Below are 69,470 nucleotides of genomic sequence, written 5' to 3' on the forward strand. Positions count from 1 at the left end.
GCGCAGGAGAGCAGAGATGAGTGGACAAAGCACTTTACTTAGGCAATCATAATGAACAGAACACAACCACGTCACAAAGTACAAAACCCAAGTACAAAGTACCGGCTGCCACAAAGCACGGGTAAATAAAACACAACCCGGCTCAAACCAGCCGGAAGCGTGCCAACATTGACAATAAGCAATTTCACACACAGACATGGGGGGAACAGAGGGTTAAATACACGACAAGTAATGAGGGAAAAGTAAACCAGGTGTGTGGGAAAAACAAGACAAAACAAATGGAAAATTAAAGGTGGATCGGCGATGGCTAGAAGACCGGTGACATCGACCGCCGAACGCAGTCCGAACAAGGAGAGGAACCAACTTCGGCGGAAGTCATGACAATAACAGAGTTGTATTTGTTTAAAATCTATCACTTGATGGATTCATTTCAGAGAGACAAATAATCATGTTTTTTCACAAAACGCTACATACCGGCCTCACTCTCAGAGAAATAAGTAGTACTGCTAGGTTTTACACAGTGAAATGTTACAAATATCTATGTAATAAAGAACAGTATAAATTATACATTTATTTGAAAAAAAGTTAAAAATAATTCACTACAGTAATATGAGATCTGTTTGTAAGGCATTTACATTTGACATTTTAGTCATTTAGCAGATGGTTTTATACAGAGTGCATTTATCTTAAAATAGCTAGGTGAGACAACCACATACCACAGTCAGTTATACAGGATACAAACATTCCATTCCAGCTAAACAATGGATATATACTGTTTTGTCCCCCCAGTTTTTTTAATTCACATCAAAAATGTATAAATAAAAATCAGAGAACAGTAATATTTTACACACAACATGAAGATATCCATAAGCAATTATTGCTGATGAAAAAACACAAATGTAAAATATTGATGAATATAACGTTTTGGAAATACCTAACATGTTTCTTGAAATTGAAGGTTTGTTTTTATAATTGTGATGTTGACATCTGGTTTCTTTCAAAATTACAGACGTGGACAGCTGTAAAAAAGAAAGTCATGAAAAACTATGCCTGAAGGTGTGCTTCAAAAACTCCTCTATTTGGCCACATCAATCACACATGTCTACATTGTCATGAACAATAACGCCAACTCTTACTATTTGTTTAGACTAACGTTAATATCCAGGTAGTAGGATAGGAATTGGTTTGACAACAGAAGGTCAGGTGATTAGCTGTAAACTAATAGTAATATGTGTTTCATCGTGACCTACAGATGTAAGATCTTAATTTAATCACCCTGTTGCAGGTGAACTTTCCTGCAACGCAGGAAATGGAAAGGAAATAGAAATGGTGAGGAACTTATAAATGTATTCAAAGTTTACAAAGGCTTCTGAAGTTTGTAATTTCCAATGATTTTCCCTTGTGAAAAATGTATCCACCTCTACAAAAATGTCTAAGACATTTCATAATTTCTTTAATCCGGAAAATTTCTAGAACTTTGAAAGTTTTTTCAAGTGCAGTCGCAAAAACCATCAAGCGCTATGATGAAACTGGCTCTCATGAGGACCACCACAGGAATAGAAGACCCAGAGTTACTAGCCTCAGAAATGACAACTCAAATAAATGCTTCACAGAGTTCAAGTAACAGACACATCTCAACATCAACTGTTCAGAGGAGACTGTGTGAATCAGGCCTTCATGGACAAATTGCTGCAAAGAAACCACTTTCTCAAGGACACCAATAATAAGAAGAGACTTGCTTGGGCCAAGAAACACGAGCAATGGACATTAGACAGGTGGAAATTTTTCCTTTGGTCTGGAGTCCAAATTGGAGATTTTTGGTTCCAACCGCCGTGTCTTTGTGAGACGCGTTGTGGGTAAACAGATTATCTCTGCATGTGTTTTTCCCATCGTAAAGCATGGAGGAGGTATTATGGTGTGGGGGTACTTTGTTGGTGACACTGTTTGTGATTTATTTAGAATTCAAGTCACGCTTAACCAGCATGGCTACCACAGCATTCTGCAGCGATACTCCATCCCATCTGGGACTATCATTTGTTTTTCAACTGGACAATGACCCAACACACCTCTAGGCTGTGTAAGGGCTATTTTACCAAGAAAGAGAGTGATGGAGTGATGTATCAGATGACCAGGCCGCCACAATCCCCCGACCTCAATCAAATTGAGATGGTTTGGGATGAGTCGGACCACAGAGTGAAGGAAAAGCAGCCACCAAGTGCTCAGCACATGTGGGAACTCCTTCAAGACTGTTGGAAAAGCATTCCAGGTGAAGCTAGTAGAGAGAATGCCAAGATTGTGAAAAGCTGCCATCAAAAGGGTGGCTACTTTGGAGAATCTCAAATATAAAATATATTTTGATTTGTTTTACACTTTTTTGGTTACTACATGATTCCATATGTGTTATTTCATAGCTTTGATGTCTTCACTATTATTCTACAATGTAGAAAATAGTAAAACAAATAAAGAAAAACCCTTGAATTAGTAGGTGTTCTAAAACTTTTGACCGGTAGTCCAGAGGAGGAGAGAGGCCGTATTTCACATGACAAACATTACAGTAGACATGTGACACTGGTGGTTCAGTGGAGATGGAAACAGCAGTGGGGCTGCTCGGAATAGGCAAATACAGGAGATGGATAGAAAGTGATAAGGCTGCCGTACTTACGACTCAACAGGAGTCCCTCTGCAGAGAGGGGAAGTTGTTAAAAGCACACAGACACTGAGATCACAAATGCTTACACAAACACACACACACACACACACACACACACACACACACACACACACACACACACACACACACACACACACACACACACACACACACACACACACACACACACACACACACACACACACACACACACACACACACACACACACACAGAGGAACTCATTCACATGCACAAACAAAGACTCTCCCATACCCAAGGACCACCAGCCCACGTACAGACTAGATAGATTCCCTGGGCGCTGACTGTTCCCACTATGGTGAGTACCAGCCTTACAATCATATCATCATGTGTTGAGACCCTGAGAAGTAAATGGTACTGTATCTTTATTAGCTGCTGTATAACTAGCTTCAACTTTCAAAGTGTATTTGCCACGTGCACAGGATACAACAGGAGTAAAACAGTACAGTGAACATGAGACTGCTGAGGGGAGAACGGCTCATAATAATGGCCGGAACGGAGCAAATGGAATGGCATCAAACACCTGGAAACCATGTGTTTGATGTATTTGATACCATGCCACTCATTCCACTCTAGTCATTACCATGAGCCCATTCTCCACAATTAAGGTGCCAACATCCTCCTGTGGTACAGTGAAATTCTAACCTTGAGAGATCTTTCCAACAGTGCAATGATAATAATAACATAGATCAGAACTTAGATAACATAGATAAAATAAAAAAAAGTCTGATTAAAAACCACACAAGAACTGCAATGAGAGTTAAAGAAACATGAGAATGCAAGTATGTACAGGTCAGTGCCAAATGGGTTTATACATAAAAAGTGAATGGTAGTAGGATATACATGTAAACAGGGCAGAATATTTAACTTGGGAAAGCTTTACTGTTTGTTTACAGTCCTTGTTGTACAATGTAGTGTAGTGGCAGGTAGGAGCAGGTGGTAGCCCATTGATTCATTACTATAGTTTTGTAAATATATGCTATTCTATTTTCATTTTCTTTGTTATACGGTGCCCTGTTTTCTATGCACATTTTTCTTGGAAGTTTTATGAAAGCGCTATGAGATGGAGATTAGAAAAGTTCGTAGATGTCTTTTTGTTTTTTCTTATTAGAGTAGTAACCTCTGCATTAGAGAAGTCCTTGTTCAAAGCAGTTTTGCTAAACAGGGTTGTGGCAGTCTGGATTGTGTAATACAGCCTTTTCAACTTGAAACCTTTGGTTCCTCTTTGCTTTTACTCAAGACATGCTATCCTTTATTGAGCTGTAAGGACAACATTTAAGACACTGACCTCTCCTTAGCGTGTCAGGAGGTTAGTTATTTTGTTGGAAAAATCATTAATACTAAGTAATCTTAATTACAACAGCCTACTTTTTTTTCACCCATGGATTTTATGTAACTGCTCCAGGCCATATCATACCAAAATAATCCCCAGCTCACAGCCAACTAATCTCATGTATCAAAAAGTCAATGTGTTACCGTAGAACCTCTGTTATTGGCTGTAATTTACTCCTGCTAGACAGGAGGATGCTGAAAGGACCTTCTTCACTGTCTTTGTGACACATACAGTAGCCGTTAGACAAGTGAAACCCACTGTGTCTGTAAAGTCATAAACATGAGATAGCATTGTCACACTGTCTTTAGCACATCCATAACAGACAGAAACACATTCCCCTTTAGATCTTTGTTGAATAATGATTAGCTTCCAAATAGCTACATTTGTAAGGGACATGAACTAGTAAGTGGCAAGAAAAAGTATGTGAACCTTTGAAAATACCTGGATTTCTGCATAAATTGGTCATAAAATTTGATCTTCATCTAGGTCACAACAATAGACAAACAGTCTGCTTAAACTAATAACACAAACAATTATAGGTTTTCATGTCTTTATTGAACACACCGTGTAAACATTCACAGTGCAGGGTGGAAAAAGTATGTGAACCTTTGGATTTAATAACTGGTTAACCCTCCTTCGGCAACAATAACCTCAACCAAATGTTTGCTGTTGTTGCGGATCAGACCTGTACAACGTTCAGGAGGAATTTTGGACCATTCCCCTTTACAAAACTGTTTCAGTTCAGCAATATTCTTGGGATGTCTGGTGTGAACTGCTCTCTTGAGGTCATGCCTCACAACATCTCAAATTGGGTTGAGGTCAGGACTCTGGGCCACTCCAGAAGGCGTATTTTCTTCTGTTGAAGCCATTTTGTTGTTGATTTACTTCTGCGTTTTGGGTCGTTGTCCTGTTGCGTCACCCAACTTCTGTTGAGCATTAGTTGGCGGACAGATAGCCTAACATTCTCCTGTCCTTAATAAACTTGGGAATTCATTTTTCCGTCGATGTTAGCAAGCTGTCCTGGCCCTGAGGCAGCAAAGCAGCCCCAAACCATGATGCTCCCTCCTCCATACTTTACAGTTGGGATGAGGTTTTGATGTTGGTGTGCTGTGCCTTTTTTCCTCCACACAGTGTTGTGTGTTCCTTCCAAACAACTCAACTGTAGTTTCATCTGTCCACAGAACATCCAGGTGCACTTTTGGAAACTTCAGACATGCAGAAATGTTTTTTTTGGACAGCAGTGGCTTCTTCCATGGTGTCCTCCCATGTTTTACGTATCGTAGACTCGTCAACAGAGACGTTAGCATGTTCCAAATATTCTGTAAGTCTTTAGCTGACACTCTAGGTTTCTTCTTAACCTTATTGAGCATTCTGCGCTCTACTCTTGCAGTCATCTTTGCAGGATGGCCACTCCAAAGGGAGAGTAGCAACAGTGCTGAACTTTCTCCATTTATAGACAATTTGTCTTACCGTGGACTGATGAATATCAAGGCATTTAGAGATACTTTTGTAACCTTTTCCAGCTTTATGCAAGTCAACAATTCTTAGGTCTTCTGAGATCTCTTTTGTTCAAGGCATGGTTTGCATCAGGCAATGCTTCTTGTGAATAGCAAACTCAAATTTTGTGAGTCTTTTTTATAGGGAAAGGCAGCTCTAACCAACATCTCCAATCTTGTCTCCTTGACTGGACTCCAGGTTAGCTGACTCCTGACTCCAATTAGCTTTTGGAGAAGTCATTAGCCTAGGGTTTGACATACTTTTTCCAACCTACACTGTGAATGCTTAAATTATGTATTCAATATAGACAAGAAAAATACAATAATTTGTGTGTTATTAGTTTAAGCACAACATCTTTGTCTATTGTTGTGACTTAGATGAAGAGCAGATCAAATTTGATAACCAATTTATGCAGAAACCCGGATAATTCCAAGGGGTTAACATACTTTTTCTTGCCACTGTAAGTGGATTCCAGCTGAAGTGGATTCCGTGTCGTTTCTGTGGGGAAACTACGGAGTTGAGCAATAGTCATGCATGCTCACCAATGAGGCTAAAGGTAGTGTTTAGCTAATGATTGAACATGTCACGTGCATTGACTGCTTTAAGCAGAACCAGTGGGAATGATATTCAGATACCTAATAAGTAATCTCCCTCTGTGGCTGTGTGACAAGTTGTTGCTCTTTATATGACATGACACAATATATTAGGCTATTTGTGTATTCATTAAAAACAATACACTGTGGAACATGTGTTAACATATGTTCCATTAATTGATTAGTTGATGCCACTTCTTATGGACACTTCTGCCCCCCTAGCTGTCTCCATTGTCTGTCCAAGTTCAACAACAGCGCAGTTTGTTCCTCCCTGGCCAGGCGGCCGTCAGCCTTGTGCAATAGGAATGTCTGTCCTCCGGACTTATCAGCACTTCCTCATGATAGGTTACTCTGTCTCGATTCAAACAAACCTCATTAATGTGAGGTGTGGTGCTACAAGAGGAAAGCCATCCACCACCTGTCCCTTATTGTCAACAACATGGAGCATACAGTAGTCTTTTACTGCAGCTATCACTAGTGCAGCTTATAACAGATGCATGTTCAAAACCTCACACCAGAGTAGAGTTCCCAGAACCTATGGTACCAGTTCACACAGACAGAACACAAATAAACATATTTTTTGTAATTTGCATCTTGAGCGTGGAAATACAGTATTGACAAGAGACTACAGCTACAGCAACAATGTAGGCGGACACAGAAGTTAAAGAACTCTTTCATCATAGAGTGGTAATCTGATTATTTTGGCCATTTTAGGTCATTGTAATTATATTTTAACAGCCAGCCATTCAATATATTGTTTTTGTCAAATAGTAAGTAGTAGAACCATTATCGTTAGACCAACTATATTGACTATGAAAAACAAAGCAGAGCATGGGTTAATCAAGTAATGTGAGCACAAAACACCTATGTGTCCACTTCCTGTTTAGCACCATGACTTTGTTACATTTCCTGTGTGATCTGTCACACACTGGGTCCTGAGGGTCTAAGTGCTCTTAGCACCTCAAGACACGAAGAGGTAAGTGAATCATTGTTGGCTTACTTCAGTGAGATTGAAGTGGCTAAAAGTACCAACATGGTGCAAACACAATATAGCTTACTCAGGGTTCGGTCAGAAGGCTTAGGATCATTTTTAGAGTCCGTCCTTTGATGAAACTCAATCTGAGCTGTAAAATCATAGAGCAACCTTTCTCTTAGATGTTGTGATTAGTTTGGAATGAGCAGCTGTATGTGTGGAAGTTGAAGTAATTTCTGAATGTCAGTTATTGAACAATTGTTACAACCTCCTGCTTCCTCCCTCCTGTCTCTCTCCTTCTCTCCCTCTCTCCTTTCTCTAGCTCCCTCGTTAAATGTGCCTGTGTTTGTATAGTAGAGACATTTTCAATGGTGGTTAATGAATCAATAATGCAATATTGATGTGAATGACATTAAATGTTTCCATCTTCCTCAAATTCATATTCATTAGCGGAAACTCCTGAGAGTGTATACATAAAGCAAACTTCCTCCTCAGTAGTCTTTCTCTGTTTCCTGCCAGCAGGACAACAAGTCTGATGTGAAGGCCATCATGGCTCGCTTCAACACGGGGGGAAATGCCACAGAGGGTATCTCCTCAGAACGTCCAAAAGCTGCAGTGCACGCCACCCTGTCCTCAGGACCCCCTATCCAGCCTAAGAAACCTGCCCTGGAGACCAGCCTCTCAGGCAGCGCAGCGTCCACCGCGCCCAAACCCAACTTCCTCAAGAGCACCATCTCCACCAAGAGCGCTCCAGAAGTCAGGGACTTGCCCAAAATCAAAGTGATCCCTAGTAAGTTTGGAAACACCCAAGAGGACAGCAAACCATCCTTTGTCAAACAGTACCCCTTTAAACTCAAACCTCCTGGCCCAGAGATATCCCAGGATGCTGAGGTCAAAAGCCCTTTGCCCAAACTCCCTCTCCAGAAACCCTCTCTGAGCTTGACCTTGTCTGACACCAAGTCTGCCTTTCCCAAACCTCCCCTGGGTGTGGCCAAACCCTCCTGGGTCAAAGACAGCAGCCCCAAACCTGACAATAGTGGGGGTACCTCGAACTCCATCCCACCCAAAATACCCCCTTCCAAAAAAAACATAATCTCCATTGCAAAGATGAGTCTACAGACAGAGGATAGTGTGGATGGAGCAGTGGATTCTACAACCAAACCGCTGGGAGCAGCTTCTATCCTCAAACCCTCCAACTTCAGGACTGCACAGAACATGTTCAATAGAGAAGACACCCTATCTGAGAATGGGGTAAAGGAAATAGCCAAACTTCCCCTCACTTCCAGCGACTCTTGTCTTCCTAAACCTACAGCCAGTAAGAAACCCAGCTTCATTAAGAAGCCCCTGGGTTCCACCTCCCTGGTCGTGGGGTTGAGCAACAGTAGCCCGCCCCCCCCCAAATTAAACCCCATGCCCAATTTCCTGGCATTAGGAACTGTGCCAGCCAAACCCAACCGGCCTCCTAGGGTCAACTTGGAAAAGTTCAAGAAGGGCACAGAGGCTAGTACCGATGGTAAGTGTTCTGTCTCAAACGTAACTAATAAATCACATAAGGCCAAATCCATCAATAGCGAAGACGATTCTGCTGTGGTTTTCTAAACATGCTGCAGTTGTTCAGACTTTCCATCTTGCACCCAGACCAGAGAGGTTTATGTGGTTGTATGTTCCACTGATCAGAACCCCCAGAGACAGGTAGTAGAGCACCCACACACACACACACACACACACACACACACACACACACACACACACGCGCACATGTACATGCATGCACACGTACAGTACACACTCACTCACACACTCGGCTGCATCATAGGTCTTCATCACAAGACAGAATCTGACAACTGAGAGACAGATTAGAGCTGTTGAATTTGCTTTACAGTACAGTCCATTGCTTTATACTATAAGCTCTGTTACATAAAGAAGAAGTGAAGTTAAACATGCAGCTGTGTTGTAATTTAACGTCAAAATGTAAAACCAAAGATGCAGAAATGAATGCTTCCCCTAAATGAGATCCCTCTCTAGTTTCTCTTTTTTTCTTCCTCCTTTCTACAGCTGTTTGCACCCTAACTGGGAAGTTCTTCTTTAAACAGGCACATATTCAAGTGAAAGGTTTCAGTTTTGGATCCACATGTGGATATGGTTTTGACTAAAGACAGATTTCAGCATGGTTTGCATGCATTACTGTTAGTCAGCAGAGAGAACAATCCAATGTGAATTCCACACTCCCCCTGGTGAGAATGTAGGCCAAAGCTGTTACAGACTCTATTTATTGATTTGAGTAATGATTGTTGTCTACATGCAGGTTGAAAATCAACATATTCAGTAACCAGGTATCCAAGAGTACAAGGGTCATCTCAAACTCTGCTGTTCTCCTTTTCAACTACAGAATAACATCCACAGAAGAAGCAGGACTGATGCTTTATAAAATGAAATTGTATTTGTCACTTACACACAGTGGCGTTTCTAGCTTGTATGGATCCCTGGGCGACCCCCCCCAAACAACAAAAAAAAGCACCATTCTGCACTAACTGCAATATTTATTCAGACATTTGGAACAACACAAATAAATAATCCGAATATTTATAAATATGAAAACATATACAAAAACGAGACTCATAAATATCAAAAATAAGTAACAAAGACAAATAGAAATGAATTTGTGTTGATTTGGCACTCGAGCATCAATACATTACCCATCCCAAGAGTCAAGGCTAAAGTAATTCACCTTGGTGGTGTGCAGACTGGTTTTATATTATTCTTAACGATTTCGCACAAACCAGAAAAAAATGCAACAATATGTCTGTGAAACTATATATTCACAGTATTATGAATGAATTGTGGTTTATTTGGTAGCATTTCGTAGTGTGACTGATTTTACTAATTGCATTAGTACTGTACAAAGTTAGAGGTGTGCTATTTGATAGATTCCCCCGCCCCCCTACCTCGGGCTTCCAGTGGGGAGACCTGAGGTCAACCTACCCCTACCCCCACCCCCCTCCCAATCTCGTACTTCGGAGTGGGAGACCTTCCCAGTCAGTAGCCTGCCTAGCTCACAAACTAGAACCAGTGCACCCACTCCGACAAGGTTAATTGACCAAAAAGTCCCACACGGTGACATCATATCATTGATGTGACGTGCAAATGATCGATAGAAAACGGATCGTGCAAATGTCACCATTCCGCCCTGGGCGGCTGCCCATGTCGCCTATATCTAAATCAGCCACTGCATACACATGTTTAGCAGATGTTATTGCGGGTGTAGCAAAATGCTTGTATTCAATCACTATATGCAGCTGATTTGAAAATTAACATGTTCATGCAATTTCCTTCTTCACTGTATGCGTGAGGAGGTCATCTAAAGGCTTGTATTGTCTCCCCTGAAGGTCCTGCTGGGTTAAAGGGATCTGTTGCCCCACCCCCTGCCTCTCACCCCAGTAACCATATGGCCCCACCCCTGCCCTCTCACCCCATGGCCCCTAGCCTGCCCCCACGACCACCAGAAGCCATGTGAGTACCGGACTCTGATAATCAGAGGAGAGTCGTGTGAAAACCGGACGATATTAGAGAATACCACTACTGGCATTGAAGTACATCACAGGAGGCTGCTGAGGGGAGGACGGCTCATAGTAATGGCCAGAACAGAGCTAATGGAAAGGAATCAAACCCATGGAAACCATGTTTGATGTATTTGATACCATTCCACTCCAGCCATTACCACGAGCCCGTCCTCCCCAATTAAGTTGTCACCAACCTCCTGTGAAGTACATACATAATTAAAATGCACATAAGCCTGTAGAGACACACTGTACTTGCTTCAGAGCATAGAAACAGCACACCATCCCTTTCACAAAACCCCGTTTTTTTGTTGAGATCCTATTATTCATTATTTCCCTCAGTAACTTTCAAAGTAGAATCCCACTTGGTACACACTGGTTGAATCAACGTTGTTTCCACATCATTTTAATGAAATTACAATGAACCAACATGGAATCGATGTTGAATTGATGTCTATGCCCAGTGGCATACTTGTCCACTGACCTTATTTCCATTGTGATGTGATGGTTCATTTTGGCCAGTTGGCTGACTTTGTGTCTCTGCTTCCAGAATCCAACCTGACCCAGATGAGAACTATGATGATGTGGGGTTAATTAACAATACTCCACCCCCTCACTCTGGAGGACATCCTAGTCAAAACACTAAGGTGAATTCTTTTCCTAATTTGTCCAATTTAGGCCTATGTATTTTATTAAATACCACCATACAGGCTTACAGTATTCTGAATGCATCTTTTTCATCCAATAGCACAGTGAAAGTGATGAAATGTATGAAGATCTTGATGAAAGATGGTGAGAAAGATTCCCTCCAAGTTCTTTTCAACTTTTTCTATTGTACCAATGTGTGAAATGTGGAACAGGTTTTAGACATAGAGGCAGAGGACTCTATGAGACAAGTCTATAGTTTTATATGAACACTGCCCTCTAGTGAGCATTAACACCACTGACACTTATTTATCATCAGGGGGGCAGTGGAATCAAAGGAGCAAGAGAAGAGAGAGAGGGAGGAGACAAAACGACAGGTGGAAAAGAAAGTACAGAAAGAACGTGAGAGGAAAGAACAAGAGGCCAAAAAGAAATTCAAAGTAAGTGTTTGCAAAAGCCTGTTGTTCAGTAGTTCCCCTAGATCTTGCTGTATTGTAGAGTCCATCCGGTATACTATTTATGAAGTGAATGTGTTTACGCTGAATCTTCTATCATGTATTTATGTTTCCTTATGTGGCAGTTGACTGGTCCACTGAAGGTCATCCACAGGGTCCAGGCCAGAGTGGACAGTAAAGGGAGTAAGACGGACCTGGGGCTGAAGCAGGGAGAGTCTATTGACATCATGCGTGTTTTGGACAACCCAGAGGGACGCTGGCTAGGGAGGTCACAGGACGGCTCCTGTAAGTGACAGCTGTCTCCCCCTCCCCCTCCCCCTCCCCCTCCTGCTTCTCCTCTTCACTCCTATTCCAGATTACTTTTCTCCCTCACATCCTTTTGACTGTTCTTCATGTGCAAGACTAAAATGTGCTCTGTATATTTGCAGATGGCTATGTGAAGACTGAGTCTGTTGAGATTGACTTTGACACCCTGAAGCGTCAGGGTGTGTCTATATCCAGTCATATGGAACACGAACCAGAGGTATACGATGATGTGGCCTTTCAGAATGACCTCAGCAGGTAAAATGGCTCTCGAACCTGCTGACACTGTAAAAAACATTTGAGACAAATAACCATTGGAAAGACATGAATACCTTATTATAGTAATGCACTGCATGAATTCCTTTCTGTCTTTTGATTGTGTAATTATGTGATCCAATGAAATGATGTCCTCCTCATTCCAGTGGGATCAAGAGTGCAGGAGGTAAGTTTCAAATGACCAAAACGTAATATTGAAACTAAACAACACAATATGGCAATGTGGTCACAAATGACTTTAGTTAAATCTAGATTCCATTTTTATCTTGGTCATTCCTAGTGGTTCTTCCTCCACCTCCTGATGAGGATAGTGACATATATGATGATCTTGACGATTCAAGCTTCGACGTCAGGTGAGAATATCATGTTGCACTATGATGGTGTAGATTCATTGGTGTGCATTCATCTGTGAGTGTATACTTTCTATGCATGTGTCTGTGTGTGTGTAAGTATGTGAATAAGTATGTATGTGCAGCCCTAGCCCGTCGGACTCCAGATCCCCTCCTAAACCTTGCTCTTGGATGTTTATTAAGGGCTTCGACCAGTGGAGGAAAAGCCCAGGCAGCAAAATTGAGTTATACCATAAGATGGATCAGGAAATACACTGTAATTACCTCCTAACCCGATAACCCAAAATATCAAAGCACTAATCAGGAGGGACTGAAGGGATTCATTACTTCACTACTGAATAATTGAATGAAATCATACTTAAAACATCGGTGCTTGACTTGGACTGAAATAGGTGCTAGTACTCATTTTGGGTCCCGGTGCTGTTAATATTTAGGTGCAGGAGCTCCACAATACCATTGAGCTAATATTCTATCAAGCAGTAGAAAGTTTGGGGTAATGGTACTTAGCTCTGGTGAGCTCCTGCCCAAGTCAAGCACTGTAAATCATTAAATAAAATACTTATTTTACATCCTTTAATGAATGAACAACCTTCCCCATTTCTGTCTATACATCTACTGTAGATGCACTCACATACAATGTTCTATGTACAGGTGTTAAAAAAATTATTCTAATCATAGTTCAATTGGTTGTGATTTGTTGACCTGTTTTTTGTTTTATTAATGCTAGATTCTCATTTTTACATTTTACATTTTAGTCATTTTAGCAGACGCTCTTATCCAGAGCGACTTACAGTAGTGAATACATACATTTCATACATTTAATTTTCATTTCATGCATTTTTTTTTTTTTTTTTTTTTTTTTGTACTGGCCCCCCGTGGGAATCGAACCCACAACCCTGGCGTTGCACACACCATGCTCTACCATTCTCTGTATTGATTCGTGTCCTTTTGATTACAATTAACCCACAATCAATAAAATGAACTTGCACCAGACATAACATGGACTAATATTTTAATTCAGTTTTTGTCATTTTCAGAGTATCCCCACCTTCCCAGTTTGACCAGACAGGAAATACTGGTAACTTAATATGATTCATATGCAGAGTGACTATGTGTGTTCTGTGTCGGTGGCATTACAACAACTGAAGAATAGAAGTTTGAGAAGTACTGTTAACTTCCCTTCCATTTCAATGTGTTCTTGATATTTTTTCTCTGTATCTTTTGTTGTTCTAAAAAAATCTTCTGAAGTCAGTGATTCAGATATTTATGATGATGTTGACACCAATAACTTCCATCTGCCTCCACCTATCAGCAGGTAATGACAGAGAGAATATTTTTGACCAGTGTTTAAACAAAGTCGCTGTAATTACTTAAGAATGTTCTTATCATCCACTGAGAAGCATTTTGATAATGTCCCGTTTTTCTCTCTTCAGTCTCCCACTAAGTAAAGCCAAGGGTAAGGCTGAGGACAAAGATACTAAAAAGCTAAAGAAATTTGAAAAGGAAGAGAAGGAATTCAGAAAGAAGTTCAAGGTAATTTGGCTATTATCACAATTTACATTTATAATTGTACATTTTTTGTACATTCGTTCGACCCTCAAACCTGACCTCTCATACCTATAGTATGATGGGGAGATCCAGGTACTCTATCAGGTGACCATCGTTTCCACCTTGGCCAATAAGAAGTGGCGCAGTAAAGATCTGCTGTTGAGACCTGGGGAGACTCTGGATGTTATCGTTAAGCCTGTAGACAACAAACTCATCTGCAGAAACAAGGAGGGCAAGTGTGAGTAATAATGAATCCTCAGTATGATACATAGGCGTTCTGCAATAAAACAAATCTGCAAGGGGACTAACTTCAATGATCTCTCTCTCCTTCAGTTGGCTACGTCTTGACCAGCCATATTGTAGTAGAGTAAGTACATCACAAAAACAGATAATACAAAATCACATCCATAAATACATGTAATATACTGTATAGTATGTAATTAACAGTTTACTAAACTGCAGAGAAAAATGCTTGGATATGAAATACCCAGAATTTGATACCAATCATCTGTTTTGCTTTTACAGAGATGCTGATATCTATGATGACATTGGTGATGGTATGTTTCAGACTTGACATGCAATGGCATTTAATAATGAATATCATAATATATGCTAAATCAGAAGATCAAGCGATCAACGCTATGAATTTTATTCTTGCAATATGGTGCTGATATGTTTTTCTTGTCTGAGAATTTTTTTTCACAAATATCAGTCATCTCTAATAGCTGTCATTTCTTTGCAGATTGCATCTATGACAACGACTGAACACTGTCCACAAAGTGATGCCGATATTTGTATTTTGGGGGGTTTCTTGTTTATATCAACAACCTTTATCTAATTTACTGTGATTATTTTGAGGTGAAGTGGTTTTCATTCAAGAACACAGTCCACAGACACTTCCTCCCTTTATGAATAACTGTGACTTTGCATTGAATAAGCGTAAATGATATACAATGTTACATTTTTATATTGAAAGTGTATTTCAATGCTTATATTCTATATTCAACAAGAGATATTAAAATTCTGATTGAAAACAAAAGGTGTAATGATGATGATACATTTTCATCAAAAAAATTATTTACCATTTGATGCCAAATATAGCATGTCAGATCAGTTGTCACCTGATTCTCACCTGACAGGTGAGTTATGTCATATTGTAGATGTAACGCTTGATGTAATGGGTGTGGAGTCAGGCGCAGGAAACAAGAGCATTTGCTATCGTGCTTTAATAAATGCACCGTCAAAGAGAGTATACACCCAAAAATAACAGGGTGTAATCACAAAATACAAGGACCCAAAACACGTTTCACTTACACACAACACAGTGAAAGACAGAAATAAGTCCGCACACAGAACAGGTGGGGAAACGGGCTTAAATACCCAACTAATCACTAATGGGACACAGGTGAAACCAATAAAGACAAAACCAACAGAAAAGGAAAAAGGGATCGGTGGCAGCTAGTCGGCCGGTGACGATGACCGCCGAGCGCCACCCGAACAGGGAGAGGAGTCACCCTCGGCAGGAGTCGTGACAGTAGACCTACTGAAAGTAAGAGTCCATTAGTGATGTGCAGTTCGCAAACGATTTGTTCTTTTTTAACTACTCTTTTTACTGACTCGAGAATCATAATTAGTTTGACTGAGTGACTTGTTCATTTTAGTTCTTTGCTTGACCTGCTAGTACTGGCAGCAATGTATCCTACCACTGAGATATAATAGAGGGCCACAGTGGAGGTGTCATGATACCCAGCTATCAAACAGAGAAATGGTTCCAATCGCTTTTCCACCAGTAATTCTTCCCATGGGTAATTTTAGAAACACTTAAAATAAGGGCATGGCATTTTGATAACCATGTAAATCTCTAACAAGGTGACTTTCATCAATATATTTGGCTCTATTTACTCAGATTCAAAAATGATCATTAGCATCAAAGTAGGCATCATGCAAGACTACAAAACCCTCTTGCACGTCATCTTTAACTGACACCTTTGCTAACAGGTACTGATTCAATTTAAAACCTGCACAAGACAGTTCACAGAATTGTAAATTCAAAGAAATGTAGCCAATTGATTTATTTATTACTACATTTAGCTAACATTAGGTAGTTCATCCAGAGTGTCACGGCTGGCTCAAGAAAGCAGGAGAGGTAGAGTCAGGCGCAGGAGACAGTGAATTCTTGAACACACTTTAATTCAAGAAAACTGTTATGGTCGTCAGAAAATAGGGACGCAGCCCTCAAATACTTCTGCGGTGGTAAAACACAAAAACCCAACCACAGGCAGAGGGGGGAAAAAAAACACACGTTCCTCAAGCACACAAACCTGACAAGGAACATAATCACGCACAAACACAGACATACTACGCTAAACTAAATAACCCCCCCCTACTAATAACTAACCCAAAACAGGTGCGTGCCTACCTAGACCTAACCAATAGAAAGTGAAACAAAAAGGATCGACGGCAGCTAGTAGGCCGGCGACGACGACCGCCGAGCCCCGCCCGGTCTAGGGGGGGTGCCACCATCCGTCGGTGTCGTGACACAGAGACTCTTACCTTTGTCTCGAGTCGGCAGTCTCGTCCAGATCATAATGGCATTTGTAGTTATTTATGATAGCAACATTAACATCTAATTAGCATTTCATTTTGGGGGGAAAATACAGGTGAAAATATTGAGAGAGAGATTTACATGGTTATCAAAACATCACGCCACAGTAAGCCTACACAAAACACAGCCCTTATTTGAAGTGTTTATAAAATCCCATATGGGAAAAACGAATGGTGGAAAAAAGATTGGAACCATTTCCTCCTCCTTCTTCTATGATTCTATGATGATTTAAGGGCAGAGATAACCCTTGGTTTACTAAGGAACTCATAAGGGAACGAAATGCTGTGTGGGCTAAAGCAAGAGGGACTGGTTTGGCAGATGATTGGATGGCTTTTAAACGTCTTCGAAATATGGGTGTGGCTATGATCCGTAAATTGAAAGCAGACCACTACCTGAAATCTACTTTACAAAATGTAAATAATCCATCCAAATTTTGGCAAGTAGTGAAAGGTTTGGAGTGCAGAAAAGATACACAGCTTCCTAAACAATTGTTGGTCGACACTCTGATTGTAACTGAGAGAATTTATATTCTGAAAGCCTTGAACCAGCATTTTTTAGATGCAGGCAGTTTATTTGAAAAGGTCAAAGGTATAATTGAGCCCCCTAAACATTTACCTGACACCCCTGTGCACTCCTTCACCAGGTTTTCCTTTTCATCCTTCTCTGTTCCAGAAGTATGTAAAGCCCTGAAAGAAATTGATTAAATTGAGTTAATAATTGCTTGATTCATCGCTTAATTCATTTAATCACGCAATTATAAACCGTTAATCATTCGATGAGCAACAGTCGTCACATTAACTAATACAACGTCATGACACTGTATAAATAAAGGTAAAATAAATTTGTTTTTTTTAAATGATATCATGACAGTCAGGAAACAATCGTTTAAGTGCATGCCGCCACCTACTGTGCTGGAATGTACGATCAATCATGATCTGGCCAAATCTGTACTACCATGAAAATACAATTCAAAACCAAATTAAATCCCTACTATCTTCTAGCACCCCCCCCCCCCCCCCACCCCATTAATCTTGATCTATATCATGCTGAAACACTCCACCCTTAGGATTGTTCAGTATGTCAACAACCATTTGTAACATATGCCGTCTCCACAACAACCTTCAACCTGGCATTTCTGCTTTCCACAACCTGAGTCGTATTGATAACCTTATCAATAACAGCTATGAAGTCAACTTCATTCATAATCAAAATGTCCTTTGACACCGCACATTCACGAGCACAAGATTTCTGAACAGGCCTCCAAACCATGCCAGGACCAGCAGAAGCACCAGACCCGACAGTAGGTCCACTTACTACAGGTACATCCATGTAAGATCCATCAGTCTGACAGTAGGTCCACTTACTATAGGTACATCCATGTAAAATCCATCAGTCTGACAGTAGGTCCACTTACTACAGGTACATCCATGTCAGATCCATCAGTCTGACAGTAGGTCCACTTACTACAGGTACATCCATGTAAGATCCATCAGTCTGGCAGTAGGTCTACTAACTACAGGTACATCCATGTAAACTCCATCAGTCTGACAGGATGTACCACTTACTACAGGTACATCCATGTAAGCTCCATCAGTCCGTACTGTAGTTCCACCAACCTGTTTTACAGCCTCTGCATATGATACATCATGACTGATCTTATATCTCTGAGCCTCTCTAGCCTCTCTCTGTACCTGACATCCACCAAATGCTGCACTGTGTTCTCCCCCACAATTACAGCACTTAACCATCACATTGCTTCCACATTCACCATAATCATGTGCCCCTCCACACTTGGCACACCGTTTCTTTCCTTTACACTGAGCAGCTACATGTCCCATTCTTTGGCATTTAAAACACTGCAGCGCATACGGGACAAATTCTCTAACATTGACACTAAGGAAGACTTTCTCAAACCTCAGCATCACTGAAAAGCTTTCACTGCTTTGACCCTCTTTCCTACTGATCAACCTTTTGGCCTCTAAGTCTGCCTCCATTCACATTTTAATATAATCTGTGGACATAGATATTGGGACCCCAGGGACATGGCTTTTAATCTTCTTCGCATTAAGCTTTTCCATTTTCTAAATCTTCTCTTGGTGAGCCTGGCTACCACACAATATTAACAATCTGCCATTTGCAATAAACCGAGCTAATTTCATTTAACCTACCTCTTTCTCTAAAGCATTGGTTAGTCGGATAGGGTGTAAGTGGGGCCATGTGGTCTCATCAAACACTATCACCACTTTCCACTCCAACACATCACTACTCTTGATTCAAAACTTGGCTCTCTTTATGCTTTCTTTACTAGACGCTCCACTGCTTTCTGTATCATGATCTCTCTTCTTCCTGTCTTTCCACTACCTACCATTCTGGTCCTTGGCCCTCATCCTCCCATTCCATACAATCAGAACTGATACCCATATTGTTCGTATTCCATACAATCAGAACTGATACCCATATTGTTCGTATTCCATACAATCAGAACTGATACCCATATTGTTCGTATTCCATACAATCAGAACTGATACCCATATTGTTCGTATTCCATACAATCAGAACTGATACCCATATTGTTCGTATTCCATACAATCAGAACTGATACCCATATTGTTCGTATTCCATACAATCAGAACTGACTACCCATATTGTTCCGTATTCCAGCACAGCTGTTGCTTCACCAACTTTTTCTCAATTTCGCCCACACTACTCGCCGCCATTTTCCATTCCCCGAACTATGGATCAACTCTACACGCTTCACCAATCAAGGAACCTCATGCGGACAACCTGCAGGCAGCAACCTGGTCAGAGCAATTTCCTTGTTTGAATGCTAGGTTTTATGGGTATTATGACTCATACTGTGGTACTCTATAAGAATGAGGCCTACAGCAGGATAAATACATGCTCCTCCAGCTCAGTGCCTCCAGAGCAGTGGCGGTTCTAGACCATTTCAACTGGGGGGGGCAAGCTGGGGCCAGTTGTACTGTTAGAGGGGCCAGTTACATTAGACGTTATTGTTGTCATATCGTTTTCTTCACTGCATTGCAGACATTAGCTGGCAAAAGACCATGTTCATAATCATTAGTGTTCCGCGTTGCCACTGTCTAATAACTGATGTAAAAAAAGAACGATAGCAAAAATGTGTTATGTAAAAATTATTTCATATTCCACATTAAGGGGGGCCACAAGGGGGTCCAACATTTTTGCCCCATACTGAATGAATCGTAAAGATCCGAGTCAGTAAAATGAGGCTTACTTCCCATCACTTGTCCATGACCACATTACATTGTATGACATTGCCCTAACCTTTCTGGTTGAAAGCGCGAGGGAACAAATTACTTGATTTTATATAAAGCCCATGCCATAGAAATAACGTTGAATCACATAATAACAAAAACATAAAAGTAATAATTAATATCACTGCTTTCTCTGGCCTTAATCAAAACAAAGAAAAGGACGGACCTGTTCCGAATAATCGATTTGATCTGCGATCAACACTCCTCCCTGGCATGCGCACTTCCTCAATTTTACAACAGCAATATGGTACCTCCAATTGTAGTGTCGCCTGTCATCAAGGTAAATCTATATTTATTTTATGAAATTGTGTTGTATAACTAACTTCATTGAAATCATATGATGAATACAAAATGTTATGTCAGACGTCTGGCCCGTTTACTAACGTGAACTTTCATATGACATTGACTGTTTAAATCCAATGAGGGTTAGTCAGCTAGCTAACTAACGTTGACTAACGATATGCCTGCCACAAAACTAGCCAAACGTAACTAAATAATCCTGCCAAACCAAAATCAATGACTATAGTAGTTTAGTTCATTGACCTGTAATAAGTATTGATGACACCGGGCTAATTTATAGACTTGCATGGATAACTGGGGGCGTTCCTATTCATCTAAGAGGTAGTCTTGCTAGCATGTCAGACTAACTTTGGGTGCGTTCGTAAATTCACTATGGGTGTTCGTAAATGTGGAACGTTGTCAGATTGTCCGTTGGTAAATTCAGAGAATTTCGCTCTCGGAGCATTCAGAGCGCACACTGGACGCTTTGTCAGTCAAGCACCCAAGGTAACTGGCTAACGTTGGCTAGCTTGCTGACTAGCTACCTCCAGACACATGAGAGAACACCTCACTCTGACCTTTTTACTCGCCCTAGCAGAGCTGGTTAGGCTGTTTTCATGTTATCCAGAGCGTTGGTGACTGTAACATGCTGACCACACCGTGTGCGCGAACATTGCAAAATACATTTACACATGCATGTTATTCAATCATTGCACCCACACTGCTCGCGCATAATGGAGTTTCTGCATGGCCAGCCGCTAAAATAGAACTTGGTTCTTTTTGTGATGCTCAAACGCTCCCATCTCCTCATTGGTTTTTAGGCGCATATACCCACGTGAGTGATTGAAAGCTGAACTGAGGTCCACACTCAGTTCATCTGTGGTAATGCACCGTAAAGGTGGTTGCCAACCGCCATTTAAAGTCCAAAGAAGTTAAAAAGAAGCCTGCAGGAATTTACAATTTTATCTGTGGATTAATTGTCGGAGTAGAGGACCTTGTACATTTCAGGTAAAATAACAACCCAACGTTTATATCCCAGGACAAATTAGCTAGCAACAGCAAGCTAGCTAGCTAAATTGCCATACATGTTTAATGCTTTTTGACCTGTCCCCAAATTAATATAATTGGTTCAGAATTTGTTTTGATATTTCAACCTGTGTCCTGATCGCGTCTTGTGTGGGTGACAAAGGGTGTTGAGCATTCGTAAATTCATATTAGTTTGCGCTCGGTCACGCTCAGATGAGAGTGCTCTGAAATCGGAGTAGATAACCAGAGCAAATTTATGAACGCGCCCTTTAATTAAATATTCTGCCAAAAGACGATTGAAAGTCAACCAGTTTAGATAGAGGTCAATACTTTTAAGCTGGGTAAATCAACTAATTCATTTTCCTTTATTTCAGACGGCAAGGTGGTCATTCTTGCTCATTGGCATGTTCTATGGAAAACAGAGATATGGTAAGTAAAATTACATTTTAATTTTATTTAGCATACGCTCTTATCCAGAGCGACTTACAAAAGCAATTCGGGTTAAGTGCCTTGCTCAAGGGCACATCAACAGATTTTTCACCTAGTCGGCTCGGGGATTCAATCAGTTTTTTTTGGTCACTGGCCCAACGCTCTTAACCGCTAGGCTACCTGCCTCCCTACAAGATATAAGATTGTGTTAATGTCACCCGAGGGTATTTTGAATGATCATAATTGCAATGTTACTGAATGTCGTCTCTGCGTTTCCGTTAGACTATCTGAAGCCAAGAGCTGAGGAAGAGAGGCGTGTTGAGGAAGCAGAGAAGAAGATACGAGAGGAACAGGAAAGAATAGCCAAAGCACTTGCGGAAGGTAAATAGTAAACCCATCAGAATGTTAGGGGAGATGAATAGCTGATGGTATCATACAGGTCTTATCATGCTGGGATAACTGTTGATCTCAGGCAGCTGTATAGGCATAGCAGATTTTTCGACCAACCTTTTCTTTGCGATACTTTCTTTGTCCTTGATTAGGCGAGTTATAAACTTGTGTGTACAGTTACAGGTGGTACTCCAAAAAACAGAATATTCAGAACAATATTAATCAAGTGAGATTTTTATTTATTGGACCTTTATTTTAACAGTGTGTATGTCTTTGTTTTGGTCACACTGTGATGCACTGTCATCTACCTTTACACTTGGCCACGTCGCATAGAAATCAGTAGTTCCTGCAAAGATGTTAGAAAATGCGAGATGTGCAGTAGCTTCGATGATGAGGAACCTCTTCACGCGGTGCAAAAAGTAGATTTCATGTTTTTCTAAATATTCTCTGGTTTTTGGAGTACCACCTGCAACTGGACACAGAAGTTTATAAGGCAACGGTGCCTCTCCTAATCGAGAACGAAGAAAGGGTCGCCAAGAAAAGGCTATTTGAAAAATCTCCTGCTATGCCTATACAGCTGCTGAGATCAATGGTTATCTCAGCATGATAAGAACTCTATGATACCATCAGCTAGAGGATGCCGTGAAGATGTAACTGAAGAAATGTTTGATTTGAGCATGGAGTGTGAAGCATGTTTTTTATTTTCTCCCCCACAGCCTCTGAAGACACCATCCTGAAATGAACTTATGGATCTACTCTGTCATGTTAGAAGAAGAATAAATGAATGATAAACATAATTAATTGAATGTATTACAGAATTCTTCTCTGGTATATCTGTTTAGATAGTAATGTGCTTAGTTATTAGTATAATACTAACAACGTCCAGTACTCTCAAAACACATCCAAAATGTGTTTTGACATCCAAATTCAACCAGATGTCGAACTTCTTTTACCCAGATGTTTCACAAATTCTCTGTGAAATATTTTGAATAATTTTAATCTCAAATCGGAGTACATTTGTCTATACCCTTGTGTATTCTACTGTCTAAATGGAGAGGAATAAATAGTAAAGCTAACTGTCTGGTTCCCAGGTGTATACTGTATGTCTGGGACTGTTGCCCTGCCCTTCAATGATAGGACAAAGGACTAGGTTGTAATCCAGGCCCAGTTTAGCATAAATCCCAGGATTCAGGTCATAGGCCAATCTAAGAAAGTGCTGAGTCAACACTACTGCCACACACTCTTCTGCCTAGGTTCAACCATGGAGATAGATTGAGGACTAGTGCCGAAATGCAGACGCCTTTTGGGACAGATAAATTATGCGATGTATAAGTGTATGGGTTTAACACAGAATAGTCATCTACCTGGCCAATTTGTGATTACTTTCATGAATATTTGACATGCACATACTTTTTTTATAATCTGAAAGCATTTTGTTGTAACTTGTTCTTGCATTTCTATCTGTATGCTGCTGGGCCAGGGGTAACTTAGATACTTTGACCCAACCTCTGGCCATATGCATACAAACAATAGGATATTTTACAAATTAGGTTTCCTGTTATACAAAACTGACAAGATACCATTAGACAAAATGCATCCTTTAAAAATTAATTTGCTTTATTTTGGTAATTGTAGATAGCACATACAGAGCTTCAGAATTCTGGTCATATTTACATGCAAATATTTGTAACAGCAAATTGGGTAATAAAATGTTAGTTGCAATTTTTAATGGTATGATATTGGAAAGATTAAGCAAAAATAATTGCTGCTTCTAATAAATGGGTACTTGATATTTAGTTTAATGTCAACAGAGCATAACAGTAATGTTGCACTGACGTTCATAGAGGAAATCTATGTATTACCTCTTAATCATCTGAAAAAATATACTATAATTTAAATATATTTACAGCAGGAGACTATTTACAAGTGATTACATCTATCAAAGCATAGATACCCCATAGAAAGTGAGGCTGCTATAAGAACATGATTATTCTTTGTTCATAACGAGTACTAGGAGATTCTATGGATCCACTGAGTCGGCTCTTATCAGAATCAAGGCCACTGGCTTCAATAACTATACCGAGGGATGGGACTTTGACCATTATCCTCAGTGGACCATTTGGAAATCCATCCATATTGTTATATTGATCATACACACACATAATTTGAGACATATTGTATCTTGTTTTTACCTTAAGTATGTCTCATTCAAATATTCTAAAATAAACAGTGAACAATTACATATTGAGAATGATTGTTTTTTTCAAAATGAAGCATTTCTAGTTCAGTGTTGATAGCCAGGGACTGGAACAGACCTTCCTGAAAATGTCAACTCCTTTCTCTCCTTTCTCAGTACAATACATTGTAAATATACACACACAGAGAATCTCGACTGTCTTGACTTCAGTCTTTCTATAACATTTACCTTGCTGTACTTAAACAGCACGGGACAATACGGTAACAATTAGTTGACAACAAAACTATCACATAGCAACCCACAACAAGGGATAACGTTACCCTGTAATAGAGTGAAATCAGAAAACACACAAATACCGTGGGTGCTTTTTTTGTCCTATTTCACACATGTACAAGTGTGTATTAATACTCATGTGAATTGGAAATGTGTTTTTTGCATATCCCAACCCCCTCAGAGAATGGGGTCATGGCCAGAGTTTGCCATTATCAATGGTGACCCAGGAGCAATTAGGGTTAAGTGCCTTGCTCAAGGGCACAGACAGATTTTTTACTTTGTCGGCTCAGGAGTTCGAACTAGCAACCTTTCGGTTACTGGCCCAACGATCTAACTGCTAGTCTAGCTACCGCCATGGCGTATGTGGACGCTAACCTTACTACTGCATAATCTACTTTTGATTACCATTAGGGTAAACACATTCTCTCATGTAAATGATGACTGACTGGAAGGTATGAAGAACAACGTAAGTCACGGTAATTACACTGTTGATGTAATATTGGATTCTTGATGAATCCACCAAGGTTTTGTATAACAACTGCCCCTGAATAAGGCAGTTAACCCACTGTTCCTAGGCCGTCATTGAAAATAAGAATTTGTTCTTAACTGACTTGCCTGGTTAAATAAAGGTAAAAGGAATGTAAAAAAAATACGGAATACTGTTAATGATTTATTTAACAGTATTCTGTATGAAAAAGGTCGAATGAGAAGCAATGCATAATAATGTTATATTCATAGGACATTCCACATATGTTTAGAAACAAATTTTTCAGAATTTAGTGATTTCTTGTTCCTTAAATTGGTTGATAAAGACCTTCAGGAACTTAGTGTACATACGTTTAAAAAGTTCAAAGTGGTACAAAAAAAAATAAAAAATCCACTAAGACGCATACTCTCCACGCGTCTACTTGCTATCAGAACGTGCAGGATTCCTCCGAAGGTCGTGGAACATATTGACGGGTAACTTCTAAAATATGGATTTGCCAATGCAACTAATGACAACTACCCTTCAACTGAAGGAAGAAACTTGACTGTTGTGTCCATAATGTGCCAACATGGGTCTGTAACCAGCAGGTCCAACTGCTTTTCTGCATGACTGCTAAATAGTCCCTCTGGCTCTTCTCCAAGGCTCTGATATGCTGTGAGTGCAGGCTGTCTTTCCACAGCTGCTCTGAGGTGAGGCTGGCACTGCCCCGGCCGGCAGCAAGACTGTGTGGCTGTGATGTATCCTGGAGTGATCTACCTCAAACGGGCTCTAGCACACTGAGCACGTCTTGGACCCTGTACATTACAAGAATAGAAAATAAAGTACGTGCTAAGGATCATCTGTGTTACTTTTACTGCAGACAAAATGCTATCTAAACTACAGAGCAATAATGCAATATATCCTCCACTCTGACCTGACTGGGCTTCCAGGATGGCCTGCTTGGCCTCGTACTCTTCCTGCTTGGCCTTCCACTCCTTCCTGTTGTTCAGGAGGCCATCATACATTGGCTGGATGGCCGGATGGAAGCGGGAGAATTCCTGATGGAAACATAAACTAGCGAGCTCTATTTCTGACAGTCAAGCCAGCTAACTAAATAATGCTTCTCTGAATGACAGTTGTGCATTTAGTAATTCTATACATCCAATAGAAGGTATGATTCATGGTTTACTTTGTGCTTAGCAATAGATGTGAAGCTGAGAGATGTAGCTAGTCTGAAAAAGGGGTAGTACATACTGTACCTTGTAGATGAATGTGCAGACAAAGTCAATGAAACCACACTGCAGCTTGGGCAGTTGGCCAGCGCAGTTTCTGTCCATCATGGTCTGGGGGAAAGGAGGGAGAAAAACATGATTAAACGCACAACACACACACACTCACAACAGATATACTTACAATGGGTTGTTTTTGAAGAACTTCCCTTTCCAAGTCACCCTGCTCCCAGAACTCAGCTGCTTCAGACAGTGCCACCTGGATGAAGCCAGACAGTCCCAAGTATTTCACTATGTTGGACAGATGTATTGATTTACAGAAACACAAAAGCTTCTGCTAAAATGTCTTCAAGGTATATAATTGGGCTATAATCTGAGGATCTCCTCACCTTGCTTTGCACCTCCCATGGTTTAGTGATGGCTGACAGGTCACATGCTGTCATCATCATGGCCCTTTGAGGGGAATTATTGAAGGTTCAGAGCAAAGTAGAAGTGCAAAGATAAGATCCAATGTGCATTTTATAATCCTACATATCCCACTATTACTACAATCCTCCCCCTACCATGAACTGCACTCACAAGACAATCTCTTTCCTGGTCGTCTCCAGTGACATCCAGTCCACCCACTTCTTCTCATCTTCGTAGGTCTTTGATAGGTCAACAATCTTCTGGAACATTGTTCGCTTCCTGGTGACATTGGAAAAAGTCCAAACAGAGATTTATACATTCTGTTAAAGTTATAAGCTGTGCATTGTGAAATCTTGTTTTCCGCAAATTTACAGGGCTAAGTAGGAATGAATGTTGCAACTAAAGCTGTGAAAAACAAACATTTGGATTAACAGTGCTTCAATATGCAGAGAAAGTCCATATTGACAACAATACATTCTTCCTAAGATTTCTATAGGGCATAGAAAACGTATTGCAGTTAATTACATACACTTTTTTTGCATTAACATTCCTGCACGGACTCTCAAGCAAACACACTGGACACTACCAACAAACTCACACTAACACGCCAACACACACATACAGTACACACATTTACATGTACAGTTGAAGTCAGAAGTTTATACACCTTAGCCAAATACATTTAAACTCAGTTTAGACAATTCCTGACATTTAATCAGAGTAAAAATTCCTTGTCTTAGGTCAGTTAGGATCACCACTTTATTTTCAGAATGTGAAATGTCAGAATAGTAGAGAGAATTAGTATTAGTATTAGATTTATTTCAGCTTTTATTTCTTAGATTTATTTCAGCTTTTATTTCTTTCATCACATTCCCAGTGAGGTTTACATACACTCAATTAATATTTGGTAACATTGCCTTTAAATTGTTTAACTTGTGTCAAATGTTTTGGGTGGCCTTCCACAAGCTTCCCACAATAAGTTTGGTGAATTTTGACCCATTCCTCCTGACAGAGCTGGTGTAACTGAGTCAGGTTTGTAGGCCTCCTTGCTCGCACATGCTTTTTCAGCTCTGCCCACACATTTTCTATAGGATTTAGGTCAGGGCTTTGTGATGGCCACTCCAATACCTTGACTTTGTTGACCTTAAGCCATTTTACCACAGCTTGGGGTCATTGTCCATTTGGAAGACCCATTTGCAACTAAGCTTTAACTTCCTGACTGATGTCTTGAGATGTTTCTTCAATATATCCACATAATTTTCCTACCTCATGATGCCATCTATTTTGTGAAGTGCACCAGTCCCTCCTGTGCAGCAAAGCACCCCCACAACATGATGCTGCCACCCCCCGCTTCACGGTTTGGATGGTGTTCTTCTGCTTGCAAGCCTCCCCCTTTTTCCTCCAAACATAATGATGGTCATTATGGCCAAACAGTCCTATTTTTGTTTCATCAGACCAGAGGACATTTCTCCAAAAAGTACGATCTTTGTCCCCATGTGCAGTTGCAAACCGTAGTCTGGCATTTTTATGGCGGTTTTAGAGCAGTGGCTTCTTCCTTGCTGAGCAGCCTTTCAGATTATGTCGATATAGGACTCGTTTTACTGTGGATATAGATACTTTTGTACCGGTTTCCTCCAGCATCTTCACAAGGTCCTTTGCTGCTGTTCTGGGATTGAACCAAAGTACGTTCATCTCTAGGAGACAGAACGCGTCTCCTTCCTGAGCGGTATGACGGCTATGACGACTGCTCCCAAGGATAAACCAGACTTGTGGAGGTCTACAATTGTTTTTCTGGGGTCTTGGCTGATTTCTTTTGATTTCCCATGATGTCAAGCAAAGAGGCACTGAGTTTGAAGGTAGGCCTTGAAATACATCCACAGGTACACCTCCAATTGACTCAAATGATGTCATTTAGCCTATCAGAAGCTTCTAAAGCCATGACATCATTTTCTGGAATTTTCCAAGCTGTTTAAAGGCACAGTCAACTTAGTGTATGTAACTTCTGACCAACTGGAATTGTGACACAGTGAATTATAAGTGAAATAATCTGTCTGTAAACAATTGCTGGAAAAATTACTTGTGTCATGCACAAAGTAGATGTCCTAACCGACTTGCCAAAACTATAGCTTGTTTAACAAGAAATTTGTGGAGTGGTTGAAAAATTAGTTTTAATGACTCCAACCTAAGTGTATGTAAACTTCTGACTTCAAATGTACGTCCACACACACATAACACACGCACACACACTTTCACACTCATCACATGCGCTGCTGCTACGGTCTGTGATCTATCCTGTTGCCTAGTCACTTTACCCCTTTTTTAAATTGTTTTTATTTAACGTTTATTTAACCCCTACGTGTGTGTACATAGCTACTTCAATTACCTTGAACCCTGCACACTGTCTCGGTACTCCTTGTATACTGTATAGCCACGATATTTTTACTCGTTATTGTTATTCACTGTGTATTTGTTCCTCGTGTCACTGTTTCTATTATTACACTGAACAGCTGAAGGAAGAATGTGTTGGTCCCATGTTTCGTATTCAACCTAATATTAGGTAGGTGTACCACTGTTTGGTATACTCAGTGTATTATTCATATCCAGATAGATTTGGGTGAATTTGCCGGACTAAAAATATATACTGAACCAAAATATAAACACAACGTGTAAAGTGTTGGTCCCATGTTTCATAAGTTGAAATAAAAGATCACAGACATTTGCCATAAGGATAAAAAGCTTATTTCTCTAAAAATGCTTTAACAAATGTGTTTACCTCCCTGTTAGTGAGCATTTCTCCTTTGCCTAGATAATCCATCCACCTGACAGGTGTGGCGTATCAAGAAGCTGATTAAAGAACATGTGTGCACCTTGTTCTGGGGACAATTAAAGGCCACTCTAAAATGTGCAGTTTTGTCACACAACACAATGCAAAATATGTCTCAAGTTTTGAAGGAGGGTGCAGTTGGCATGTCTACTACAGGAATGTCCACCCGAGCTGTTGCCAGAAAATTGACTGTTCATTTCTCTACCATAAGTCGCCTCCAATGTCGTTTTAGAGAATTTGGCAGTATGTCTAGCACAACCGCAGACCATGTGTAACCACGCCAACTCAGGACCTCCACATCTGGCTTCTTCACCTGCGGGATTGTCTGAGACCAGCCACCCGGACAGCTGATGAAACTGTGGGTTTGCACAACCAAAGAATTTCTGCACAAACTGTCAGAAACCATCTCAGGGAAGCTCATCTGCATGCTCATTGTCCTCACCAGGGTCTTGACCTTACTGCAGTTAGGCGTTGGCAAATGCTCACCTTCGATGGCCACTGGCACACTGGAGAAATGTGCTCTTAACAGATGAATCCCGGGTTTCAACTACCAGGCCGATGGCAGCCTGTATGGTGTCGTGTGGGCGAGCGGTTTGCTGATGTCAAGGTTCTGAACAGAGTGCACCATGGTGGCGGTGGAGTTATGGTATGGGCAGGCATAAGCTACGGACAACAAACACAATTGCATTTTATCATGTCATTCATCCACCGCCATCACCTCATGTTTCAGCATGATAATGCACAGCCCCATGTCGCAAGGGTCTGTACACAATTCCTGGAAGCTGAAAATGTCACAGTTCTTCCATGGCCTGCATACTCACCAGACATGTCACCCATTGAGCATGTTTGGGATGCTCTTTAATGACGTGTACGACAGCGTGTTCCAGTTCCCGCCAATATCCAGCAACTTCACACAGCCATTGAAGAGGATTGGGACAACGTTCCACAAGCCACAATCAGCAGCCTGATCATTTCTATGCGAAGGACATGTGTTACGCTGCATGAGGAAAATGGTGGTCTGATCCACGCCCCTACCTTTTTTTAAGGTATCTGTGATCAACAGATGCATATCTGTATTCCCAGTCATGTGAAATCCATAGATTAGGGCTAATTTCCTTATATGAATTGTAACTCAGTAAAATCTTTGAAATTCTTTCATGTTAAGTTTATATTTTAGTTCAGTGTGTTTTTATCTTTACCTCTGCATTGTTGGAAAAGGAGCCGTAAGTAAGCATTTCACTAGTCTACACCTGTTGTTTACGAAGCATGTGACAAATAAAATGCTATTACTCACTTGAAATAGAGTTGCAAGTCTGTTGCAATGATGGCAATGTCCAGGAGGTGGATGGCATGCTCGTTCTGTCTTCTGTTGAGGTTCTGGTAGATATTCAAGGACTGGTGGGAGGGAGGAGGAATTAGACGAAAGCGTCATGTGATCAACATGGAAGCAAAGAGTACCAATTAATAAATAATTGACATTAAAGGTGCTACTGCAGTAGTTGAGATACAAACGCCTTACGTACCTCGTCTGCCAGAAGGAACTTGCTAAATTCTAGATGATGCCTCTCCAGGACAGACGAGCCGTGAAGCTTGGCTAGCGGATTACCAGATCTGTCGATGAGGAGGGACCAGACCACTCACTGTACAGGGAGCTCATCATAAGCCATTCATCACACAAAGCTAATCCAAGTGCTTCTCTACATTTACAGTTGCGATGAGAGAGATAGTAAAAGAAGAGACCTAGAAATATATGAAGGGCTGGTTGTACCAACTCTCAGAGAGCAGAGATTCCCAGGAGTACTCACTTCACCTGGTAGAGGTTGTTTGTCCCCCTGTGGTCGATATCATGGAGAAAAGCAGAGGTGATCATGGCCATCACCTCCAGATCTGTGTAGTACCTTTTCATGTTCCCTGTCTGACACAACAAAACACAGCAGTTTGACATTAAGAATTAGAGATGTCTTTTAATTATGTCTTTCAGTTAAGTTTTTGCTCAAATACAGATTGTTGTCGCAGAGAATATTCCTGTGCAGCCGAAAATGCCAATTGTAGTATATTTGAGGTTTAAAAAGGCTTGATTTAAAAGGCTTGTTAGGATAAATCAGACTTGATTTATCCTAACAAAAAGCATATCAACCCCATGAAAAAAATCCATTAATTATAATTCACATTTCATGTTGCTGCAGGATTATTTTCCTAATGTGAGAAACTAGTCAAATAAGGATATCTGTAAGAAAATATGCCTTTTATTTTCTGTGAGACAAAATAAAGTACATTACTACTGAGGCTTAAGAACTCCTACCGTCAACAGTGTGAACATAGTCTGCCCAACATTGAAACCGTGGCGCCAGTTGTGATAGGTGATTTTCCTGTAGCCTTTGCTGATAGAGAACAGGAAGCGCACCAGAACCTGTTGAAATAAATAAAGATGCCTGATGGTTTTCATGGGATTTGGAAGTAGAGCATTAGAACATAAACAGATATTATGGGAGAGCAATAAATTAACTAATGACAAACAGCATACATATATGTTCATATATACAGTATATTCAGTGTATTTGCTCAAATTGACACTTCCCCAGCATTGAAAGATGTTGCAGTACAGATCATGATTGTACAGTAACGTTACCTCCTGTGGAACCTGGAACTTCTTGACCACTCCAACCTCATAGTACATCTGGATCCCACACATCACCAGCTCCAGCTCTGTGCAGTCAAAGTCAGAGAACCCGAACTCGTAGATCTCAAACTTCTTGGGGCCAGGTAGTTCTTTTTTCTGTGTTATAATGCATGATTATTATGGCATTATTAACAGCAAACTCAACATACGGCCATATGAATGTAGAGGTTTCAAACTGTTATTCTACAAATATAACGTGGTAATACCAGAATCTGCAGAAACTCATCCTCTTCACAGTCACAGGGCTCTCTGTCGAAATACTGCCTGGTTTTCTAACATACATGAAACAACAATGAGTGTCAAACATTAAAACAATACTTATAGATCTTTGGTGTGTACAATATCTTTGAGCAAGTCTTCACCAGGATTTGCTGTATTTCGTCATCACGGCACTTGACGTGGTAGAGAACCATGTCCTGGGCTATGTCTTTCCGGTTCTCCATCATTTTCATCCTGTCATTAGTGTCTGTGTTGAGGTGGGACCAGCCCAGGAAGTTAGTCATAGCCTGGGGAGACAGACAGAAACAATGTCATTCAGAGTAGGTTTATTCAGTAGCCAACATGGTGAAACTTGGTGAAGACTTGAAAGTCCTGATGAAGACAAGTGGGGAAGGTGGGCAACAACACCTCTGCCACACTGGTCCTCAATATGGGGGCCCCACAGGGGAGTGTGCTCAGCACCCTCCTGTACTCCATGTTCACCCATGACTCCCTCCAAGTCAACAAAACAAAGGAGCTGATCGTGGACTACAGGAGACAGCAGAGAGAGCACACCCCCATCCACATCGACGGGGCCATAGTGCAGAGGGTCAAAAGCTTCAAGTTCCTCAGCGTGCACAATACTGACAACTTGAAAGGGTCCCTTCACACAGACAACAAGGTGAAGACGGTGCAACAGCGCCTCTTTAACCTCAGGAGGCTGACGAAATTCGGCTTGGCCCCTAAGACCCTTACAAACTTCTACAGATGCACCACTGAGAGCATTGTCGGCCTGTACCACCCGCCTGGTATGGCAATTGCACTTCCCACAACTGCAGGGCACTCCAGAGGGTGCTGCGATCAGCCCAACACATCACTGCCTACCCTGCAGGATATCTACATCACCCGGTGTCACAGGAACGCTAAGAATATCATCAAGGACCTCAGCCACCCGAGCCACGGCTTGTTCACCCCGCTACCATCTAGAAGGCAGAGACAGTACAGGTGCAACAAAGCTGAGACTGAGAAACAGCTTCTATCTCCAGGCCATGCAAATAATACAAATAAAATTGAAATTATTGGAATTCACTCTGCCCTGAACTTTAGTCACTGTTCTAGCCGGCTACCACCCAGTACTCTACCTTTCACCTTGAGACTGCTGTCCAATTTACACTGAGAACTGGTCACTTTATTGATGTTTACATACTGTTTTACCAATTTTACCCATATATACATACACGCTACCGTTCAAAAGTTTTGGGTCACTTAGAAATGTCCTTGTTTTTGAAAGAAAATAACATTGTTTTACCTTTAAAATAACATCAAATTGATCAGAAATACAGTGTAGACATTGTTAATGTTCTAAATGTCTATTGTAGCTGGAAACAGCTGATTTTTAAGGGAATATCTACATAGGCGTGCAGAGGCCCATTATCAACAACCATCACTCCTGTGTTCCAATGGCACGTTGTGTTAGCTAATCCAATTTTATCATTTTAAAAGTCTAATTGATCATTAGAAAACCATTTTGCAATTATGTTAGCACAGCTGAAAACTGTTGTTCTGACTAAAGAAGCAATAAAACTGTCCTTCTTTAGACTGGTTTAGTATCTGGAGCATCAGCATTTGTGGGTTCGATTACAGGCTCAAAATGGCCAGAAACAAAGGCTTTTCTTCTAACTCGTCAGTCTATTCTTGTTCTGAGAAATGAAGGCTATTCCATGCAAGAAATTGCCAAGAAACTGAAGATCTCGTACAACGCTGTGTACTACTCCCTTCACAGAACAGCGCAAACTGTCTCTAACCAGAATAGAAAGAGGAGTGGGAGGCCCCCGTGCACAACTGAGCAAGAGGATAAATACATTAGTGTCTAGTTTGAGAAACAGATGCCTCACAAGTCCTCAACTGGCAGCTTCATTAAATAGTACCCGCAAAACACCAGTCTCAATGTCAACAGTGAAGAGGCGACTAAAGATTCTGGCCTTCTAGGCAGAGTTCCTCTGTCCAGTGTCTGTGTTCTTTTGCCCATCTTAATCTTTTCTTTTCATTGGCCAGTCTGAGATATGGCTTTTTCTTTGGAACTCTGCCTAGAAGGCCAGCATCCCGGAGTCGCCTCTCACTGTTGACGTTGAGGCCGGTGTTTCATCAAGGATCTCTCTGTACTTGCTCCGTTCATCTTTGCCTCGATCCTGATTAGTCTCCCAGTCCCTGCTGCTGAAAAAATCCCCACAGCATGCTGCATGCTTCACTGTAGGGATGGTGCCTGGTTTCCTCCGGACCTGGCGCTTGGCATTCAGACCAAATAGTTCAATCTTGCTTTCATCAGTCCGGAGAATCTTGTTTCTCATGGTCTGAGAGTCTTAAGGTGCCTTTTGGCAAACTCCAAGCAGGCTGTCATGTGCCTTTTACTGAAGAGTGGCTTCTGTCTGGCCACTCTACCATAAAGGCCTGATTGGTGGAGTACTGCAGAGATGGTTGTCCATTTGGAAGGTCCTCCCATCTCCACAAAGGAGTTCTAGAGCTCTGTCAGAGTGACCATTGGGTTCTTGGTCACCTCCCTGACCAAGGCCATTCTCTCCCGAATGCTCACTTTGGCGGCCAGCTCTAGGAAGAGTCTTGGTAGTTCCAAAGTTTTTCCATTTAAGATTGATGGAGCCCTGGTCTAACGCACTGCATCGCTGTGCTAGCTGTGCCACTAGAGATTCTGGGTTCAATTCCAGGCTCTGTCACAGCCGGCCGCGACCGGGAGACCGGGAGACCCACTCCTGTAACCCGTTGTCCGGGTTACAGGAGGGTTTGGCAGGCTGGGCGCAGTGCACGCTGACATTTTAGAAAAAGCTGTTGCGCAGCAACTCACTGCCTTCCCGAAGACAAACAATGTATACAAAACGCTTCAGTCTAGTTTTAGACACCATCATAGCACTGAGACTGCACTTGTGAAGGTGGTAAATTAATGGCGTCAGACCGAGGCTCTGCATCTGTCCTGGTGCTCCTAGACCTTAGTGCTGCTTTTGATACCCTCGATCACCACATGCTTTTGGAGAGATTGGAAACCCAAATTGGTCTACACGGACAAGTTCTGACCTGGTTCCACTATATATTTTACCTCTTGGTGATGTCATTCGGAAACATAATGTTAACTTTCACTGCTATGCGGATGACACACAGCTGTACATTTTGATGAAACATGGTGAAGCCCCAAAATTGCCCTCCCTGGATGCCTGTGTTTCAGACATAAGGAAGTGGATGGCTGCAAATGTTCAACTTTTAAACTCTGACAAAACAGAGATGATTGTTCTAGGTCCCAAGAAACAAAGAGATCTTCTGTTAAATATGTAAATTAATCTTGATGGTTGTACAGTCGTCTCAAATAAGACTGTGAAGGACCTTGGTGTTACTCTGGACCCTGATCTCTCTTTTGACGAACATATCAAGACTGCTTCAAGGACAGCTTTTTTCCATCTACGTAACATTACAAAAATCAGAAACTTTCTCTCCAAAAATGATGCAGAAAAATGTATCCATGCTTTTGTCACTTCTAGGTTAGACTACTGCAATACTCTACTTTCTGGCAACCCAGATAAAGCACTAAATAAACTTCAGTTAGTGCTAAACACAGATGCTAGAATCTTGACTAGAACCAAAAAATTGTATCATATTACTCCAGTGCTAGCCTCTCTACACTGGCTTCCTGTTAAGGCAGGGGCTGATTTCAAGGTTTTACTGCTAACCTACAAAGCATTACATGGGCCTGCTCCTACCTATCTTTGCGATTTGGTCCTGCCGTACATACCTACATGTACGCTATGATCACAAGACGCAGGCCTCCTTATGGTCCCTAGAATTTCTAAGCAAACACCTAGCGGCAGGGCTTTCTCCTATAGAGCTCAATTTTTATGGAATGGTCTGCCTATCCATGTGAGAGACGTAGACTCGGTCTCAACCTTTAAGTCTTTATTGAAGACTCATCTCTGCAGTAGGCCCTATGATTAATTGTTGTCTGGCCCAGGAGTGTGAAGGTGAACGGAAAGGCACTGGAGCAACGAACTGCCCTTGCTGTCTCTACCTGGCTGGTTCCCCTCTCTCCACTAGGATTCTCTGCCTCTAACCCTATTACAGGGGCCGAGTCACTGGCTTACTGGTGCTCTTCCATGCCGTCCCTAGGAGGGGTGTGTCACTTGAGTGGGTTGAGTCACTGACGTGATCTTCCTGTCCAGGTTGGCGCCCCCCCCCCCCCCCCCCCTTGGGTTGTGCTGCGGCCTTGTCTCAGGATGTTAAGTTGGTGGTTGAAGATATCCCTCTAGTGGTGTGGGGGCTGTGCTTTGGCAAAGTGGGTGGGGTTATATCCTGCCTGTTTGGCCCTGTCCGGGGTATTGTCGGACGGGGCCACAGTGTCTCCCGACCCCTCCTGTCTCAGCCTCCAGTATTTATGCTGCAGTAGTTTATATGTCGGGGGGCAGGGTCAGTCTGTTATATCTGGAGTATTTATCCTGTCTTATCCGGTGTCCTGTGTGAATTTAAGTGTGCTCTCTCTAATTCTCTCTTTTTTTCTTTTTTTCTCTCTTTCTTTCTCTCTTTCTCTCTTTCTTTCTTTCTTTCTCTCTCTTGGAGGACCTGAGCCCTAGGACCATGCCTCGGGACTACCTGGCCCGATGACTCCTTACTCTCCCCAGTCCACCTGGCCGTGCTGCTGCTCCAGTTTCAACTGTTCTGCCTGCGGCTATGGAACCCTGACCTGTTCACCGGACATGCTACCTGTCCCAGACCTGCTGTTTTCAACTCTCTAGAGACAGCAGTAGTGGTAGAGATACTCTGAATGATCGGCTATGAAAAGCCAACTGACATTTACTCCTGAGGTGCTAACCTGTTGCACCCTCGACAACTACTGTGATTATTATTATTTGACCCTGCTGGTCATCTATGAACATTTGAACATCGTGGCCATGTTCTGTTATACTCTCCACCCGGCACAGCCAGAAGAGGACTGGCCACCCATCATAGCCTGGTTCCCCTCTAGGTTTCTTCCTAGGTTCTGGCCTTTCTAGGGAGTTTTTCCTAGCCACCGTGCTTCTACACCTGCAATGCTTGCTGTTTGGGGTTTTAGGCTGGGTTTCTGTACAGCATTTTGTGACATCAGCTGATGTAAGAAGGGCTTTATAAATACATTTGATTGATTGATTGACACGGTTGCCAGGTGTACTGTGTTTCCTCTGACACATTGGTGCAGCTAGCTTCCGGGTTAAGCGGGCATTGTGTCAAGAAGCAGTTCAGCTTGGCTGGGTTGTGTTTCGGAGGACACACGGCTCTCAACCTTCACCTCTCCCGAGTCCATACAGGAGTTGCAGCGATGAGACAAGACTGTAACTACCAATTTGTTTCCACGAAATTGGGGAGAAAAAGGGGTAAAATAAAAAATAAACTAAATATAAAAGAATGATGGAGTCCACTGTGTTCTCGGGGACCTTCAATGCTGCAGAAATGTTTTGGTACCCTTCCCCAGATCTGTGCTTTGATACAATCCTGTCTCTGAGCTCTACGGACACTTCCTTTCTACCTGGTTTGGTTTTTGCTCTGACATGCACTTTCAACTGTGGGACCTTTATATAGACAGGTGCGTGCCTTTCCAAATCATGTCCAATCAATTCAATTTACTACAGGTGGACTCCAATCAAGTTGTAGAAACGTCTCAAGGATTATCAATGGAAACAGGTTGCATCTGAGTGTCAAAGCAAAGGGTCTGAATACCTATGTAAATAAGGCATTTCTGTTTTTTATTTTTAATATATTTGCAAACATTTCTTAAAACCTGTTTTCACTTTGTCTTTGTATTGTGTGTAGATTGCTGAGGATTTTTTTATTTCATCCATTTTACAATAACAAAAAATTGAAAAAGTTAAGGGGTCTGAATACTTTCTGAAGTCACTGTATATATATATATTCCGGTCTCTGACATTGCTCGTTCTAATATCTCTTCCTTAAAATATTTTTCGGGATTATGTGTGTATTGTTATTTTATTGCTAGGTATTACTGAACTGTTGTAGCTAGAAACACAAGCATTTCGCTGCACCTGCGATAACATCTGCAAATCTGTGTACGCTACCAACAAATTTTTATTACATTTTTTTTTAAACATTGGGAGACAGACAGTCACAATATCATTTTGAGTAAGTTCACTCAAGTCAATGTGGTCTACACAAAGCAGGAGCAGAAGAAGGCTTTCTCGAGTCACTTTACTTGACCACTTCTCTGTGAAGACAGAAGGAGTTGAGAAAACAGCTGAGTGCTGTAGTATAGTAAAGTACCTCCATTAGCTCCTCATCCTGCTGGTCGAATGGCTTCCCATCTTTCCTGTTGTAGAATGTAGCCACGCCCACAATCTCTTCCATCATGTTGACAATTGGCATGGACAGCACATTCTTTATGGTCCAACCACTGTCATCCAAGGGCTCTGACTGCATCATGGGAAGACACAAAGTAAATGCTCAACAGGAAATATACAAGTTGCTCAACTTTTTGCCAAAACTACATATAAGAATACCTGATTTTATAATGAAGCAAAATGTACCTGAAACTTGAACATCTCCTCTGTTGTGGGATTCATGATGTTACATATCTAGATATTAATAATAAACAGTACAGCATCAACAACACATGCAAATCGTGGCAATTTGAATTCTGAAAGCATTTTAAACGCTACTGGAATGCTAGTTAAAAGGGGGTACTTACAAGACCAGTTTCGGCCACATATGTGGGCAATCCGGTACACAACACCCAGTGTTCTAGAGTGGGAGTCCTGTTGACAGGAGACAGTCAGACAGCACATTGATTATTCCTCTATACAGTGTCATACAGGGTTGAAACTACTTCGAACAATACACAAATGTTCAGAGAAAGGTGAGAGAAACATACGCGATAACTTTGATATCCTCTTTTCCATGCAAAATATAATCAATGACTTTGTAGAATATGACTTCCTAGAATCACAGATAACCCAAAAAAAATTCACAAATGAGAATTTGCAGAACAAAGGCAAAACGGTAAAGAGCTGTTCATGTGGTAATAAGTAGATAGATAATAAACACTTACTCTGCCATCAGGAGTAACAGGTCCAGTGTAGGGGGGCTGATCTCCCATCAACACTGGCCAGATGTCAAAGAACTCCTATAGCAACAAAGCAATGACACAGATGGATTGTCACACACAGCATATTAATAATATACTGTATAGTGCCATATGAGCTATGTCATGTAGGCTACAGTATTACCAAGGACCCATAATAACTTCTTTATGATGCCTAAATGGCTTGGTCATTCTTGAATTACTGTGGCATTTACGCCCCTCACCTTTGCAACCATGAAAAATCACTTGAACATGACAAATAGTTACATATCATACCTATTTTTGTTTATATTTTACTGATTATCAATGATAAAACATAATGCAAGTACTTTATACTGTAAAACTTTATGTTTGTGCCTTAAAGTAAATGGACTGGTCCCAGTTGTGATGAGAGGAGTTGTAGTGACATGTTTGGGATTTGGAGATATCTATCTAATATTTTCAATGCAAGAAAGTAATCAAAAGTATTGCATGTATTGTAAAGATCAATACAAATGAAGAAGGCTATTAAAATACCTTTATTTAAAAAAAAGTACAAATATAATATGCGTCCCTAAGTTTTATTTCATTGGTGTTACTGCCTTGAAAATCACTCATTGCATTGAGCATTCCCTCCAGTGGCAAACTGTTATCGGGGGAGGGGTCTATATTAAAGAACATTATTTGTTAATCACACCCTTTTAGTATGTCATAAACTTGAGGATTCCATTGAAAATTTGGTGTGTCTAAATCGAAAGTGTAATTGGTGTTACTCAATTTAAATGCAGGGAAATTACATTGTGCGCAACATGATTAATTATATCACTTTAATAAATTATTTTTAAACCAAACACATTTTAGACAAATGAAGTCATTTTTTTCCAAAATGCCATGCCGAAATGTCACCGCAATTGAAGAATGACCCGGCTATATGCAGACAGAGCATCACCTTCTCCTTTGTCATATCCAGTAGGCCCACAGAGTACCTGTCACAGTTCAGGTACGCCCGCACTGTATACAGGGCTTTATGGAACTGTCTCTCAATGTCTGTCAGCTCCTCAAACACCTTGTTGGCGGACCACAACAGGACCTATACCCGACAGAAATGAACAACCACAAAGGATTAGTTAAAAACCAGTTGGTTGCTATAACCATAAATGTGTGAAAGCTAAATAAGAGCCTTTTTTTGTGTGTGCACCATATTGTCATTTACAACTATTCCTTCCTCTGAATATCAGCACAGACAGCAGACTCACCTGTCCTTTTCGAGTCTCACAGTTGTACAGGTAGTTCAGCTGGTAAATCTTCAGGTTCAAAGAGGCTATTCTGAGATACTTCAGAAAAAGCTGGGAGACAGAAAATCAGAATTATTTTTAGAGTGAATTACATACGTTGATGTGTAATTAAGGTGGTAGAGGGAAAGCAAGATGGATGAATGCATGTATTGTATGTGGAAACATCAGGTGTAAATGTGACCATCCTCTTCATAAAGGCAATACAGTTTGTATGTGTTCCTTGTTGGACACGTTTGTGTTCTACAACAGCATTCAGTGTTTGTATGCTGCATATGCTTTCAGTGAACAAACTTTGGGATTGGGGAAGGCCTCTTGATTACCATTTTGTTTTTAGTCATTTAGCAGATGCTCTTATTCAGAGCAATTTACAGGAGCAATTAGGGTTAAGTGCCTTGTTCGGGAATTCAAATGAGCAACCTTTCGTTTACTGGCCCAACACTCTTAACCACTAGGCTACCTGCCTTCCATCCCCAACTAATTCAGGCTCTAACGTCATGTAATTAAAAAAAATTTAATTGTTATTTCACCTTTATTTAACCAGGTAGGCCAGTTGAGAACAAGTTCTCATTTACAACTGCGACCTGGCCAAGATAAAGCAAAGAAGCGCGACACAAACAACAACACAGAGTTACACATGGAATAAACAAACGTACATTCAGTGACACAATAGAAAAAAATCTATATACTGTGTGTGCAAATTAGGTAAGATTAGGGAGGTAAGACAATAAATAGGCCGTAGTGGCGAAGTAATTACAATTTAGCAATTAAACACTGGAGTGTGCAGATACTGGGGTGCAAAGGAGCAAAAAAATAAATAAAATAAATAACAATATGAGGATGAGGTAGTTGGATGAGCTATTTACAGATGGGCTATGTACAGGTGTAGTGATCTGTGAGCTGCTCCGACAGCTGATGCTTAAAGTTAGTGAGGGAGATATGAGTCTCCAGCTTCAGTGATTTTTGCAATTCGTTCCAGTCATTGGCAGCAGAGAACTGGAAGGAAAGGCAGCCAAAGGAGGAATAGGCTTTGGGGGTGACCAGTGAGATATACCTGCTGGAGCGTGTGCTACGGGTGGGTGCTGCTATGGTGACCAGTAATGACCTCATCATAGTATTTCCATTGTGACTGTGTGGGATTTCCCTGCTGACACATGGAGATGTGTGGATCCTATTCTCAGAGACTCACTTAATCCTCAGTACTCACATCCTCATCCTCAGTGGTGAAGTGGGGTCCAGTGGTCTTGTTCAGGGCCATGATCACAGCCACCACATCCTCTCCGTTCATGATAGGCGAGGCTAATATGTTCCTGGTTTTGTACTCTGTCAGGTCATCAACAAATGAGCTGAAGTGACTGCTCTGTATGGCAGAAAACCAAACAAATCACTGACATCAGAGATCACACATGGATGTGTTAAGATGGGTTTATAAGTCAATACATAGGCCTGGTGTTGAGCCTTTTTCAGTTTACATATCATTATAGACCAAAGATTAATACATGTTAACCTCTGGCAAATTCAAGATAAAAGACAATGTATAAAAGGGATATATGTAGCCATTCTGTTAACCTGTTAGGGCTAGGGGGCAGTATTGACACGGCCGGATAAAAAACGTACCCGATTTAATCTGGTTACTACTCCTGCCCAGTAACTAGAATATGCATATAATTATTGCCTTTGGATAGAAAACACCCTAAAGTTTCTAAAACTGTTTGAATGGTGTCTGTGAGTATAACAGAACTCAAATGGCAGGCCAAAACCTGAGAAGATTCCATGCAGGAAGTGGCCTGTCTGAGAAGTTGTGTTTCATCTTGGCTCTTTTTATTGAAGACTGAGGATCTTTGCTCTAACGTGACACTTCCTACGGCTCCCATAGGCTCTCAGAGCCCGGGAAAAAGCTGAACGATATCGAGGCAGCCTCTGGCTGAAACACATTATCGCTTTTGGCAAGTGGCCGATCAGAGTACTAAAACCCCTTCGAAGTACGGTAATGGAATATTTAGAATTGTTTTGTCACGAATTGCGCCATGCTCGTCACCCTTATTTACCCTTTCGGATAGTGTCTTGAACGCACGAACAAAACGCCGCTGTTTGGATATAACTATGGATTATTTTGAACCAAACCAACATTTGTTATTGAAGTAGAAGTCCTGGGAGTGCATTCTGACGAAGACAGCAAAGGTAATAACATTTTTCTTATAGTAAATCTGACTTTGGTGAGTGCTAAATTTGCTGGGTGTCTAAATAGCTAGCCCTGTGATGTCGGGCTATCTACTGAGAATATTGCAAAATGTGCTTTCACCGAAAAGCTATTTTAAAATTGGACATATCGAGTGCATAGAGGAGTTCTGTATCTATAATTCTTAAAATAATTGTTATGCTTTTTGTGAACGTTTATCGTGAGTAATTTAGTAAATTCACCGGCAGTGTTCGGTGGGAATGCTAGTCACATGCTAGTCACATGCTAATGTAAAAAGCTGGTTTTTGATATAAATATGAACTTGATTGAACAAAACATGCATGTATTGTATAACATAATGTCCTAGGGTTGTCATCTGATGAAGATCATCAAAGGTTAGTGCTGCATTTAGCTGTGGTTTGGGTTTATGTGACATTATATGCTAGCTTGAAAAATGGGTGTCTGATTATTTCTGGCTGGGTACTCTGCTGACATAATCTAATGTTTTGCTTTTGTTGTAAAACCTTTTTGAAATCGGACAGTGTGGTTAGATTAATGAGAGTCTTGTCTTTAAAATGGTGTAAAATAGTCATATGTTTGAAAAATTGAAGTTTTTGCATTTTTGAGGTTTTGAATAACGCGCCACGGGATTACACTGGCTGTTACGTAGGTGGGACGATTTGGTGCCACCTACCCTAGAGAGGTTAAGAAATACACTTCAATATCAAGAGTGAATGTAAATCTGGGCAATGTGAAATATAAATTTATACATTTATAAATAGCTTCATGCTGACCCCAGTGTTAACGCCCCAAGACAGGTGCCATAATCCCAGATACAGCAGGGGGTAAAGGGATATATAATAACTGGATTATGTCTGTCGAGGGGATTTATATTGTCTCCAGATATACATTTAGATGCTCCCCACAGAACATTATAGTTGCCATACTACTTTATGTGGCACCATGTTTTAACAAGAATAACATGTGAAAACGATGTGTATGTTAAAATAATCACGGATTAAATGACTATTCACTTTTTTGTCTGGCTGAACATGAACTTCATGCATCTATCTATTTTGTATTTGTTTGTTATTTGTGGCAGTAGGTACAGCTAAAATATATTATCATGTTGGAGTGTGTGACAAGGCCCTTGAAAAAGGTTATTGACACAATCACACTGAAGCCACTGGCTCCTAGACTCTGGGACACTGTCTGTCTGTACTCATCACTACCACAACATTTATGTCCTAACCTCTGGGACACTGTCTGTCTGTCTGTCCCCATCACTTCCTCTGGCCCCTATTCTCTAGGACACTGTCTGTCTGTCCCAATCACTACCACTGGCTCCTATTCTCTAGGACACTGTCTGTCTGTCCCCATCACTACCACTGGCTCCTATTCTCTAGGACACTGTCAGTCTGTCCCCATCACTACCACTGGCTCCTATTCTCTAGGACACTGTCTGTCTGTCCTAATCACTACCACAGTGTACATTTATGTTTCATTTCCACAATCTGACTCTTACCTCATTGGCATCTTTCAAATTGATGTGTTTCTTGGTCTGGGCCACATTTCCCACCACCCCAAGGTCCAGGGGGAAGACTATCTCGTGGTCAGGGTGAACCACACAGTCGTCCAGCTCAGATTCTGTGGTGATGTTGAAAAGACGCGTGGCTAGCTCCGCGATGCCGTTCCTCTCCCGGTACATGAACAGGCTGCAGCGGTCAGCTTGGATCAGGGCGACGATCCTCTTCAGGATCTTGAACACCACTTTCTCCATGTTCACATTCTCCTGCATTTCTTTGATCAGGTCGAAAAGGATCTGGCCTTCCTCTATCTGGCTCAGCTCCTGTAACATCCCAAAATCTACCTTGGACTCCGGGATCCCCGCCATCACAGAGAGGGCCCCTGGTGTGAGCTTCTTGTTGAAGTAGCCCTGGGCGAAAGCCGGGTTTCCATCCAGGAACTTCTCAACATCTTCCTTTGTCGCACTCATCTTGGATAAGGGATGTACTGGTTCTACCCCAGTCCCAGTATTCAAACCAACGGTCTCTAAAAATACGACAAAACCAATTATCTATTGATTACTGGCAAATAAAAAAGTGGACACATTCACACCATGTTATCCCAAAACACCCTGAATAAAGAGGGCAGGCAGGTTAGGCACATTAGTTAGGTCCTGCTGTGAACAGAGGATACACCTGCAATGACAGGGGAGGGAGGGCTGAGTCCAATCCCACTGTCATCAGCAAGCTTTTCTCTTAATAGTGTTGAAGGTGAACCAGGATCTGCTCATGCAAAACTGATCAGGTGATCACTATGAAGGAGGCCATCCCAGTCCAGTCCTATCATTGAGATGTATGGGGGTCTATGAGATAATAAGACAAGCCTGATGATAAAATGGCAATAATCTTTCCACCCCGGCTATATTAAGGTTCCTTAACCATCTTATACAAAAGGTCAGCTGGATAATCTCCACATGAATAGATTCATACTATCACATCTGCTACCTGTGAGTGAGACGAAGCTGGCGAGGGAGGTGTGTCATAGTCATATGTTTCGTTCATATGAACCTGCGCGTGTCTGTCCTCGTTTATGAGGGTATATGCTTACGGCATTTGCTTATGAGTGTGTATAAAATAATTCAGTCTGTAATCTTTGATATTCAGTATTATGTTAGATATAACTACTATTATTTTATAAGAAATATAAAATTGATTCAACAGTTCTTTAATCACAATATAAACCTCTGAAACTAATGGGGTCAGTCAGTACATATGCATGCAGCAAGGGGAACTGACAGACCTGACAGCAGAGGAACTGTTGATCCGAAGGCATTATATTCGTCTAAGATACTCTCTACACATGGAGATGAGGGATTTAACAAATGTTCACATCCAATGATACTAGCTGTAATATTAATCCAACCATTGTAGGCCTCTACATTACCTGTTCGTCACCAATGAACTGTTGCCCCTTTGTGGTGTGTTACGTCCATGGTGCATGGGCCACATTTTAACCTAGAGATACAGTGTTACAACACAAGATGGCAGCCGGCTCATACTAAGGATCAAGCTAATTGTGCTTGTACTGTTAATCATTGCTACTGAGGCTGACCATGCCATTGAGATTCAAGCCATCAAAATAATTGTATTCAAGAGATTTTGTTTAACCAGTACATATTAGAACCATTGCTTGTTTGTCATACTCCTTCTGTTATTTTCTATTGGCACTAGAATACTTCAATGTCAGTTCAATTAATTTGATATGCCAGATATAGTCAGCAAATGTATGCTCCCTCTCAGCCTCTTTCCCAAAGGTTGAATGAATAAAAAGCAACAACACACCTAGACTTACTTTCCACTGGTCTAAATGATTACAGTAACCTGTACAGAAAAAGCTGTGGGTTGTCTAACGCAGTACAATATCGTATGCTATTGTCAATAGACTTCCATGTGCCAGCAATCTTCCCTGAGGTCTAAGATCAAGTGTGTGATTACAAGCATAAATATAGTACAGGCATCATCTTGGAGTTTGCAAGCACAGTACGTGGCTTTTCAAAGAACTACAGAACAGCTAAGGAACTACAGACTACAGAACAACTAAAGAACTACATAACAACTAAAGAACTACAGAACTACAGACCAACTAAAGAACTACAGAACAACTAAATAACTACAGAACAACTAAAGAACTACATAAAAACTAAAGAACTACAGAACAACTAAATAACTACAAAACAACTAAAGAACTACAGAACAAGTAAAGAACTAGAGAACAACTAAATAACTACAGAACAACTAAATAACTACAGAACAACTAAAGAACTACATGGCAACTAAAGAACTACAGAACAACTAAAGAACTACAGAACAACTAAAGAACTACATAACATCTAAAGAACTACTAATGCCCAAAGAGCTATCCCAGAAATAGACAATAACACTGGGTGTAATGCCTCAAAGTAGTGTTGAGAAAGATTACAGTACACAATGCTCTAACTACTGGAAGTGCCTTTAGTTAAATTAATGAATATTGAATGAAGAGGGGTGGTGCCACTCCTCTGCTGAGCCCGTTAGCCAATCATTTAGGCCCTTTGCCATCATCCTCTGTGTCCACTCCTCAGAGCCAAATGTCCCCCAGAGAACTCCAGAGAACTCCAGTCAGCTCCAGACAGCTCCAGTCAGCTCCAGACAGCTCCAGACAGCTCCAGTCAGCTCCAGTCAGCTCCAAACAGCTCCAGACAGCTCCAGACAGCTCCAGACAGCTCCAGTCAGCTCCAGTCAGCTCCAGTCAGCTTCAGACAGCTCCAGACAGCTCCAGTCAGCTCCAGTCAGCTCCAGTCAGCTCCAGACAGCTCCAGACAGCTCCAGTCAGCTGCAGACAGCTCCATACAGCTCCAGACAGCTCCAGTCAGCTCCAGACAGCTCCAGACAGCTCCAGTCAGCTCCAGACAGCTCCAGACAGCTCCAGACAGCTCCAGTCAGCCCCAGTCAGCTCCAGACAGCTCCAGACAGCTCCAGACAGCTCCAGTCAGCTCCAGACAGCTCCAGACAGCTCCAGAGAACTCCAGTCAGCTCCAGTCAGCTCCAGACAGCTCCAGAGAACTCCAGAGAACTCCAGTCAGCTCCAGACAGCTCCAGTCAGCTCCAGACAGCTCCAGACAGCTCCAGTCAGCTCCAGACAGCTCCAGTCAGCTCCAGACAGCTCCAGACAGCTCCAGTCAGCTCCAGACAGCTCCAGTCAGCTCCAGACAGCTCCAGAGAACTCCAGAGAACTCCAGTCAGCTCCAGTCAGCTCCAGACAGCTCCAGACAGCTCCAGTCAGCTCCAGACAGCTCCAGTCAGCTCCAGACAGCTCCAGACAGCTCCAGACAGGAGGCTCCAGGTACTGGGATTACACTCTTATACTGGTAACAGGTGGACAGTGGTGGAAAAAGTACCTAATTGTAATACTTGAATAAAAGTAAAGATACCTTCATAGAAAATGACTCAAGTAAAAGTGAAAGTCACCCAGTAAAATACTACTTGAGTAAAAGTCTAAAAGTGTTTGGTTTTAAATGTACTTAAGTATCAAAAGTAAAAGTATGAATAATTTCACATTCCTTATATTAAGAAAACCAGACGGCACTATTTTCATATTTTTTACAGATAGCTAGAGGCACACTCCAACACTCAGACATAATTTACAAGCTCACACAGCACACCTTGTCCCCAGGCTAATTGCTACCAGATAGCAATAGCTTGACAGAGAGATTCAGCTGATGGATGAGACTACAATATTGAGACTACAAGATACTCTTTTAGCCAGCTGGCTGTTTTATCATACTTCAGGATCTCCAAACTAGTGTCAAGGTCTACAACTGAGCAGTGCTGCTGGCAGTGGGTGATTTAAAAAAAAAAATTATATATACATTCTGTCACGTAAAGAGCACATCTCAAGAAGTTAAATAAAAAACATGTAAGTGCATGATAAGTACTAAATAAAGTTACAGGGTTGACCGTAACAGGGTTGACAATTTCATTTTCAATTAGCCATAAATCCCCTTGTGACAGCAGGAATGGAAGCCTGTGTGCAACAGGCAAGCTTCACAAAATAAAATGCATTTTTTATTTTTTAGCCTGTGTATTTATGGGTAACAGGCTTGACGTGTTATGCTCGACCCCGTCAGTTTTTCACCACAAAACGCCAGAAAATTGCCAAAAAGCGTAGAACCAGCTCACCTGCTTTAAACTATGATTTGACTATTAGATGCTCAATGTTTCTTTTGAATAATAATTTTAAAAAGGAATATGGTTTTAACATTTTAAAATGAGAGTAATCCCGTGTGGCTCAGTTGGTAGAGCATGGCACTTGCAATGCCAGGGTTCTGGGTTTGATGGGGACCAGAACAAAAATGTATGCGCTCATTACTGCAAGTTGCTCTGGATAAGAGCGTCTGCTAAATGACTAAAATGTAAAAATGAGATTTAAGTTCACGTATCACACTCTTTGGTGTTCCCCATAGGAGAACCCTTTTTGGTTCCAGATAAAACCCTTTTGGTTACATGTAGAACCATTTTGGGTTCTGTGTAGAACCCTCTGTGGATAGGATTCTACATGGAACCCAAAACAGTTCTACTTGGAACCAAAAGTGTTCTACCTTGAACCAACAAGGGTTCTTCAAATGGTTCTCCTATGGGGACAGCCGATAGCACCTTTTTTTCTAAGAGTGCGGGGTTGACTTTAAAATGAAGGACATGTTGTTTTTTACTTTAAAATGAATCACTAATCACATGAAATAAATAATAATAATCTTCAGAAATAACTTTGTCAAAGCAACAAAACAACTAGGGCTTTACAATCCTAGTGAAATCTTAAACTTGGATTAGGTGGTTTAAAATCTTTCTGTAAGTCTCAGAAATGAACATGTCAATAGGCAGAATTTTGGCACTTACAAGTCTTTATTTTGGCATAAAAGACCTGATTTATTGTATTCTCTGTTTGGTCTATATTAAAGAGAACTTAAATGAATATAACAGCTTTTAAAATTCTGTTTGGTGCAAAATGTCTACTTAAAATACCAAGGATGATGCAGTGGAACGACACTAGTATTCCATCATCAGCATAGTAATGATTTATGTGCTGGAACACAACAACTAATGCTCATTACTGCTGGGTATGTTTTCTCTAATCTTGCTGGTCCTCTGTGTTTGTAGAATACATTTTCCCATTGTAAGTGTGTGTGTGTTTGTGTGTGTGTGTTTGTGTGTGTGTTTCTTCACAGTTACATAAAGCCCTAATTGTTTTTACGGGAGGCATGGGCGGGTTCAGAGGTGAAGCCAGATTACAGTCGGAATTTCACCTACCGGATTAACCCGCGATTTAATCACCTTATTTACTTACAAGAAGTGAAAATAATCAGTAAGCTTGTCTGTGTTTGTGTATATAAAGGACCCCAAACACAAGAGACTCCACAACCTAACGGACAACCGCAAAACAGAGATCACTGAATTCTACTTGCTGCTCATCTTTACAAAGAAAGGTAAGGTCCAGCCACTTGGTAAAGAGGATCCGTGGATATAATATAACTTGATTATCTTACTGAAAACATAAATATTGTTCTTGAATAAGGTAGGAATTGTTTTTTGGAAGATACTAGTTAGCTAAGAATGAGTTGTGCTTTTGTATATATGTGCATGCGAAATACGGGATTGGACAGCTCATTTCTACCTCAGGACCCTATGAACATGTAACCGAATGGCCATCGTACCTAAAAAAAAATTTTTTATGTAATTTTACTACAACTACTATAGTGTGTTTACTAATTTAATTTGAGGCGCTCTCTCCTGATCTAGTGTCTGTCTTGTCTAGTGTGGTCAGTTCATCCCCTGTCTCTCTCTCTCTCTCTCTCTCTCTCTCTCTCTCTCTCTCTCTCTCTCTCTCTCTCCTCTCTCTCTCTCTCTCTCTCTCTCTCTCTCTCTCTCTCTCTCTCTCTCTCTCTCTCTCTCTCTCTCTCTCTCTCTCTCTCTCTCTCTCTCTCTCTCTCTCTCTCTCTCTCTCTCTCTCTCTCTCTCTCTCTCTCTTTCTCTCTTTCTCTCTCTGCTGTGCAGCATGGGATCCTCAAAGCTGGCTCTCCTCATGGTCCTGATGGCCTGCGTGGAACACACCTGGTCTGCCTCCTGCGTGGTCGACAGCTTCACAGTCAAGGAGGACTTTGAACCGAAGAGGGTGAGCTTTGCTACAGTACATGCATTATGGTCACATCCCTAGACAGACAAAAACAAGCAAATGATGTCAGTTCTCAACATGATTGGATAAACATGGCTATACGAGAATGTGTAATGTAAATGCAGATGAGATTATTACAATGATCTACTGATTAAGTCTTAAATCTCCGTATATACATTTAGTGCTCTGGATTTCCATCCTCATCTCCATCACTGTCTACGGTGTGTGTGAGCATCTCTCACCTTTCTAGTTTTGTTCTGTTTCTCTCTGTGGCAGTATGCAGGGAAGTGGTATGCCCTTCAGAAGAAGGACCCTGAGGGACTATTCCTCCAGGACAACATCTCCGCTGAGTACACCATCGATGATGACGGCACTATGACCGCCTCCTCCAAGGGACGTGTCACTCTCTTCGGGTGAGTAGATCTACATCAACTTGGAAAAACTAGCATATAAAGCATAGAGGCTAAACTAATTGTCTAATTGTACGGAAGAATGTGGTTTGATATCCGAACATTAATCTAAACAATTAGTCTGTTAGACCACAAGATTTTGTGGACAGGAAATATAGACAACAGTTTACAGTGTATGTTATGGATCGCAATAATGTAGAGTTTGTATTTGACCTCCGGTTCTGATTTGCGAGAGCTAATATGAGTTTGAGTTTGTTCTGGATTGTGTACTGATGAGTGTGTGTTGTTGTGATGACAGGTTCTGGGTTGTGTGTGCTGACATGGCTGCCCAGTACAGTGTGCCTAACCCCACCACCCCTGGCAAGATGTTTATGAACTACCAGGGGCTGGCCAGCTACCTGTCCAGTGGAGGTGACAACTACTGGGTGATTGACACCGACTATGACAACTATGCCATCACCTATGCCTGCCGTACCCTGAAGGAGGATGGAAGCTGCGAGGATGGTTACTCCCTGATCTTCTCCCGTAACCCACGTGGCCTACCCCCAGCCATCCAGCGCATTGTCCGTGGGAAACAGGAGGAGATCTGCATGGCTGGCCAGTTTGAGCCTGTCCTGCAGTCCGGTGAGTTGGACACAGCATGGAATTTTTTTTGATCCCATCTGGATAATTGCAATGAACATGAAGCACAGCATCCTGATTAATGAATGGAAGATAAGAGGGAGCTTAGAGTTGTAGTTAAAATATAATAAAAAAATATTCACAATCTTAGGAAGATAACTTATTCATGCTCCCTAACTTATTTTTCTCTTTCATCTACAGGTGCTTGCTAAGTTGGCAGCACACCCTGTGCTCAATTCCTTAAACATGCTGGCATGAGAAGAGGCGTCCAGGGCCGATGGATGCATCCATAGCAGCGCTGTAGAAATGAATAGACCGTGTTGCGAGGCGGGAGGGAAGAAGCCCACCTCTGCCACCCATTGTCTCAAGGGAAGGGTTGCTCAATTAGGTTGGTGTGTTCTGTCAAGTCAAGTGCGTGTGTTAAAATGTATCTTCTTTTTTTTCAACAAATCTCTGAGTTGCATCCATGTTTGATCAAGACTGCATTTAAGCAAAAAGGCCTGAGTGGGTGTGGTATATGGCCAATATACCATGGCTAAGGGCTGTTCTTACACACGACGCAATGCGGAGTGCCTTGATACAGACCTTAGCCATGGTAAATGGCCATATATCACAAACCCCCGAGGAGCCTTATTGCTTTTATGAACTGGTTACCAATGTAATTAGAGCAGTAAAAATAAATGCTTTGTCATACCCTTGGTATCTGGTCTGATATGCTATGGCTTTCAGCCAATCAGCATTAAAGGCTCAAACCACCCAGTTTATAAAGAGCAATACCTGAGGTACATTTGAGACCAACACTGAGACAGAGCACCACAACAAACCTCAAAGTTACCCTGAACAAAAATATAAATGCAACACTCAACAATTTCAAAGAATTTACTGAGTTACAGTTCATATTAGGAAATCTGTCAATTTAAATAAATTCATTAGGCCCTAATCTATGGATTTCACATGACTGGGAATACAGATATGCATCTTTTGGTCACAGATACTTTAAAAGAAAGATCAGACATTTTCAGCTTCAAGGAATTGTGTACAAATCCTTGCAACATGGAGCCGCGCATTATCATGCTGAAACGTGAGGTGATGGCATTGTATGAATGGCACAACAGTGGGCCTCAGGATCTCGTCATGGAATCTCTGTGCATTCAAATTGCCATCAATAAAATGCATTCAAATAGCTTATGCCTGCCCATACCATAACCCCATAACCCCGTATTCAAAATTGCTGGGATGTTTTAGTTCAGACCAACACTTTACATGTTGTGTTTATATTTTTGTTCAGTATATATTTTTAGTCCAGCAAATTCACCCAAATCTATCTGGATATGAATAATACTTTGAGTATAACAAACAGGGGTACACCTACCTAACATTAGGTTGAATTCCCCCCCCATTCAACAGTGTAAAACCTAGCAGTACTATTTATTTCTCTGAGAGTGAGGTGGATACAGTTGAAGTTGGAAGTTTACATACACCTTAGCCAAATACATTCAAACTCAGTTTTTCACAATTCCTGACATTTAATCCTAGTAAAAAGTCCATGTCTTAGGTCAGTTTGGATCACCACTTTATTTTAAGAATGTGAAATGTCAGAATCATAGTGGAGAGAATGATTTATTTCAGCTTTTATTTCTTTCATCACATTCCCAGTGGTTCAGAAGTTTACATACACTCAATTAGTATTTGGTAGCATTGCCTTTAAATTGTTTAACTTGGGTCAAACGTTTCGTGTAGCCTTCCACAAGCTTCCCACAATAAGTTGGGTGAATTTTGGCCCATTCCTCCTGACAGAGCTGGTGTAACTGAGTCAGGTTTGTAGGCCTCCTTGCTCGCACACACTTTTTCAGTTCTGTCCACAAATTTTCTATAGGATTGAGGTCAGGGCTTTGTGATGGCCACTCCAATACCTTGACTTTGCTGTCCTTAAGCCATTTTGCCACAACTTTGGAAGTACGCTTGGGGTCATTGTCCATTTGGAAGACCCATTTGCGACCAAGCTTTAACTTCCTGACTGATGTCTTGAGATGTTCCTTCAATATATCCACATAATTGTCCTACCTCAACAAACATTTGGCAAAACATAACACACAATTCTCTACCTTTGGCACAACCTTCACAACTAAAATCTATTGTGTGCAAATGAAAAGCAACGCTGTTCAACAAGCTAAGCTCAATTACCAATTGATCACTTTCTCTCTTTACATGTGCAAACACTAATTGCGTAAATGTTCACTTTGCAATCAGACCTTTGGTATGGATAAAAAGACCACAGGTGAGTACTCCTGTGTTTGGAGAACAACGGAAGCAAACTTGACAGAGAGAGGTAGAGTTTGAGGTGGGGGTAGAGGTATTTTTTATTTAACTAGTCAAGTCAGTTAAGAACAAATTCTTATTTACAATGACGGCCTATGCCGGCCTAACCCAGACGACGCTGGGCCAATTGCGCGCCACCCTATGGGACTCTCAATCATCGCCGGACGTGATGCAGCCTGGATTCAAACCAGGTACTGCAGTGACACCTCTTGCACTGAGATGCAGTGTCTTAGACCACTGCGCCACTCGGGAGCCCAAGGCAGAGGTAGAGAAATAGATGTGGGATGAGGTAGAGATAGAAGTAGGGGTGGGGGTGGAGGTAGAGATAGAAGTGGAGGTGGGGGTGGAGATGGAGGTGGAGATAGAGGTAGAGATAGAGGTGGAGGAAGAGATAGAGCTGGACATAGAGCTGGAGGTAAAGATAGAGGTGGAGATGGAGGTGGAGGTAGCGATAGAGGTGGAGATGGAGGTGGAGGTAGAGATGGAGGTGGAGGTGGAGATAGAGGTGGAGGTGGAGTTAGAAGTGGAGATAGAGATCGAGGTGGCGGTAGAGGTAGAGAGAGATAGAGGTAGAGGTAGAGATAAAGGTGGAGGTTGGGTTAGAGGTAGAGATTGAGGTGGAGAAGGAGGTGGAGATAGAGGTGGAGGTGGAGGTAGAGATAGAGGTGGAGGTGGAGGTGGAAGTAGAGAAGGAGGAGGAAGTAGAGATGGAGGTATTTGTATTTGTATTTATTATGGATCAAATCAAATCAAATGTATTTATAAAGCCCTTCTTACATCAGCTGATATTTCAAAGTGCTCTACAGAAACCCAGCCTAAAACCCCAAACAGCAAGCAATGCAGGTGTAGAAGCACGGTGGCTAGGAAAAACTCCCTAGAAATGCCAGAACCTAGGAAGAAACCTAGAGAGTAACCAGGCTATGAGGGGTGACCAGTCCTCTTCTGGCTGTGCCAGGTGGCCAAGATGTTCAAATGTTCATAGATGACCAGCAGGGTCAAATAATAATAATCACAGTGGTTGTCGAGGGTGCAACAGGTTAGCACCTCAGGAGTAAAAGTCAGTTTGCTTTTCATAGCCGATCATTCAAAGTATCTCTACCACTACTGCTGTCTCTAGAGAGTTGAAAACAGCAGGTCAGGGACAGGTAGTACGTCCGGTGAAAAGGTCAGGGTTCCATAGCCGCAGGCAGAACAGTTGAAACTGGAGCAGCAGCATGGCCAGGTGGACTGGGAACAGCAAGGGGTCATCAGGCCAGGTAGTCCTGAAGCATGGTCCTAGGGCTCAGGTCCTCCGAGAGAGAGAAAGAAAGAGAGAAAGAGAGAAAGAAAGAAAGAAATTAGAAAGAGCGTACTTAAATTCACATAGGACACCGGATTAGACAGGAGAAATACTCCAGATATAACAGACTGACCCTTGCCCCCCGACACGTAAACTACTGCAGCAAAAATACTGGAGGCTGAGACAGGAGGGGTCGGGAGACACTGTGGCCCCATCCGACGATACCCCCGGACAGGGCCAAACAAGCAGGATAAAACCCCACCCACTTTGCGAAAGCACAGCCCCCCCACACCACTAGAGGGATATCTTCAACCACCAACTTATCATCCTGAGACAAGGCCGAGTATAGCCCACAAAGATCTCAGCCACGGCACAATCCAAGGGGGGGCGCCAACCCAGACAGGAAGATCACGTCAGTAACTGGCCTTCCCTGTGGCTCAGGTGTTTACAATACCAGCATGGTGTGTGCAACACCAGGGTTGTGGGTTCGATTCCCACGGGGGGCCAGTACAAAAAAAAATATATAAAAAAAAAATATGCATGAAATGAAATGTATGCATTCACTACTGTAAGTTGCTCTGGATAAGAGCGTCTGCTAAATGACTAAAATGTGAAAACCCAACCCACTCAAGTGACGCACCCCTCCTAGGGACGGCATGGAAGAGCATCAGTAAGCCAGTGACTCAGCCCCTGTAATAGGGTTAGAGGCAAAGAATCCTAGTGGAGAGAGGGGAACTGGCCAGGCAAAGACAGCAAGCGTGGTTTGTTGCTCCAGTGCCTTTCTATTCACCTTCACACTCCTGGGCCAGATTACACTTAATCATAGGACCTACTGAAGAGATGAGTCTTCAACAAAGACTTAAAGGTTGAGACTGAGTCTATATCTCTCACATGGGTAGGCAGACCATTCCATAAAAATTGAGCTCTATAGGAGAAAGCCTTGCCTCCAGCTGTTTGCTTAGAAATTCTAGGGATAGTTAGGAGGCCTGTGTCTTGTGACCGTAGTGTACGTGTAGGTATGTACGGCAGGACCAAATCGGAAAGATAGGTAGGAGCAAGCCCATGTAATGCTTTGTAGGTTAGCAGTAAAACCTTGAAATCAGCCCTTGCCTTAACAGGAAGCCAGTGTAGAGAGGCTAGCACTGGAGTAATATGATCAAATTTTTTTGGTTCTAGTCAAGATTCAAGCAGCCGTGTTTAGCACTAACTTAAGTTTATTTAGTGCTTTGTCTGGGTTGCCGGAAAGTAGAGCAGTGCAGTAGTCTAACCTAGAAGTGACAAAAGCATGGATACATTTTTCAGCATCATTTTTGGACAGAAAGTTTCTGATTTTTGCAATGTTACGTAGATGGAAAATCTGTCCTTGAAACAGTCTTGATATGTTCGTCAAAAGAGAGATCAGGGTCCAGAGTAACGCCGAGGTCCTTCACAGTTTTATTTGAGACGACTGTACAACTATCAAGAACAATTGTCAGATTCAACAGAAGGTCTCTTTTTTTCTTGGGACCTAGAACAATCATCTCTGTTTGTCTGAGTTTAAAAGTTGAACATTTGCAGCCATCCACTTCCTTATGTCTGAAACACATGTCACAAGCGTCGAAAGGGACAGACCAAGGCGCAGCGTGTTGAGTGCTCATCTTCTTTTATTAATGAGAGAACACTTAAACAATATAAACAAACGACAAACAACAGTTCCGTAAGCTACCACGACTATACGAAAAACAACCACCCACAAAACCCAAAGGAAAACAGGCTGCCTAAGTATGGCTTCCAATCAGAGACAACGAAAGACACCTGCCTCTGATTGGAAACCATACTCGGCCAAACCAGGAAAACAAAACATAGAAAATGAAAACTATAACACATTCCCCTGGAAACAAACAAACCCCAAAACACACAAAACAACCCCCCTGCCACGCCCTGACCATTCTACTATGGCAAATGACCCTTTTCACTGGTCAGGACATGACAGTACCCCCCCCGAAGGTGCAGACCCCGACTTCATCTCTCAACAACAAAAAAACACTAAACCAACCCCAAACCTAAAGGGAGGGAAGGGAGGGTGGCCACCGTCTACGACGGTTCCTGTGCTACACCCACCCTTCGCCAATCCTCCAGCCACGGAGGTGGCTCTGGCTCCGGGCGTAGCCCCGTTCTGCGCTGCCGACCCCTGCTGGAGGCTCCGGACTGCAGACCGTCGCTGGAGGCCCCGGGCTGCGCAGCGTCGCTGGAGGCCCCGGGCTGAGAGGCGTCGCTGGAGGCCCCGGGCTGAGAGGCGTCGCTGGAGGCCCCGGGCTGAGAGGCGTCGCTGGAGGCCCTGGGCTGAGAGGCGTCGCTGGAGGCTCCGGGCTGAGAGGCGTCGCTGGAGGCCCCGGGCTGAGAGGCGTCGCTGGAGGCCCCGGGCTGAGAGGCGTCGCTGGAGGCTCCGGGCTGAGAGGCGTCGCTGGAGGCTCCGGGCTGAGGAGCGCCGCTGGAGGCTCCGGGCTGAGGAGCGTCGCTGTAGGCTCCGGGCTGAGAAGCGTCGCTGGAGGCTCCGGGCTGAGAAGCGTCGCTGGAGGCTCCGGGCTGAGGAGCACTGCTGGAGGCTCCGGGCTGAGGAGCGTCGCTGGAGGCTCCTGACTGGGGAGCGTCGCTGGAGGCTCTGGGCTGAGAGGCGTCGCTGGAGGCTCCGGGCTGAGAGGCGTCGCTGGATGCTCCGGCCTGAGAGGCATCGCTGGAGGCTCCGGGCTGAAGAGCGTTGCTGGAGGCTCCGGGCTGAAGAGCGTCGCTGGAGGCTCCGGGCTGAGGAGCGTCGCTGGAGGCTTCTGACTGAAGAGCGTCGCTGGAGGCTCCGGGCTGAGGAGTGTCGCTGGAGGCTTCTGACTGGGGAGCGTCGCTGGAGGCTCCGGGCTGAGGAGGGGCGCTGGAGGCTCCGGGCTGAGGAGCGTCGCTGGAGGCTCCGGGCTGAGGAGCGTCTCTGGCAGCTCCGGGCTGAGGAGCGTCTCTGGCAGCTCCGGGCTGAGGAGCGTCACTGGAGGACTCCTGCGTGGAGCTGGGACCGGTCTCCCCGGACTGGGGAGACTTACAGGAGACTGGGTCCGCACCGAAGGTCTGGAGCTCAGGGCTGGCACACCCCGTCCTGGCTGAATGGTCACTGTAGCCCGGCACGGGAGGAGCGCTGGCACAGGGCGAACTGGGCTGTGCTGGAAAATGAGGGCTGCCGTGCGTAGAGCAGGCGCAGGGTAAGCTGTGCCGAGGAGACGCACTGGAGACCAGATACGTTGTGCCGGCGCACTTCTCCCTGGCTGCCGGCCAACTCTTGCACGGCAATGCTGAGGAGCCCGTACTGACCACACCGGACTGTGCCTGCGTATGGGCGATACAGTGCACATTTTCGCATAGCTCGGTGCTTTCCTCGTCACCCGCTCCCCACGGTAAGCACGGGGAGTTGGCTCGTTTTTCAACCACTACACAAATTTCTTGTTAACAAACTGTAGTTTTGGCAAGTCGGTTAGGACATCTACTTTGTGCATGACACAAGTAATTTTTCCAACAATTGTTTACAGACAGATTATTTCACTTATAATTCACTGTATCACAATTCCAGTGGGTCAGAAGTTTACATACGCTAAATTGACTGAGCCTTTAAACAGCTCAGAAAATTCCAGAAAATGATGTCATGGATTTAGAAGCTTCTGATAGGCTAATTGACATAATTTGAGTCAATTGGAGGTGTACCTGTGGATGTATTTCAAGGCCTACCTTCAAAGTCAGTGCCTTTTTGCTTGACATCATGGGAAAATCAAAAGACCTCAGAAAAAAAACTGGAGACCTCCACAAGTCTGGTTCATCCTTGGGAGCAAATTCCAAATGCCTGAAGGTACCACGTTCATCTGTACAAACAATAGCATGCAAGTATAAACACCATGGGACCACGCAGCCGTCATACCGCTCAGGAAGGAGACGCATTTTGTCTCCTAGAGATGAACGTACTTTGGTGCGAAAAGTGCAAATCAATCCCAGAACAACAGCAAAGGACCTTGTGAAGATGCTGGAGGAAACAGGTACAAAAGTATCTATATCCACAGTAAACGAGTCCTATATCGACATAACCTGAAAGGCCGCTCAGCAAGGAAGAAGCCACTGCTTCAAAACCGCCATAAAAAAAGCCAGACTACGGTTTGCAACTGCACATGGAGACAAAGATCGTACTTTTTGGAGAAATATCCTCTGGTCTGATGAAACAAAAATAGGACTGTTTGGCCATAATGACCATCGTATGTTTGGAGGAAAAAGGGGGAGGCTTGCCAGCCGAAGAACACCATCCCAACCTAGAAGCACGGGGGTGGCATCATCATGTTGTGGGGGTGCTTTGCTGCAGGAGGGACTGGTCCACTTCACAAAATAGACGGCGTCATGAGGAAGGAAAATTATGTGGATATATTGAGGCAACATCTCAAGACATCGGTCAGGAAGTTAAAGCTTGGTCGCAAATGGGTCCTCCAAATAGACAATGACCCCAAGCATACTTCCAAAGTTGTGGCAAAATGGATTAAGGACAACAAAGTCAAGGTATTGGAGCGACTATCACAAAGCCCTGACCTCAAACCTATAGAAAATGTGTGGCAGAACTGAAAAAGTGTGTGTGACCAAGGAGGCCTACAAACCTGACTCAGCTACACCAGCTCTGTCAGGAGGAATGGGCCAAAATTCAACGAACTTATTGTGGGAAGCTTGTGGAAGGCTACCCAAAATATTTGCCCCAAGTTGAACAATTTTAAAGGAAATGCTACCAAATACTAATTGAGTGTATATAATCTTCTGACCCACTGGGAATGTGATGAAAGAAATAAAAGCTGAAATAAATCATTCTCTCTACTATTGTTCTGATGTTTCACATTCTTAAAATAAAGTGGTGATCCAAACTGACCTAAGACAGGGAATTTTTTACTAGGATTAAATGTCAGGAATTGTGAAAAACTGAGTTTAAATGTATTTGGCTAAGGTGCATGTAAACTTCCGAGATCAACTGTATGTAAACATTATTAAAGTGGCATTTTTTAAAGGTGACTAGTGATCCATTTATTAAAGTGACTAATGATTTTAGTCTGTATGTTGGCATTAAAAATTAGGGATCGGACCTTTTTTCAATTTTCGCCTAAAATGACCTTCCCAAATCTAACTGCCTATAGCTCAGGCCCTAAAGCAAGGATATGTATTTTCTTGGTACCATTTGAAAAGAAACACTTTGAAGTTTGTGGAAATGTGAAAGGAGAGTAGGAGAATATAACACATTAGATCTGGTAAAAGATAATACAAAGAAAAAAACTACAGTTTCTTGGTATTTTTTGTACCATCATCTTTGAAATGCAAGGGAAAGGCTATACTGTACTATTCCAGCCCAGCTGCAATTTGGACTTTGGCCACGAGATGGCAGCTGTGTATGTGCAAAGTTTTAGACTGATCCAAAGAACTATTGCATTTTGTATCGAGACTGCCCAAATGTGCCTAATTTGTTTATGATTCATTTTCATGTTCAAAACTGTTCACTCTCGTCAAACAATAGCATGGTTTTCTTTCACTATAATATCTACCATAAATTGGACAGTGCAGTTATATTAACAAGAATTTAAGCTTTCTACCAATATCAGATATGTCTATGTCCTGGAAAATGTTCTTGTTACTTACAACCTCATGCTAATCTCATTAACCTACATTAGCTCAACCGTTCCGCAGGGGACCCACCGATCCTGAAGAAGATTTATACATTTATTTAACAGTCTGATGGCCTTGAGATAGAAGCAGTTTTTCAGACTCTCGGTCCCAGCTTTGATGCACTGACCTCGTATTTGATACACTGCCGATTTTGCAGGTTTTCCTACTTACAACGCATGTAGATGTCTGTAATTTTTATCAGAGGTACACTTCAACTGTGAGAGACGGAATCTAAAACAAAAATCCAGAAAATCACATTGTATAATTTTTAAGTAATTCATTTGCATTTTATTGCATGACATAAGTATTTGATCACCTACCAACCAGTAAGAATTCCGGCTCTCACAGACCTGTTAGTTTTTCTTTAAGAAGCCCTCCTGTTCTCCACTCATTACCTGTATTAACTGCACCTGTTTGAACTCGTTACCTGTATAAAAGACACCTGTCCACACACTCAATCAAACAGACTCCAACCGCTCCACAATGGCCAAGACCAGAGAGCTTTGTAAGGACATCAGGGATAAAATTGTAGACCTGCACAAGGCTGGGATGGGCTACAGGACAATAGGCAAGCAGCTTGGTGAGAAGGCAACAACTGTTGGCGCAATTATTAGAAAATGGAAGGAGTTCAGGATGACGGTCAATCACCCTCGGTCTGGGCTCCATGCAAGATCTCACCTCGTGGGGCATCAATGATCATGAGGAAGGTGAGGGATCAGCCCAGAACTACACGGCAGGACCTGGTCAATGACCTGAAGAGAGCTGGGACCACAGTCTCAAAGAAAACCATTAGTAACACACTACGCCGTCATGGATTAAAATCCTGCAGCGCACGCAAGGTCCTCCTGCTCAAGCCATGACCATCTGGATGATCCAGAGGAGGAATGGGAGAAGGTCATGTGGTCTGATGAGACAAAAATAGAGCTTTTTGGTCTAAACTCCACTCGCCGTGTTTGGAGGAAGAAGAAGGATGAGTACAACACCAAGAACACCATCCCAACCATGAAGCATGGAGGTGGAAACATCATTCTTTGGGGATGCTTTTCTGCAAAGGGGACAGGACGACTGCACCGTATTGAGGGGAGGATGGATGGGGCCATGTATCGCGAGATCTTGGCCAACAACCTCCTTCCCTCAGTAAGAGCATTGAAGATGAGTCGTGGCTGGGTCTTCCAGCATGACAACGACCCAAAACACGCAGCCAGGGCAACTAAGGCGTGGCTCCGTAAGAAGCATCTCAAGGTCCTGGAGTGGCCTAGCCAGTCTCCAGACCTGAACCCAATAGAAAATCTTTGGAGGGAGCTGAAAGTCCATATTGCCCAGCGACAGCACCGAAACCTGAAGGATCTGGAGAAGGTCTGTATGGAGGAGTGGGCCAAAATCCCTGCTGCAGTGTGTGCAAAGCTGGTCAAGAACTACAGGAAACGTATGATCTCTGTAATTGCAAACAAAGGTTTCTGTACCAAATATTAAGTTCTGCTTTTCTGATGTATCAAATACTTATGTCATGCAATAAAATGCAAATTAATTACTTAAAAATCATACAATGTGATTTTCTGGATTTTTGTTTTAGATTCCGTCTCTCACAGTTGAAGTGTACCTATGATAAGAATTACAGACCTCTACATGCTTTGTGAGTAGGAAAACCTGCAAAATCGGCAGTGTATCAAATACTTGTTCTCCCCACTGTAGTTTGCCACCCGGTGATGCATTGTGCAGACCACACCACCCTCTGGAGAGCCTTGCGGTTGAGGGCGGTGCAATTGCCGCACCAGGCGGTGACACAGCTCGACAGGATGCTCTCAATTGTGCATCTGTTGTGAGGGTTTTAGGTGACAAGCCACATTTCTTCAGCCTCCTGAGGTTTAAGAGGCGCTATTGCGCCTTCTTGACCACACTGTCTGTGTGGGTGGACCATTTCCGTTTGTCTGTGATGTGTACGCCGAAGGAACTTTAGTTGTAGAAACATTTCAAGGATGATCAATGGAAACAGGATGCACCTGAACTCAATTTCGAGTCTCATAGCAAAGGGTCAGAATACTTACATAAATAAGGTATTTCTATTTTTTATCTATAATACGTTTGCAAACATTTCTAATAACCTGTTTTTGCTTTGTCATTATGGGGTATTCTGTGTTGCTGATTTTTTTTATTTATTTAATAAATTTTAGAATAAGGCTGTAATGTAACAAAATGTGGAAAAAGTCAAGGGGTCTGAATACTTTCCGAAGGCACTTTATGTCCTAAATACAAAGTGTTATGTTTGGGACAAATCCAACGCAACACGTCACTGAGTACCACTCTTCATATTTCCAAGCATGGTGGTGGCTGCGTCATGTTATGGGTATACTTGTCATCGGCAAGGACTATGTTTTTTATGATCACAAGAAACAGAATAGCGTCAAGCACTGGCAAACTCCTAGAGGAAATTCTGGTTCAGTCTGCTTTCCAACAGACACTAGGAGACAAATTCACCTTTCAGCAGGACAATAACCTAAAACACAAGGCCAAATATACACTGGAGTTGCTTACCAAGATGACATTGAATGTTCCTGAGGGGCCAAGTTACAGTTTTGACTTAATCGGCTTTAAAATCTACGGCACGGCTTGAAAATGGCTGTCTAGCAATGATCAGCAACCAACTTGACAGAGCTTGAAGAATTTTAAAAAGAATAATGTATGAATATTGTACAATCCAGGACAAGTGTGCAAAGCTATTAGAGACGTACCCAGAAAGACTTACAGCTGTAATTGCTGCCAAATGTGATTTTAAAATGTATTGACTCAGCGGTAACTACTTATGTAGATGATACAATCTGTATTTAATTTTCAGTAAATTTGCTAACTTTTCTAAAAATATATTTTCATTGTCATTATGGGGTATTGTGTGTAGATGGGTGGGAAAAAAGACTTCATCTATTTTGAATTCAGACTGTAAGACAACAAAATGTGGAATAAGTCAAGGGATATGAATACTTTCTGAAGACACTGTATATAGATAAAGTAAACATTCACAAACACCTGTTGCATAAAACTGGACTCAGGGGTAGGCGTAACACAATAAATGTAAATCTGAGACACTCAAATTAGTATGATATGTTACATTTCATATGGTATGTATTCATTTGTGAATGTCCATCATACATCTTGTATAATATGTTACGAATTACAATTAATTTGATATGTTATGAATTTCAGTTAGCGCAATATGTCACTAACTGCAATTTCATACAATATGTTATGAATTTGAAACATTTATAATATGTAAAAAACTACAATTTGTAGCTCGGTGGCTAGGTGGTTAAAATTAACATTAGCTAGGTGGCTAACTTTAGCAAGGCAAGGGGTTAAGGTTAGAGGTTAAGGTTATGGTTAAGGTTAGGAATTATGTTAAAGGGTTAACTTTAGGGTTAAGTGTTAGGTTAAAGATTTAAGTTTAGGGTTATTGTTAGGATTAGGAGTTAGGTTAAAGGGTTAAGGTAAGGATTAGCTAACATGCCCTGTAGTTTCAAAGAGCTGGCCTTTTTAACAGTGTAGCTAGTTTGTTTTGAGTCTATTGTGTTGTTGTTTTGTATTCCACTGGTCCAGATGGTCCCACTCACCAGTCCCTCAGACGCCAGATTGCTAACTAAAGCTTCTCCTCACAGAACCTCTTTGTAAGAGCCATAGTTAATAATATAAGTGGATTTACCTGCTCAGTTGTTCTCCCATAGTCTGTGAACTGTGAATACTGGCAGATGGAGACTCCACTGGTCCAGGTCCAGCTATGTCCACACTAGGTACAGCTAGGTCCACACTAAGTCCAGCTAGGTCCACACTAGGTACAGCTAGGTCCACACTAAGTCCAGCTAGGTCCACACTAGGTACAGCTAGGTCCACACTAAGTCCAGCTAGGTCCACACTAGGTACAGCTAGGTCCAGGCTAGGTCTAGACTAGGTCCACACTAGGTACAGCTAGGTCCACACTAGGTCCAGCTAGGTCCACACTAGGTACAGCTAGGTCCACACTAGGTCCAGCTAGGTCCAGACTAGGTCCACACTAGGTACAGCTAGGTCCAGACTAGGTCCAGACTAGGTCCACACTAGGTACAGCTAGGTCCACACTAGGTCCAGCTCTGTCCACACTAGGTACAGCTAGGTCCACACTAGATCCAGCTAGGTCCAGACTAGGTCCACACTAGGTACAGCTAGGTCCACACTAGGTCCAGCTATGTCCACACTAGGTACAGCTAGGTCCACACTAGGTCCAGCTAGGTCCACACTAGGTCCAGCTAGGTCCACACTAGGTACAGCTAGGTCCAGCTAGGTCCAGACTAGGTCCACACTAGGTACAGCTAGGTCCAGACTAGGTCCACACTAGGTACAGCTAGGTCCAGACTAGGTCCACACAAGGTACAGCTAGGTCCACACTAGGTCCAGCTCTGTCCACACTAGGTACAGCTAGGTCCACACTAGGTCCAGCTAGGTCCAGACTAGGTCCAGCTAGGTCCAGCCTAGGTCCACACTAGGTCCAGCTAGGTCCACACTAGGTCCAGCTAGGTCCAGACTAGGTCCAGTCTAGGACAGTTCTGTAAGTCAGTTCTCTCTCACACCAGCTCAACGGCCTCAACTCCTGAATCATGAGACCACAGATATCCTATTAAATGATCAAGTTAGTTCTAATATGTAGTTCTTTGTGTGAGCCTTCAAAGCCTTTACCCGGAAAGTCCCCATGTGAATATGGCCCACACAAAATGTGACTTTGTGTATTAACAGAATAGCTGAGTTGTAGTTTTGCAATAGGCTTATCAAGCTAGTTATTCAGGAACTGTTTCCTCCTGTTGGGTGGTCCTTTGCATGGGGTGATGTAAGTTTCCTTTAACAATCAGTCTTCCAGATAGATGTCACAGACACAGGAACCTTGGTATAAAACTCTTTAGTAATAAAATGCAATTGCAGACAGAGATTCACATACAGAGTACCTCAGTAGTCTATAGTAAAGATCTGTGTGGCGAAACAGGAGACAAAGCTCCTTATACTAGTGGTGTGGACAACCTACCGTCAATCATACCTTAACATTGTTGCATTGGATTAGATACAAAGTATCTAAGATGAGAAAAACATGTCTAGACTGTGGTTTCTCACTCTGCTATCTCGGCCTTGAGGCTGCATGACTATCAGCAGGTGCAGACCATTCTCAGCCTGAGAACTAAAGCAGTACATCTCCATTTACCCAGTACTTTTCCATCATTGCGCATTGCAAGCATACAAAGGTTACATACATACAGTAATAATGGCATTGGAAAGTTTTTAACTTCCCTGCCTGGGCTGATTTTTGTATTTTTTTATTGAACCTTTATTTAACTAGGCAAGTCAGTTAAGAACAAATTCTTATTTACAATGACGGCCTACTCCGGCCAAACCTGGACGACGCTGGGCCAATTGTGCACCGCCCTATGGGACTCCCAATCACAGCCAATTCTGATACAGCCTGGATTCGAACCAGGGTGTCTGTAGTGACACCTCAAGCACTGAGATGCAGTGCCTTAGACTGCTGTGCCACTGATAAGACAGTGGATCACGCAGTCAGATGGAACAGAGTAAATATGCATTTTAACATCATAGATTTAGCCTGATGTAACTTGTGGAATAGACACCGGCTGGAATGTGCTTTAACCTATCAGCACTCGGGATTAGACCCACCCGTTGTATAAAAAGCTATATTTAAACCATGATCACCCACTGAGAAATACTGTAGTTATATCATAAGAATCAATAGATAAAGTAAACATTCACAAACACCTGTTGCATCAACCTGGACTCAGGGGTAGACGTAACACAGTAAATGTAAATCTGGCACACTCAAATTATTATAATATGTTACATTTCTTATGGTATGTATTTATTTGTGAATGTCCATCATCCATTTCGTATTAAATGTTAAGAATTACAATTCGTATGATGTGTTACGAATTTGCAAAACGTATGATATGCAGCATGTAAATGTAAATGCAGCAAATGTGTAGCTATGTGGCTAACGTTAGCTAGGTTAGGGTTAAGGTCAGGGTTAAGGTTAAGGTTAAGGTTAGGGTTAGGAGTTAGGTTAAAGGGTTAAGGTTAGGGTTAGAGGGTTAGCTATCATGCTAAGTACATTTTACATTTACATTTACATCATTTAGCAGACGCTCTTATCCAGAGCGACTTACAAATTTGTGCATTCACCAAGTAGTTGCAAAATTGCTAATTAGCTAAAATTGTTATGTTGTCTGTGATGACATTTTATCACGCAAACTTTGGGTTGCTTAGACATTCGCGTTAACACGCTACCATCCACCCTGACCAACTGCCTATTAACATGAAATTCATAACATATCATATGAATTGTAATTCGTAATGTCATATGATGGACAATCACAAATGAATACATACCATATGAAATGTAACATATCATACTAATTTGAGTGTCCTGGATTTACATTTACTATGTTATGTCTAGTCTATGAGAACAGGCTGGTTTCATTGCCATGCAGTTTCCATTGCCTTTTCTAACTTCCTTTCTGTACTATTCAACAGTGGTGATTGTGGCATGGTGAGAACTCAAGATAGGAGACTGTGCCCTCTAGTGGCACATGGTATTTTTAATTTGGCCTAACAGAGATTGAAGAAAAGTCAAGACACTCAACCCTAACCCACATTTTGTATGATCGCTTATTTGATTGATTATACGTTTCTTAATGCTTAGGTTGTTACGAGTGTACTGATATAAGTCCCGGAAACTTTAAGAAAAAATACTTCACACAGGAGCAGTGCCTGTTGTTCACACACGCTAGAATGGCCCACCTGATCTTGCCTCCTCCCACCGCCTTCCATTTTCGAATAATTGTTCAAGCGGCCACTTGAGTATCTGATCAATATAATGGATAATCTGTGGGAACACAGTTGACCAGAGCAAGCTGTTCCCTTCCTCGCTTGAGCATGCCAGATATTCTGGAGGAACCGTGAGCTCATGAGGAGAGCATGCTCACACACTAGAGGGAACGCCCATCTTTTCTATGGTAAACAGCCTGAGTAAACTATTTTATTTATCCACCATCATTAGTACTACCACACTCATGGGGAAGAATGAGTGACGTGCAATGATTATGGATTTTTTTTATTTTTATGGTACCTCAAATCTATATGGAATACATTATTTTTCCTTCAACAACTGTTCACCCCAGTCCTAAAAAGACAAAACCATAAAGTAATTGGTGACCGATTAAGAAACAAAAAACGTATGGACTTTACAGTGAACTTAGTTTGACTCAGCATTATAGCCAGACCTAAGGTTTTAGATGTAAAAACAAATTATTCTATGGTTACAATATAACCCAAAGGACATTACAACAACAATAACTAGACAACAATGACTGGGGAACTTTGAGCTGGAAACAAAACTCACTTTTTCATGACACAAATTGCCTTTTGGAAAATGTAATTTTAAGCAAGCCAAAGTATGTTTTGCAACTACATATCGCTCTTATTATTTTGAAACCATCCGTCTTGTCAGGATCAAAGGGGGAACGTTCAACATTGCTGCTCAAGCTAAGCTCTGATTCTACTCATTCTAAACCATAGGCAGAATTCTATCGCATTCATGACTACCTTCGTTGCTGGAAATAAAAGTAGACTACAGGCTTTGTTACCGGCAATATCTTTCAGATATATAGAAAAGGCAGCGAAACGTTGGCGGCATGGTAAAGTTTGTGGCTAAACGTCTTGGTATGTAAGGGGTATTAGTTAGAGTGGATCTCAAGGTCAAGAGTTTATCTGCTGTAAACCTGGATGTTCAGATGGTTGAGATGGTTACCAATAGGTCACTTTTCCAAGCTCGCTGACTAATCCTATTCAAACATTTACATGTTGTTACAAAAAACTGTTTACTCTCTTCAAAGGAAGTTAATGTGTAAAGGACTTTTAATTAATCTCACACCTAGGGTTGCAAAAATTCTGGGTACGTTTAAAAACTTTTGCCAAAATACCAGCTGGAGGATTGCCGGAATCAGGAGGGAATAAGCAGGAAATCCGTTAACCTCCAACCAGGATTTCTGGAAAACCAGGGAATTTATTAAAAGTTCCCAGAATTTTGCAACCTTTACTTACACAAGATGTTCCATGTATGTAAGACTGAACTGGCATAAAAAAGTCCTCTCTGTCCAGCCAGTACTGCAAAAAGGACCCAACAATAGAATAGAATAGAGCACCTACATATTGTTGCTGAGGTAGGCTACCCGGGGAGATAATAGAGTACTTGGCAGTGACACATTTTACAAAGTAACAGTGCTAGTGATGTGACAATGTCCTAGAGAAAGCATTATATATTCGGCAACCT

The 69,470-nt window shown here is 42.0% G+C and overlaps 3 protein-coding genes across 7 annotated transcripts; 2 read left to right on the top strand and 1 right to left on the bottom strand.

Annotated features, from left to right (window-relative positions):
- Positions 1 to 2,790: 2,790 nt before the first annotated feature.
- Positions 2,791 to 24,482, top strand: fyb (FYN-binding protein). 5 transcript variants are annotated; one of them, XM_014138161.3, is made up of 20 exons: positions 2,809 to 2,988; positions 7,606 to 8,599; positions 10,473 to 10,596; positions 11,194 to 11,290; positions 11,392 to 11,435; positions 11,608 to 11,728; positions 11,869 to 12,028; positions 12,172 to 12,304; positions 12,469 to 12,488; positions 12,603 to 12,675; positions 13,710 to 13,750; positions 13,921 to 13,987; positions 14,106 to 14,205; positions 14,296 to 14,458; positions 14,554 to 14,587; positions 14,746 to 14,777; positions 14,963 to 15,769; positions 21,798 to 21,852; positions 22,135 to 22,233; positions 22,959 to 24,482. In XM_014138161.3, exons 1-17 carry the CDS (start codon positions 2,986 to 2,988, stop codon positions 14,983 to 14,985), a joined length of 2,229 nt encoding a protein of 742 aa, XP_013993636.1. In that variant the 5' UTR covers positions 2,809 to 2,985; the 3' UTR covers positions 14,986 to 15,769; positions 21,798 to 21,852; positions 22,135 to 22,233; positions 22,959 to 24,482. The 5 variants fall into 5 exon arrangements, with proteins under 5 accessions (XP_082815756.1, XP_013993636.1, XP_082815755.1 ...); XM_082959629.1 differs by having other exon boundaries at positions 7,609 to 8,599; XM_014138162.3 differs by lacking the exon at positions 2,809 to 2,988 and adding an exon at positions 3,311 to 3,482 and having other exon boundaries at positions 7,609 to 8,599.
- Positions 23,839 to 45,780, bottom strand: LOC106568151 (rod cGMP-specific 3',5'-cyclic phosphodiesterase subunit beta). The gene is made up of 22 exons (XM_014138229.3): positions 44,613 to 45,780; positions 42,116 to 42,268; positions 40,873 to 40,962; positions 40,566 to 40,706; positions 39,605 to 39,679; positions 39,428 to 39,492; positions 39,245 to 39,311; positions 39,084 to 39,131; positions 38,821 to 38,970; positions 32,682 to 32,825; positions 32,526 to 32,591; positions 32,269 to 32,415; positions 31,942 to 32,049; positions 31,445 to 31,554; positions 31,163 to 31,250; positions 30,934 to 31,034; positions 26,987 to 27,094; positions 26,797 to 26,860; positions 26,592 to 26,666; positions 26,438 to 26,521; positions 26,113 to 26,236; positions 23,839 to 25,993 (listed from the first exon to the last, which is right to left on the bottom strand). The coding sequence occupies exons 1-22, from the start codon at positions 45,081 to 45,083 to the stop codon at positions 25,968 to 25,970; spliced, it is 2,505 nt and encodes an 834-aa protein (XP_013993704.1). The 5' UTR covers positions 45,084 to 45,780; the 3' UTR covers positions 23,839 to 25,967.
- Positions 45,781 to 50,059: 4,279 nt separating this feature from the next.
- On the top strand, positions 50,060 to 52,522 carry rbp4l (retinol binding protein 4, like). The gene is made up of 5 exons (NM_001141608.1): positions 50,060 to 50,111; positions 50,680 to 50,797; positions 51,074 to 51,210; positions 51,506 to 51,831; positions 52,030 to 52,522. Exons 2-5 carry the CDS (start codon positions 50,681 to 50,683, stop codon positions 52,038 to 52,040), a joined length of 591 nt encoding a protein of 196 aa, NP_001135080.1. The 5' UTR covers positions 50,060 to 50,111; position 50,680; the 3' UTR covers positions 52,041 to 52,522.
- Positions 52,523 to 69,470: the final 16,948 nt, after the last annotated feature.

Source organism: Salmo salar, chromosome 13, assembly GCF_965601325.2.
Source record: "Salmo salar chromosome 13, fSalSal1, whole genome shotgun sequence".
Classification (NCBI taxonomy): domain Eukaryota; kingdom Metazoa; phylum Chordata; class Actinopteri; order Salmoniformes; family Salmonidae; genus Salmo; species Salmo salar.

Excerpts from the sequence above, each read along its gene's own strand:
- fyb (XM_014138161.3), top strand. Across the intron at positions 10,597-11,193 it reads CCACGACCACCAGAAGCCAT|AATCCAACCTGACCCAGATG; the intron begins GTGAGTACCGGA and ends CTCTGCTTCCAG. Across the intron at positions 14,588-14,745 it reads ACCAGCCATATTGTAGTAGA|AGATGCTGATATCTATGATG; the intron begins GTAAGTACATCA and ends TTGCTTTTACAG.
- LOC106568151 (XM_014138229.3), bottom strand. The coding sequence starts at position 45,083 with ATGAGTGCGACAAAGGAAGATGTTGAGAAGTTCCTGGATGGAAACCCG. Across the intron at positions 31,035-31,162 it reads AGTTCCTTCTGGCAGACGAG|TCCTTGAATATCTACCAGAA; the intron begins GTACGTAAGGCG and ends CCCTCCCACCAG. Across the intron at positions 26,522-26,591 it reads TTCTTCAAAAACAACCCATT|ACCATGATGGACAGAAACTG; the intron begins GTAAGTATATCT and ends CCTTTCCCCCAG.
- rbp4l (NM_001141608.1), top strand. The coding sequence starts at position 50,681 with ATGGGATCCTCAAAGCTGGCTCTCCTCATGGTCCTGATGGCCTGCGTG. Across the intron at positions 50,798-51,073 it reads AGGACTTTGAACCGAAGAGG|TATGCAGGGAAGTGGTATGC; the intron begins GTGAGCTTTGCT and ends TCTCTGTGGCAG. Across the intron at positions 51,211-51,505 it reads GGACGTGTCACTCTCTTCGG|GTTCTGGGTTGTGTGTGCTG; the intron begins GTGAGTAGATCT and ends TTGTGATGACAG.